Raw genomic sequence first — 59,947 nt, 5'->3', positions numbered from 1 at the left:
CATAACTGGGACCCTATAACTGCGACCCTATAACTGGGACCCTGTAACTGGGACCCTGTAACTGGGACCCACAACCCAGACCCACAACTGGGACCCATAACCAGGACCCACAACCCAGACCCTCAACCCAGACCCACAGCCCAGACCCACAACTGGGACCCACAACCCCGACCCCATAACCGGGACCCAGAGCTGCCCCCCCAGAACCAGCCCCCCCCCACCCAACCCCGACCCCTCCGTGACCCCACGTGACCCCCGACCCCGTGACCCCCCCACGTGACCCCTGACCCCCCCTTCCCCCCACGTGACCCCCGTGCCCCCTGACCGGGCCGCAGGGCGGGGCGAGGCGGCGGCAGCAGCGCCAGGAGCAGCAGCAGCAGCGGCGCCATCGTAGGGGGCCCGGGGGGGGATCACGGCGGCGACGGTGGCCGAGAGGGGCCAATAGGGGCCAATAGGGGCTAATAGGATCCAAGAGGGGCCAATGGGGGCCGAGGGGCCGCGGTCCGCCCCGCCCCGCCCCGAGCCCGGCGACGTGGCACGGCCGCCAGCAAGATGGCGGCGCCGCGCTCAAGATGGCGGCAGGGCGGGAAGGGACGCACTCAAGATGGCGGCAGGGCGGGAAGGGACGCACTCAAGATGGCGGCGACGCGTTCAACATGGCGGCCGGGCTGCTTAGAGCCGCACTCAAGATATCGCGACGCGTTCAAGATGGCGGCAGGGCGGGAAGGGACGCGCTCAAGATGGCGGCGGGGCGGTCAAGATGGCACCGCAGCGCTCAAGATGGCGGCGGGGGTTTAGAGCCACGCTCAAGATGGCGGCGCCGCACTCAAGATGGCGGCGCCACGCTCAACATGGCGGCCGGGCTGTTTAGACCCGCGCTCAAGATGGCGGCGACGCGTTCAACATGGCGGCCGGGCTGCTTAGAGCCGCGCTCGAGATGGCGGCGACGCGTCCAAGATGGCGATGACGCGTTCAAGATGGCGGCAGGGCGGGAAGGGACGCACTCAAGATAGCTCCGCAGCGCTCAAGATGGCGGCGGGGGTTTAGAGCTACTCTCAAGATGGCGCCGCCGCACTCAAGATGGCGCCGCAGCGCTCGAAATGGCGGCGAGACGCTGAAGACGGCGGCGAGGTTCACAGAAGCCGCGCACGAAGTCTACGACGCACACAAGATGGCGCCGCCACACTCAAGATGGCGGCGCCACGCTCAAGATGGCGGCCGGGATGCTCACACCCTCGCTCAAGATGGCGGCGACGCGTTCAAGATGGCGGCGGGGGTTAGAGCCGCGCTCAAGATGGCGGCGAGATGCTGAAGACGGCGGCGAGACCTCAGGGACGCACTCAAGATGGCGGCAAGGTTCACAGAAGCTGCGCACGAAGTCTACGACGCACACAAGATGGCGCCGCCGCGCTCAAGATGGCGGGGGTATTTGTTAGAGCCGCGTTCAAGATGGCGGCGGGGCACGCCAACCATCTTCGACACACACAAAATGGCGGCCCCGCCCTCGGCTTAGGCGCCACTCCCAAGATGGCGGCGCAGTGAGGGCGGAAGTCGCCGTCCGCTAGGGCGGGAGCGGCTCGAAGGCGGGCGGAAGTGGCCGTGCCACAGACCGGAAGTCGCCGTGCCGCAGACCGGAAGTGGCGCCGTTGCGGGCGGAAGCGGCGGCCGCCATGGGGGAGAAGAAGGCTTCGGGTACGGCGGTCGCTGCCGGGGGCTCCGGGGTCGCTCTCTGCTCGCTCTGAACCCCCTTTTTTTTCCTCCTCAGGACGCGTCCCGGAGGCGGCGCAGCGGCGGGTCCTGGACCGGGCGGCCCGGCAGCGCCGCCTCAGCCGCCAGCTCGAGGCGCTCGAGAACGACAACTTCGGCGACGACCCCCAGGCCGGGCTGCCCCGGCCCGGCAAGCGCCTCCCGCACTTCGCCGACACCGCCGAGACCGGTGCGGGTCCCTATGGGGCGCTGGGGGTCCCTATGGGGCGCTGGGGGTCCCTATTGGGGCATCGTGGGTCTCTATGGGCCTGTATTGGGTCCGTGTTGGGGTGCTGTGGGTCTCTATGGGGTGCTGAGGGTCTTTATTGGGGTGCTGTGGGTCCTTATGGGACCGTATTGGGGCGCTGGGGGTCTCTGTGGGGCGCTGGGGGTCCTTATGGGTCCATATTGGGTCTCTATAGGTCTGTATTGGGTCCCTATAGATCTGTAGTGGCTCCCCATGAGTCTATATTGGGTCCTTATGGGTCCGTATTGGGTCCCTATGGGTCTCTATGGGGCACTGAGGGTCTTTATTGGGGTGCTGTGGGTCCCTATGAGTCCGTATTGGGTCCCTATGAGTCTATACTGGGTCCTTATGGGTCCGTATTGGGGCATTGGGGACCTCTGTGGGTCCCTATAGGCCTATATTGGGTCCCTATAGGCCTGTATTGGGTCCCTGTGGGTCCGTATTGGGGCATTGGGGATCTCTGTGGGGTGCTGTGGGTCCCTATGGGACCGTATTGGGTCCCTATGGGTCTCTATAGGGCAATGAGGGTCTTTATTGGGGTGTTGTGGGTCCCTATGGGACCATATTGGGTCCCTATGGGTCTCTATAGGGCGCTGAGAGTCTTTATTGGGGTGCTGTGGGTCCCTATGGGTCTGTATTGGGTCCCTATGGGTCCGTATTGGGGCACTGGGGACCTCTGTGGGGTGCTGTGGGTCCCTATGGGTCCGTATTGGGTCCCTATAGGTCCGTATTGGGTCCCTATAGGTCTGTATCGGGGCACTGCGGACCTCTGTGGGGTGCTGTGGGTCCCTATAGGCCTGTATTAGGTCCCTATGGGTCCGTATCAGGGCGCTGGGGATCTCTGTGGGGTGCTGTGGGTCCCTATGGGTCCGCATTGGGTCTCTATAGGTCTGTATTGGGTCCCCATGAGTCTGTATGGGGTCCCTATGGGTCTCTATAGGGCGCTGAGGGTCTTTATTGGGGTGCTATGGGTCCCTATGGGTCTGTATTGGGTCCCTATGGGTCTGTATCGGGGCTCTGGGGACCTCTGTGGGGTGCTGTGGGTCCCTATGGGTCCATATTGGGTCCCTATGGGTCTCTATAGGGCGATGAGGGTCTTTATTGGGGTGCTATGGGTCCCTATGGGTCTGTATTGGGTTCCTATGGGTCCGTATCGGGGCACTGGGGATCTCTGTGGGGTGCTGTGGGTCCCTATAGGTCCGTATTGGGTCCCTATGAGTCTATACTGGGTTCCTATGGGTCTGTATTGGGGCACTGGGGACCTCTGTGGGGTGCTGTGGGTCCCTGTGGGCCTGTATTGGGTCCCTATGGGTCCATATTGGGTCCCTATGGGTCTCTATGGGGCCATGAGGGTCTTTACTGGGGTGCTATGGGTCCCTGTGGGTCCATATTGGGTCTCTATAGGTTCGTATTGGGTTCCTATGGGTCTGTATTGGGTCCCCATGAGTCTATATTAGGTCCTTATGGGTCTCTGTAGGGTGATGAGGGTCTTTATTGGGGTCCTGTGGGTCCCTATGGGTCTGTATCGGGTCCCTATGGGTCCGTATTGGGGCACTGGGGATCTCTGTGGGGTGCTGTGGGTCCCTATAGGTCCCTTTTGGGGTGCTGAGTGTCTTTATTGGGGCCCTATGGGTCCCTATGGGTCCGTATTGGGGCACTGGGGGTCTTTATTGGGGCTCTCTGGGTCCCTATGGGTCCGTATTGGGGCATTGGGGGTCCCTATGGGTCCATAGGGACGTAAAAGGGTTCCTATGGAGCACTATAGGGGGTAATAGGGGGATGGAAGGGTCTCTATGGGGCACTATGGGGCTCAATATAGGGTTATAGGGATTCATATGGGGCGGTATAAGGCTCAATAGGAGGATGGAAGCGTTTCTATGGGGTGTTGTGGGTCCTTATAGGGCTCTATAGGGCTCAATAGGGGGATGAAAGGGTCCTTATGGGGTGCTATAGGGCTCAATAGAGAGTTATAGATTTTTCTATGGGGAGCTGTAGGGCTCAATAGAAGAATAAAAGGGTCCCTATGGGGCGCTATAGAGGGCTATAGGGAGATAGAAGGGTCTTTATGGGGTGCTATAGACTTCAATATAAGATTATGGAAGTTTCTATAGGAAGCTATAACGTTCAATAGAAGGATAGAAAGATTCTTATAGGGTATTGTGGGTTCTTATGGGGTTCTATAGGGCCTAATAGGGGAATAAAAGGGTCCCTATGGGGCACTATAGGGTTAAGTATAGGGTTATGGGGGTTGTTATGGGACTCTATAGGGTTCAATAGAAGAATAGAAGGATCTGTATAGCGTACAGTAAGTCTCTATGAGATTCTATAGGGCTCAATAAGGGGATAAAAAGGTTCCTATGGGGCCCTATAGGGCTCAATAGGAGGGTAACAAGGTCTCTATGGGGCACTATAGGGGGCAATAGAGAGATAAAAGAGTTCCTATGGGGCAGTATAGGGATCAATATAGGGTTATTGGGGTCCCTATAAGGTCCTATAGAGCTCAATAGAGAGTTTTAAGGGCCCCTATGGGGTGCTGTGCGTCCCTATAGGTCTCTGTGGGGCTCAATGGGAGGATAAAGGGGTCCCTATGGGGCGCTATAGGGGGCAATAGAGGGATAAAAGGGTTCCTATGAGGCACTATAGGGATCAATATAGGATTATTGGGGATCCTATAGGATCCTATAGAGCTCAATAGAGAGTTTCAAGGACTCGTATGGGGCGCTGTGGGTCCGTATAGGTCTCTATGGGGCTCAATAGGAGAATAAAGGGGTCCCTATGGGGCGCTATAGGGGGCTATAGGGGGATTTTGGGGTTCGGGGGTTCATTTTTTTTTTTTGGGGGTCCCCCCTTTTCCCAGGAAAAAAGAAGAAGAAGACGCGGGGCGACCACTTCAAACTTCGCTTCCGCAAGAATTTCCAGGCGCTGCTGGAGGAGCAGGTGGGGGGCACACCCCAAAAATGGGGGGGGACACCCCAAAATGGGGGGGGGACCCAAAAATAGGGGGTCCTTGAAACTGGGGTCCCGGGGGGGGCAGTTTTGGGGCTCAGGGGGGCAGTTTTGGGGCTCAGGGGGGCAGTTTGGGTTCCAGGGGGGGCAGTTTTGGGGCTCAGGGGGGCAATTGGATTCTGGGGGGGCAGTTTTGGGGTTCAGGGGGGCAGTTTTGGGGTTCAGGGGGGCAATTTGGGTTCCGGGGGGGGCAGTTTTGGGGCTCAGGGGGGCAATTGGGGTCCCGGGGGGTCAATTGGGGGCTCAGGGGGGCAGTTTTGGGGCTCAGGGGGGCAATTTGGGGCTCAGGAGGGCAATTTGGGTCCCGGGGGGGGGCAGTTTTGGGGCTCAGGGGGGCAATTTGGGTTCTGGGGGGGCAGTTTTGGGGCTCAGGGGGGCAATTTGGGTCTGGGGGGCAGTTTTGGGGCTCAAGGGGGCAGTTTTGGTGAGTTTAGTGTCTGATGGGGGCAATTTTAGGTCCGGGGGGGGCAGTTTATGGTCAGTTTTGGCTCCTGGGGGGCAATTTATGGTCAGTTTAGCCTCCTGGGGGGGCAATTTTGGGTCCTGGGGGGCAGTTTTGGCTCCTGGGGGGGGCAGTTTATGGTCAGTTTAGCCTCCTGGGGGGTCAATTTTGGGTCCTGGGGGGCAATTTATGGTCAGTTTAGCCTCCTGGGGGGTCAATTTTGAGTCCTGGGGGGCAGTTTTGGCTCCTGGGGGGCAGTTTATGGTCAGTTTTGGGTCCTGGGGGGTCAATTTTGGGTACTGGGGGCGCAATTTATGGTCAGTTTTGGGTCCTGGGGGGTCAATTTTGGGTCCGGGGGGGGCAATTTTGCCTCCTGGGGGGCAATTTATGGTCAGTTTTGCCTCCTGGGGGGCCAATTTTGCCTCCTGGGGGGGCAATTTGCCCCTGGGGGGGCATTTGGGGGCACTTCGATTCGGGGGGGGCCCCTTCCAATTGCCTCAAATTTAATTCTGAGCCTCCGAGGTCGCTTTTCGCCTCCCCGGGGGCCGATTTGGAGGCAGCTTGGGGGGGGGTTGCCCCCCGGGGGGGGCAATTTTCGCCTCGGGGGGGGGTCTCACCCCAATTTTTTGCCCCCCCCCCTTAGAATTTGAGCGCCTCGGAGGGTCCCAACTACGTGACGGCGTGTGCGGCCCCCTCCCGCCTGCCCCCCCGGCACTTCTGCGCCGTCTGCGGCTTCCCCTGCGGCTACGCCTGCGCCGCCTGCGGGGCTCGCTTCTGCAGCCCCCGCTGCCTCGGCACCCACCACGACACCCGGTACGGCCGCTGGGAGCACTGGGAGCTCTGGGAGGGGGAGCTGGGGGCGCTGGGAGCACTGGGAGGGGGAGCTGGGGGCACTGGGGGCACTGGGAGGGGGAGCTGGGGGCGCTGGGAGCACTGGGAGGGGGAGCTGGGGGCACTGGGAGCACTGGGAGGGGGAGCTGGGGGCGCTGGGAGCACTGGGAGGGGGAGCTGGGGGCACTGGGATGGAGAGAATGGGCTCTGGGATAGGGAAAATGGGCACTGGGAGCACTGGGAGGGGGAACTGGGAGCTCTGGGATGGAGAGAATGGGCTCTGGGATAGAGATAATGGGCACTGGGAGCACTGGGATGGAGAGAACGGGCACTGAGATAGGGAAAATGGACACTGGGAGCACTGGGAGGGGAACTGGGGGAACTGGGATGGAGAGAACAGGCACTGGGATAGAGATAATGGGCACTGGGAGCACTGGGATGGAGAGAATGGGCACTGGGATGGAGAGAATGGGCACTGGGAGCACTGGGAGGAGGAACTGGGGGCACTGGGATGGAGAGAATGGGCTCTGGGATAGAGATAATGGGCACTGGGAGCACTGGGAGGGGGAGCTGGGGGCACTGGGATGGAGAGAATGGGCACTGGGATAGGGATAATGGGCACTGGGAGCACTGGGATGGAGAGAACGGGCACTGAGATAGGGAAAATGGGCACTGGGAGCACTGGGAGGGGGAGCTGGGAGCACTGGGATGGAGAGAATGGGCTCTGGGATAGGGAAAATGGGCACTGGGAGCACTGGGAGGGGGAACTGGGGGCACTGGGAGCACTGGGAGGGGGAGCTGGGGGTACTGGGATGGAGAGAACAGGCACTGGGATAGAGATAATGGGCACTGGGAGCACTGGGATGGAGAGAATGGGCACTGGGAGCACTGGGAGGAGGAACTGGGGGCACTGGGATGGAGAGAATGGGCTCTGGGACAGGGAAAATGGGCCCTGGGAGCACTGGGAGGGGGAACTGGGAACACTGGGAGCAGTAGGAGAGAGACTGGGGGCACTGGGATGGAGAGAATGGGCTCTGGGATAGAGATAATGGGCACTGGGAGCACTGGGAGGGGGAACTGGGGGCGCTGGGATGGAGAGAATGGGCACTGGGATAGGGAAAATGGGCACTGGGAGCACTGGGATGGAGAGAATGGGGTCTGGGATAGGGAAAATGGGCACTGGGAGCACTGGGAGGGGGAGCTGGGGGCACTGGGATGGAGAGAATGGGCTCTGGGATAGGGAAAATGGGCACTGGGAGCACTGGGAGAGGGAACTAGGGGCACTGGGAGCACTGGGAGGGGGAACTGGGAGCACTGGGATGGAGGGAATGAGCCCTGGGAGCCCTGGGAGGGGGAACTGGGAGCACTGGGATGGAGGAAATGGGCTCTGGGATAGAGAAAATGGGCACTGGGGGCTCTGGGATGGAGAGAATGGGCACTGGGATAGAGATAATGGGCACTGGGAGCACTGGGAGGGGGAGCTGGGGGCACTGGGATGGAGAGAATGGGCACTGGGATGGAGAGAATGGGCACTGGGATGGAGAGAATGGGCACTGGGAGCACTGGGAGGGGGAACTGGGAGCTCTGGGATGGAGAGAATGGGCACTGGGATAGAGATAATGGGCACTGGGAGCACTGGGAGGGGGAGCTGGGAGCACTGGGAGCACTGGGAGGGGGAGCTGGGGGCACTGGGAGCACTGGGAGGGGGAGCTGGGGGCACTGGGAGCACTGGGAGGGGGAGCTGGGGGCGCTGGGAGGGGGAGCTGGGGGCGCTGGGAGCACTGGGAGGGGGAGCTGGGGGCACTGGGATGGAGAGAATGAGCTCTGGGATAGAGATAATGGGCACTGGGAGCACTGGGATGGAGAGAATGGGCACTGGGAGCACTGGGAGGGGGACTGGGGGAACTGGGATGGAGAGGACGGGCACTGGGATAGGGAAAATGGGCACTGGGAGCAGTGGGAGGGGGACTGGGAGCACTGGGAGCAGTGGGAGGGGGAACTGGGGGCACTGGGATGGAGAGAATGGGCACTGGGAGCACTGGGAGAGGGAACTAGGGGCACTGGGAGCACTGGGAGGGGGAACTGGGAGCACTGGGATGGAGAAAATGGGTTCTGGTATAGGGAAAATGGGCACTGGGAGCACTGGGAGGGGGAACTGGGAGCTCTGGGATGGAGAGAATGGGGTCTGGTGTAGAGAAAATGGGCACTGGGAGCACTGGGAGGGGGAACTGGGAACACTGGGAGCAGTAGGAGAGAGACTGGAGGTACTGGGATGGAGAAAATGGGCTCTGGGATAGAGATAATGGGCACTGGGAGCACTGGGAGGGGGAACTGGGGGCACTGGGATGGAGAGAATGGGCTCTGGGATAGAGATAATGGGCACTGGGAGCAGTGGGAGGGGGAATTGGGAGCACTGGGATGGAGAGAATGGGCACTGGGATAGAGATAATGGGCAATGGGAGCACTGGGAGGGGGAACTGGGAGCACTGGGATGGAGAGAATGGGCTCTGGGATAGGGAAAATGGGCACTGGGAGCACTGGGAGGGGGAACTGGGGGCGCTGGGATGGAGAGAATGGGGTCTGGGAGCCCTGGGAGGGGGAACTGGGAGCACTGGGCTGTACTGGGACGCCCCCCCCCTCTCCCCGCAGGTGCCTCAAGTGGACGGTGTGAGCGACCCCCGAGTGTGTCCCCCCCCCTCTGCCCCCCAAGAGCCCCTCCCCACCCCCCCCCCCCGAGCCCCCCAGGAGCCCCAAACACGAGCGGCGCCTCCTCCGAGCCCCGTTTGGACCCAAAATCGTGTTTTTTCTACATCAAAATCCACGTGGGGGGGAGGGGGGAGGGGGAGGAGGGAGGGGGCGGGGCTTGGGGAGCCCACGTGACCCCCTCCGATTGCTGCTTCCTGGTGACGTCATCGGCCCGGGGTGGGGGGCGGGGCTGCAGCCGGTGGCTCCGTCCCAGCATGCACCTGGGGGGGTGGGGGGGGGGAGAGAGGGGTCAGTGACCATAGAGATGGGGTGCCCCTCTCTATGGTTTGGAGGAGTAGGTGACCATAGAGAGGGGTGGCAGGGAGGCGCAGAGGGGCTTGGAGGACTTGTTGACCATAGAGAGGGGCAGCATGGAGGTGCAGAGGGGCTTGGAGGACTTGTTGACCATAGAGAGGGGCAGCATGGAGGTGCAGAGGGGTTTGGAGGACTCGGTGACCATAGAGAGGGGCAGCATGGAGGTGCAGAGGGGCTTGGAGGAGTCATTGACCATAGAGAGGGGGGGGGGGGGGGCATGGAGGTGCAGAGGGGCTTGGAGGACTCGGTGACTATAGAGAGGGGCAGCACGGAGGTGCAGGGGGGCTTGGAGGACTCGTTGACCATAGAGGGGGGCAGCATAGAGGTGCAGAGGGGCTTGGAGAAGTTGTTGACCATAGAGAGGGGCACCATGGAGGTGCAGAGTGGCTGCTTGGGTGAATGTCTATGGTCTGGAGGACTCGGTGACCATAGAGAGGGGCACCATGGAGGTGCAGAGGGGCTTGGAGGACTCGGTGACCATAGAGAGGGGCAGCATGGAGGCGCAGAGTGGCTGCTTGGGTGCATGTCTATGATCTGGAGAACTTGGTGACCATAGAGAGGGGCGGCACGGAAGCGCAGAGGGGCTTGGAGGACTCAGTGACCATAGAGAGGGGTGACATGGAGGTGCAGTGTGGCTGCTTGGGTGCATGTCTATGGTCTGGAGGACTCGGTGACCGTAGAGAGGGGCGGCACATAGGCGCAGAGGGGCTTGGAGGACTCGTTGACCATAGAGAAGGCACCACGGAGGTGCAGAGTGGCCCAGGACCCCCACCTCTGTGGCCTGGAGGACTTTCTGACCACGGAGAACCCCAACCTTGCGCTGCAGAGCGGCTGCCGGCAGCCTCTCTATGCTTTGGAGGACTCCGACCATAGAGAAGGCACCGTGGAGGCACCGAGCGGCTGCGGGCACGCTGTGACCACAGAGTTACCCCCGTTGGCTGCCCAGAGCGGCTCTCGCAGGGCCTCTCTACCCTCCTCTCTATGGTTTGTGCCCTTTTGGAGTCCTCCAGCTGCCTCTAGCATTGCCTTGGATGCTAATTAGAGGCTAATTAGAGGCTAATGAGGGCGGGGCTCACCCTGGGGCTACTTGAGCACCATCCCCGGCCGCGCCTTCTCCAGCTTCTTCCTCCGCTCCAGCGGGATCTCGTCCAGGCTGATCCCGTGGTTGCTCGCCCTGCGACACCAGTGGTCCCAGTCCCCCCAGTTCCCCCCTCCCAGTTCCCCCCAGTCCTCCCAGTCCCCCCCCTCCCAGTCCCCCCCCTCCCAGTCCTTCCCAGTTCCCCCCCCCCAGTCCCCCCCTCCCAGTCCCTCCCAGTCCCTCCCAGTCCCCCCCAGTCCCCCCCAGTCCCTCCCAGTCCCCCCCCTCCCAGTCCCCCCCTCCCAGTCCCCCCCTCCCAGTCCCTCCCAGTCCCTCCCAGTCCCCCCCTCCCAGTCCCCCCCTCCCAGTCCCCCCCTCCCAGTCCCCCCCAGTCCCCCCCTCCCAGTCCCTCCCAGTCCCCCCCTCCCAGTCCCTCCCAATCCTCCCCAGTCCCCCCTCCCAGTGCTCCCAGTTTGCCCAGTGCTCCCAGTTTCTCACCCCGGCAGGAGGTCGGGGGGGGTGGGGATGGGTTTGGTGAATCCCTCGCGTCCCACCAGCCAGTACGTGTCCTCCACGCCCTTGCCCTGCGCAACGGGGGGGATACTGGGAGCACTGGGAGGGCACTGGGAAGGCCCTGGGGGGGCACTGGGAGCACTGGGAGGGCACTGGGAGTACTGGGAGGGCACTGGGAAGGCCCTGGGGGGGGCACTGGGAGTACTGGGGGGGCACTGGGAGGCACTGGGAGGGATTGAGGGGGGACTGGGAGGGCGCTGAGGGGAACTGGGAGCACTGGGAGGGCGCTGGATGGGGCTGGGAGGCACTATGGGGGCGCTGGGAGGGACTGGAGAGCACTGGGAAGGTCGCTGTGGGGCGCTATAGGGCGCTATGGGTCACTATGGGTCGCTATAGGTCGCTGTGGGTCACTATAGGTCTCTATGGGTCACTCTGGGGGTCACTATAGGTCACTGTGAGGCGCTATAGGGCACTATGGATCACTCTATGGGGCACTATAGGTCTCTATGGGTCACACTGTGGGGCACTATAGGTCTCTATGGGTCACTCTGGGGGTCACTATAGGTCACTGTGAGGCGCTATAGAGCGCTATGGATCACTCCATGGGTCACTATAGGTCTCTATGGGTCACTATAGGTCACTATGGGTCACTATAGGTCGCTGTGGGTCACTCTAACTCCCTCTAGGTCTTTAGGGATCGCTGTGGGTCACGCTGTGGGGCACTATAGGTCTCTATGGGTCACTCTGGGGGTCACTATAGGTCGCTGGGGGGCACTATAGGGCGCTATGGGTCACACTGGGGGCGCTATAGGTCTTGATGGGTCACTCTGTGGGTCACTATAGGTCACTGTGGGGCGCTATAGGGCGCTATGGGTCATTCTATGGAGCACTATAGGTCACTATGGGTCACTATAGGTCTCTATGTGTCACGCTATAGGTCGCTATAGGTCACTATGGGTCACTATACGTCTCTATGGGCCATGCTATGGGTTGCTATAGGTCACTGTGGGTCTCTTTATGAGTCGCTATAGGTCACTATGGGGCTCTATAGATCTCTATGGGTCACTCTGTGGGTCGTTGTAGGTCTCTATGGGGCACTATAGGTCGCTATGGGTCATGCTGTGGGGCGCTATAGGTCACTGTGGGTTACTATAGGTCTCTATGGGTCGCGCTGTGGGTCACTATAGGGCGCTATCAGTCACTATGGGGCACTATAGGTTGCTATGCGTCACTCTATGGGTCACTATAGGTTGCTATGGGGCACTATAGGTCTCTATGGGTCGTGCTGTGGGTCACTATAGGTCTCTATGGGTCACTCTATGGGTCACTATAGGTCGCTGTGGGTCACTCTAACTCCCTTTAGGTCTTTAGGGATCGCTGTGGGTCACGCTGTGGGGCACTATAGGTTTCTATGGGTCACTATAGGTCTCTATGGGTCACTATATGGGTCACTATAGGTCTCTATGGGTCACTCTATGGGTCACTATAGGTCGCTATGGGTCACTCTAACTCCCTCTAGCTCTTTAGGGATCGCCGTGGGTCGCGCTGTGGGGCACTCTAGGTCTCTATGGGTCACTCTAGGTCTCTATGGGTCACTCTTATGTGTCACTATAGGTCTCTATGGGTCACTCTATGGGTCACTATAGGTCGCTATGAGTCACTCTAACTCCCTCTAGGTCTTCAGGGATCAATATGGGTCGCGCTACGGGTCACTCTATGGGTCACTATAGGTCTCTATGGGTCACTATAGGTCTCTATAGGCCGCTATGGGTGACTATAGATCCTTCTAGGTCTTTAGGGATCCCTGTGGGTCGCGCTGTGGGTCACTATAAGTCTCTATGGGTCACTCTATGGATCGCTATAACTCACTATGGGTTGCTATAGGTCACTGTGGGGCGTTATAGGGCTCTATAGGGCTCTATAGGGCTCTATAGGGCTCTATAGGGCGCTATAGGGCACCTTGAGCTCGGTTTTGCCCCTGATGTCCAGCTTGAAGCCCTCCTTGAGCGCCAGCAGGATGGCCACCGTGCGGGCGTTGACGTGGATCCGGTACGCTATGGGGCAGCCGGGGGGGCAGCCTGACCCACACCACCCCCCCCCAACCCCATAGCACCCTATAGAACCCCCCCCCAACCCTATAGCGCCCCACAGCCCCCCCCAAAACCCACCCCCATCGTCCCTTCTTGGACCCACAGCCCCCTCCCCGTGCCCCACAAGTGCCCCCCCCGCCCCACACTGACCCCCAAGTCCCCCCTAGACCCCATATCCACCCCCCCCAGGGCCATAGTGGGACGTGTGGGGCACGCTATGGGTCTCTATAGGTCTCCAGGGGTCAACGCGGGTTCCTCTATGGGTCCCTGTGGGTCCCTATGGGGTCTCTGTGGGTCTCTATGGGGTCTCTATGGGTCTCTATGGTCCCTATAGGTCTCTATGGGTCACGCTGTGGGTCTCCATGGACCCTGTAGGATCCCTATGGGGTCTCCGTGGGTCCCTATGGGGTCTCCGTGGGTCCCTATGGGGTCTCCATGGTCCCTATAGGTCTCTATGGGTCACGCTGTGGGTCTCCATGGACCCTGTAGGGTCCCTATGGGGCCTCTGTGGGGTCTCCATGGGGTACCTAGGAGGTACCTATGGTCCCTATAGGTCTCTATGGGCCCTCTATGGGGCCTCTATGGGCCTCTATGTGGTCCCTATGGTGTCCCTATGGTCTCCATAGGTCTCCATGGGGTCTCCATGGGGTACCTATGGTCCCTATAGGTCCCTATAGGTCTCTGTGGGGTCTCTAGGGGGTCGCTATGAGTCTCTGTGGCCCCTATGGGGTCTCTATGAGGTCTCTATGGGGTCTCCATGGTCCCTATGGGGTCCCTATGGGGTCTCTATGGGTCTCTGTGGGGTCTCCATGGGGTACTTATGCTCCCTATAGGTCTCTGTGGGGTCTCTATGGGGTCTCTATGGCTCCTATGGGGTCCCTATGGTGTCTCTGTGGTGCCCGTATGGGTCTCTGTGGGGTCACCTATGGGTCTCTATGGTCCCTGTGGGTCCCTATGGGGTCGCTATGGCCTCTGTGGGTCCCTATGGGATCTCTATGGGGTCTCTATGGTCTCTATAGGGTCCCTATGGGTCTCTATGGGTCCCTATGGGTCTCCATGGTCCCTATGGGTCTCCATGGTCCCTATGGGTCCCTATGGGGTCCCTATGGGTCCCTATGGGTCTCCATGGGGTCCCTATGGGGTCTCTATGAGTCTCTATGGGTCTCCATGGTCTCTATAGGGTCCCTATGGGTCTCTATGGGTCCCTATGGTCTCCATGGTATCTATGGTCCCTATGGGTCCCTATGGGTCTCCATGGTCTCTATGAGGTCTCTATGGGTCCCTATAGGTCTCTATGGATCCCTGTGGGTCCCTATAGGTCCCTGTGGGGTCCCTATAGGTCCCTATGGTCCCCGTGGGGTCACTCACGCAGGCCGGTGGACTCCATGCGCGAGGCCGTGTTGACCGTGTCCCCGAAGAGGCAGTAGCGCGGCATGGTCAGCCCCACGACCCCCGCCACGCACGGCCCTGCGGGGCACCCGGGGGGGTCAGTGGGCGTCAGTGGGGGTTAATGGGGGTCAATGGGGGTCAATGGGGGTTAATGGAGATCAATAGGGGTCAATGGGGGTCAATGGGGGTCAATGGGGGTTAATGGAGGTCAATAGGGGTCAATGGGGGTTAATGGAGATCAATGGGGGTCAATGGAGATCAATGGGGGTCAATGGGGGTTAATGGAGGTCAATAGGGGTCAATGGGGGTTAATGGGGGTTAATGGAGATCAATGGTGGTCAATGGGGGTTAATGGAGATCAATGGGGGTCAATGGGGGTCAATGGGGGTTAATGGAGATCAATAGGGGTCAATGAGGGTCAATGGTGGTCAATGGTGGTCAATGGTGGTCAATGGGGGTCAATGGAGATCAATGGGGGTCAATGGGGGTCAATGGGGGTCAATGGGGGTCAATGGAGATCAATAGGGGTCAATGGGGGTTAATGGGGTCAATGGGGGTCAATGGGGGTCAGTGGGGGTCAATGGGGGTCAATGGAGATCAATGGGGGTCAATGGGGGTTAATGGAGATCAATGGGGGTCAATGGGGGGTCAATGGGGGTTAATGGAGGCCAATGGAGGTCAGTGGGGGTCAGTGGAGGTCAATGGGGGTCAGTGGGGGTCAGTGGAGATCATGGGGGTCAATGGAGGTCAATGGGGGTCAATGGGGCTCAGTGGGGGTCAATGGGGCTCAATGGGGGTCAGTGGGGGTCAGTGGGGATCATGGGGGTCAATGGAGGCCAATGAGGGGTCAATGGGGGTCAATGGAGGTCAGTGGGGGTCAGTGGAGGTCAGTGGGGATCCATGAATGTCAGTGGGGGTCAGTGGGGGTCAATGGGGGTCAATGGGGGTCAGTGGGGGTCAGTGGGGGTCAATGGGGATCAATGGGGGTCAATGGGGGTCAGTGGGGGTCAGTGGGGGTCAATGGAGGCCAATGAGGGGTCAATGGGGGTCAATGGGGTTCACTTGGGGGTCAATGGGGGTCAGTGGGGGTCAATGGGGGTCAATGGAGATCAATGGGGGTCAATGGGGGTTAATGGAGATCAATGGGGGTCAATGGGGGGTCAATGGGGGTTAATGGAGGCCAATGGAGGTCAGTGGGGGTCAGTGGAGGTCAATGGGGGTCAGTGGGGGTCAGTGGAGATCATGGGGGTCAATGGAGGTCAATGGGGGTCAATGGGGCTCAGTGGGGGTCAATGGGGCTCAATGGGGGTCAGTGGGGGTCAGTGGGGATCATGGGGGTCAATGGAGGCCAATGAGGGGTCAATGGGGGTCAATGGAGGTCAGTGGGGGTCAGTGGAGGTCAGTGGGGATCCATGAATGTCAGTGGGGGTCAGTGGGGGTCAATGGGGGTCAATGGGGGTCAGTGGGGGTCAGTGGGGGTCAATGGGGATCAATGGGGGTCAATGGGGGTCAGTGGGGGTCAGTGGGGGTCAATGGAGGCCAATGAGGGGTCAATGGGGGTCAATGGGGTTCACTTGGGGGTCAATGGGGGTCAGTGGGGGTCAATGGGGGTCAATGGTGGTCAATGGGGGATCAGTGGAGGTCAGTGGGGGTCAGTAGAGGTCAAGGGTGGTCAGTGGAGGTCAAGGGTGGTCAGTGGAGGTCAAGGGCAGTCAGTGGAGGTCAGTGATGATCAGTGGAGGTCAATGAAGGTCAAGGGTGGTCAGTGGAGGTTAATGATGATCAGTGAAGGTCAGTGGAGGTCAATGAAGGTCAAGGGTGATCAATGATGATCAATGATGATCAATGAAGGTCAATGGAGGTCAAGGGCGGTCAGTGGAGGTCAGTGATGATCAGTGGAGGTTAATGGAGGTCAAGGGTGGTCAGTGGAGGTCAATGATGATCAATGAAGGTCAGTGGAGGTCAAGGGCGGTCAGTGGAGGTCAGTGATGATCAGTGGAGGTCAAGGGCGGTCAACGGAGGTCAAGGGTGCCCGGTGGGCGGCGCCCTCACCCGAGTGGAGGCCGATGCGGATGCGGACGGGCACCTCGGGCATGTGGCGCATGCGGAAGGTGCCGACGGAGCTGAGGATGTCCAGGGCCATGTTGGCGATCTCCCCCGCGTGCCGGTTCCCGTTGCGCTTGGGCAGCCCCGACGCCACCATGTAGGCGTCCCCGATCGTCTCCACCTGGGGGGGGACGTCACCAAGGGCTCAAGGGGGCCGGGGGGATCCATGGGGCAAGGTCAACCTCGAGGTCTTCCCTGGGGTCATCTCCAGCCCCTTGGTGGCCCCTGGTGACCCTTGGTGGCCCCTGATGACCCCCATTGGCCCCTGGTGACCCCTGGTGACCCTTGATGGCTCCTGGTGGCCCTTGGTGGCCCCTGGTGACCCTTGATGGCTCCTGGTGGCCCTTGGTGGCCCCTGGTGACCCTTGATGGCTCCTGGTGGGTCCTAGTGGCCCCTTATGACCCCTGGTGGTCCCTGTTGACCCCTGGTGACCCTTGATGACCCCTGGTGGCCCCTATTGGCCCCTGTTGACCCTTGATGACTCCTAGTGACCCTTGATGGCCCCTGCTGACTCCCGGTGGCCCCTGATGACCCCTAGTGACCCCTGATGGCTTCTGATGACCCCTGGTGACCCCTGATGACCCCTGGTGGTCCCTGTTGACCCTTGATGGCTCCTGGGGACCCTTGGTGGTCCCTGGTGACCCCTGATGACCCTTGGTGGCCCCTAATGACCCTTGTTAACTCCTGGTGACCCCTGATTACTCCTGGTGACCCTTGGTGGCCCCTGATGACCCCTGGTGACCCCCGGTGACCCCTGATGACCCTTGATGGCTCCTGTTGACCCCTGTTGGCCCCTGTTGACCCCTGATGACCCTTGATGGCTCCTGGTGACCCTTGGTGGCCCCTGTTGACCTTTGATGGCCCCTGATGACCCCTGGTGGTCCCTGTTGACCCCTGATGACCCTTGATGGCTCCTGGTGACCCCTGGTGGTCCCTGTTGACCCCTGATGACCCTTGGTGGCCCCTAATGACCCTTGGTGGCCCCTGTTGACCTTTGATGGCCCCTGATGACCTCTGGTGGTCCCTGTTGACCCCTGATGACCCTTGATGGCTCCTGGTGACCCCTGGTGGTCCCTATTGGCCCCTGGTGACCCTTGGTGGCCCCTAATGACCCTTGATGGCTCCTGGTGACCCTTGATGGCTTCTGGTGACCCCTGGTGACCTCTGATGACCCCTATTGGCTCCTGGTGACCCCTGGTGGTCCCTATTGGCCCCTGATGACCCTTGGTGGCCCCTAATGACCCCTGGTGGCTCCTGGTGGCCCCTATTGGCCCCTGTTGACCACCAGTGACCCCTGATGACCCTTGATGGCTCCTGGTGACCCCTGGTGGCCCCTATTGGCCCCTGTTGACCCTTGATGACTCCTAGTGACCCTTGATGGCCCCTGCTGACTCCCGGTGGCCCCTGATGACCCCTAGTGACCCCTGATGGCTTCTGATGACCCCTGGTGACCCCCGATGACCCCTGGTGGTCCCTGTTGACCCTTGATGGCTCCTGGGGACCCTTGGTGGTCCCTGGTGACCCCTGATGACCCTTGGTGGCCCCTAATGACCCTTGATGGCTTCTGGTGACCCCTGGTGACCCCTGGTGACCCCTGATGACCCTTGATGGCTCCTGGTGACCCCTGGTGACCCCTGGTGACCCTTGATGGCTCCTGGTGGGTCCTAGTGGCCCCTTATGACCCCTGTTGACCCCTGGTGGTCCCTGTTGACCCCTGGTGACCCTTGATGACCCCTGGTGGCCCCTATTGGCCCCTGTTGACCCTTGATGACTCCTAGTGACCCTTGATGGCCCCTGCTGACTCCCGGTGGCCCCTGATGACCCCTAGTGACCCCTGATGGCTTCTGATGACCCCTGGTGACCCCCGATGACCCCTGGTGGTCCCTGTTGACCCTTGATGGCTCCTGGGGACCCTTGGTGGTCCCTGGTGACCCCTGATGACCCTTGGTGGCCCCTAATGACCCTTGGTGGCGCCTGGTGACCCCGATGGCTCGTGTTGACCCTTGATGGCTTCTGGTGACCCCTGATGACCCCTATTGGCTCCTGGTGACCCCTGGTGGTCCCTATTGGCCCCTGATGACCCTTGGTGGCCCCTAATGACCCCTGATGGCTCCTGGTGACCCTTGATGGCCCTGATGACCCTTGATGGCTTCTGTTGACCCTTGATGGCTCCTGGTGGCCCCTGTTGACCCCCGTTGACCCCTCTTGGCCCCCGTTGACCCCTGGTGGTCCCCGATGACCCCCCGATGGCCCCCGTTGACCCCTCCCCCATCACCTTGTAGACGTCGTGGGAGCCGATGATGGCGTCGAAGAGGGTGTAGAGGTCGTTGAGGAGGTCGACCACCTCGATGGGCTCGCTCATGGCCGAGATGGTGGTGAAGCCCACGATGTCGCTGAAGTAGAGGGTCACCTCCTCGAAGTACTCGGGCTCCACCGGGGTCCCCATCTTCAGCGCCTTGGCCACCGACCTGCCGTGGGGCCACGGGATCCGTGGGGCGCGGGATCCATGGGGCGGGGGGGGTGGAACCCGCCCCACGGCGCTTGGAAAGGGGTCACCGGGACCTCTTGAGGTTCTCCAAGAACCCTACGTGGCCACCACGGGGCTTCTAGTGGCCACCAGGACCATGGGGATGGAGAAGCAGGAGGTTCTCAAGGTGGGATGGGGACAGGGGTCAAGGGTCTGACCCACAGCAAGGCCCTCAGCCCCATATTGACCCCTCCAGCCCCACAGATCCAGCTCCAGGAGGTCCTCAACCCCTTCCTGGTGGCCACCTCCACCTTGAGGAACCCAACCCAGATCCGTGGGGCAGCTCCAACCTTCCCCCCTGGCCTCCAGGTGGATTCTATGGGGCAGGGACCCCCCTCCAGCCCCACATCGACCTCTCCAGCCCCATATCGACCCCTCCATCCCCACAGATCCAGCTCCAGGAGGTCCTCAACCCCTTCCCCGTGGCCACCTCCACCCTGAGGAACCCAACCCAGATCCGTGGGGCAGCTCCAACCCTTCCAACTGGCCTCCAGGTGGATTCTATGGGGCAGGGACCCCCCCCCAGCCCCACATCGAACCCCCCAGCCCCATATCGACCTCTCCAGCCCCACAGATCCAGCTCCAGGAGGTCCTCAACCCCTTCCCCGTGGCCACCTCCACCCTGAGGAACCCAACCCAGATCCGTGGGGCAGCTCCAACCCTTCCCCCTGGCCTCCAGGTGGATCCTATGGGGCAGGGACCCCCCTCCAGCCCCACATCGAACCCCCCAGCCCCATATCGACCTCTCCAGCCCCACAGATCCAGCTCCAGGAGGTCCTCAACCCCTTCCTGGTGGCCACCTCCACCTTGAGGAACCCAACCCAGATCCGTGGGGCAGCTCCAACCCTTCCAACTGGCCTCCAGGTGGATCCTATGGGGCAGAGACCCCCCTCCAGCCCCACATCGACCTCTCCAGCCCCATATTGACCTCTCCAGCCCCACAGATCCCGCTCCAGGAGGTCCTCAACCCCTTCCTGGTGGCCACCTCCACCCTGAGGAACCCAACCCAGATCCGTGGGGCAGCTCCAACCTTCCCCCCTGGCCTCCAGGTGGATTCTATGGGGCAGGGACCCCCCCCCAGCCCCACATCGAACCCCACGGGACCCACGGGGGCAGCATCTGCGTGAGGAGCCGGTCGGTCTTCTGCTTCTCGATCTCGAGCTCCTCGGTCCTCTCGCGGATCAGGTCCTCCAGGTTGCTGGAATATTGCTCCAACATCCGCAGCATCGAGTCGATGATGTTGGTCTTCCGACCCTTGTTGATGCTCTTGAACTGGGGGGGGGGGGGACCCCGAGATGTTGGGGGGGACCCCAAGATTGAGGGGTGGGACCCATCGGGACCCAGAGATGTGGGGTGGGAGGTGGAGATGGGGTCCCACCACATCATCAGGGCTTCGAATCATCTCTGGAGCTTCAGCCCCATGGATGGGGGGGGACCCTGAGATGTTGGGGGGGACCCCGAGATGTGGGGGGGACCCAGAGATTGGGGGGTGAGACCCAGAGATGTGGGGTGGGAGGTGGAGATGGGGTCCCACCACATCATCAGGGCTTCGAATCATCTCTGGAGCTTCAGCCCCATGGATTGGGGGGGGACCCTGAGATGTCGGGGGGACCCATCAAACCCCATAGATCAGAGCCAGAGCTCCAGACTGGTCCCCTACTGGTCCCTATACCCCCAGACTGGTCCCATACCCACCCTGTGCCCCCTCCTACTGGTCCATATGACCCCAGACTGGTCCCACATCCACCCTGTACCCCTTCCTACTGGTCCATATGAGCCCAGACTGGTCCCATATCCACCCTGTACCCCCTCCTACTGGTCCATATGACCCCAGACTGGTCCCACATCCACCCTGTACCCCCTCCTACTGGTCCATATGACCCCAGACTGGTCCATATACCCCCAGACTGGTCCCATACCCACCCTGTACCCCCTCCTACTGGTCCATATGACCCCAGACTGGTCCATATACCCCCATACTGGTCCCATATCCACCCTGTGCCCCCTCCTACTGGTCCATATGACCCCAGACTGGTCCATATACCCCCAGACTGGTCCCATATCCACCCTGTACCCCCTCCTACTGGTCCATATACCCCAGACTGGTCCCATATCCACCCTGTACCCCCTCCTACTGGTCCATATGACCCCAGACTGGTCCATATACCCCCAGACTGGTCCCATATCCACCCTGTACCCCCTCCTACTGGTCCATACACCCCCAGACTGGTCCCATATCCACCCTGTACCCCCTCCTACTGGTCCATATACCCCCAGACTGGTCCCATATCCACCCTGTACCCCCTCCTACTGGTCCATATGACCCCAGACTGGTCCATATACCCCCAGACTGGTCCCATACCCACCCTGTACCCCCTCCTACTGGTCCATATACCCCCAGACTGGTCCCATATCCACCCTGTACCCCCTCCTACTGGTCCATATACCCCCATACTGGTCCCATACCCACCCTGTACCCCCTCCTACTGGTCCATATACCCCCAGACTGGTCCCATATCCACCCTGTACCCCCTCCTACTGGTCCATATACCCCCAGACTGGTCCCATATCCACCCTGTACCCCCTCCTACTGGTCCATATACCCCCAGACTGGTCCCATATCCACCCTGTACCCCCTCCTACTGGTCCATATACCCCCAGACTGGTCCATATACCCTCATACTGGTCCCATATCCACCCTGTACCCCCTCCTACTGGTCCATATACCCCCAGACTGGTCCCACATCCACCCTGTACCCCCTCCTACTGGTCCATACACCCCCAGACTGGTCCCATATCCACCCTGTACCCCCTCCTACTGGTCCATATACCCCCAGACTGGTCCCATATCCACCCTGTACCCCCTCCTACTGGTCCATATACCCCCAGACTGGTCCCATATCCACCCTGTACCCCCTCCTACTGGTCCATATACCCCCAGACTGGTCCATATACCCTCATACTGGTCCCATATCCACCCTGTACCCCCTCCTACTGGTCCATATACCCCCAGACTGGTCCCATATCCACCCTGTGCCCCCTCCTACTGGTCCATATGACCCCAGACTGGTCCATATACCCCCAGACTGGTCCCATATCCACCCTGTGCCCCCTCCTACTGGTCCATATACCCCCAGACTGGTCCCATATCCACCCTGTGCCCCCTCCTACTGGTCCATACGACCCCAGACTGGTCCCATACCCACCCTGTACCCCCTCCTACTGGTCCATATACCCCCAGACTGGTCCCATATCCACCCTGTGCCCCCTCCTACCGGTCCATACACCCCCAGACTGGTCCCATATCCACCCTGTATCCCCTCCTACTGGTCCATACACCCCCAGACTGGTCCCATATCCACCCTGTGCCCCCTCCTACTGGTCCATATGACCCCAGACTGGTCCCATACCCACCCTGTACCCCCTCCTACTGGTCCATATACCCCCAGACTGGTCCCATATCCACCCTGTGCCCCCTCCTACCAGTCCATACACCCCCAGACTGGTCCCATATCCACCCTGTACCCCCTCCTACTGGTCCATATGACCCCAGACTGGTCCCATATCCACCCTGTACCCCCTCCTACTGGTCCATATGGCCCCAGACTGGTCCATATACCTCCATACTGGTCCCATATCCACCCTGTACCCCCTCCTACTGGTCCATATACCTCCATACTGGTCCTATATCCACCCTCTACCCTCTCCTACTGGTCCATATGACCCCAGACTGGTCTGTATACCCTCAGACTGGTCCCACATCCACCCTGTACCCCCTCCTACTGGTCCATATGACCCCAGACTGGTCCATATACCCCCAGACTGGTCCCATATCCACCCTGTACCCCCTCCTACTGGTCCATATGACCCCAGACTGGTCCCATATCCACCCTGTACCCCCTCCTACTGGTCCATATGACCCCAGACTGGTCCCATATCCACCCTGTACCCCCTCCTACTGGTCCATATACCCCCATACTGGTCCCATATCTACCCTGTACCCCCTCCTACTGGTCCATATGACCCCAGACTGGTCCCATATCCACCCTGTACCCCCTCCTACTGGTCCATATACCCCCATACTGGTCCCATATCTACCCTGTGCCCCCTCCTACTGGTCCATATGACCCCAGACTGGTCCATATACCTCCATACTGGTCCCATATCCACCCTGTACCCCCTCCTACTGGTCCGTATGACCCCGTACCGGTCCATACACCCCCAGACCGGTCCATATAACCCCCCCCGACCGGTCCTGGGCTGACCTGGTCGAAGACCTGGTCGATGTTGGGGCGCTTGTCGGGCTGCTCGGCCCAGCACTGCTTCATCAGGTGGATGCACTCGAGGGGCGCCTGGTCCGCAGACACCGCCGGCCGGCACAGAGGGGGGGGACGAGCCACCTTCTCGATGATCTCTGGGGGTCGGGGGGCAATTAGAGGGGGTCGGGGGGCAGTTAGAGGGGGTTTGGGGGCAGTTAGAGGGAGTTTGGGGGCAATTAGAGGGGGTTTGGGGGCAGTTAGAGGGGGTTTGGGGGCGATTAGAGGGGGTTTGGGGCAGTTAGAGGGGGTTTGGGGGCAGTTAGAGGGGGTTTGGGGGCAGTTAGAGGGGGTTTGGGGGCGGTTAGAGGGGGTTTGGGGGCAGTTAGAGGGAGTTTGGGGGCAATTAGAGGGGGTTTGGGGGCAGTTAGAGGGGGTTTGGGGGCAGTTAGAGGGAGTTTGGGGGCAATTAGAGGGGGTTTGGGGGCAGTTAGAGGGGGTTTGGGGGCTATTAGAGGGGGTTTGGGGGGCTATTAGAGGGGGTTTGGGGCAGTTAGAGGGGTTTGGGGGCAATTAGAGGGGTTTGGGGGCAGTTAGAGGGGGTTTGGGGCAGTTAGAGGGGGTTTGGGGGCAGTTAGAGGGGGTTTGGGGGCAATTAGAGGGGGTTTGGGGCGGTTAGAGGGGGTTTGGGGGCAGTTAGAGGGGGTTTGGGGGCAGTTAGAGGGGGTTTGGGGGCAGTTAGAGGGGGTTTGGGGGCAATTAGAGGGGGTTTGGGGCGGTTAGAGGGGGTTTGGGGGCAGTTAGAGGGGGTTTGGGGGCAATTAGAGGGGGTTTGGGGCGGTTAGAGGGGGTTTGGGGGCAGTTAGAGGGGGTTTGGGGGCAGTTAGAGGGGGTTTGGGGGCAGTTAGAGGGGGTTGGGGGCGATTAGAGGGGGTTTGGGGGCAATTAGAGGGGGTTTGGGGGCAGTTAGAGGGGTTTGGGGGCAGTTAGAGGGGGTTTGGGAGCGATTAGAGGGGGTTTGGGGGCAATTAGAGGGGGTTTGGGGGCAGTTAGAGGTGTTTGGGGGCAGTTAGAGGGGGTTTGGGGGTGATTAGAGGGGGTTTGGGGGCAATTAGAGGGGGTTTGGGGGCAGTTAGAGGTGTTTGGGGGCAGTTAGAGGGGGTTTGGGGGTGATTAGAGGGGGTTTGGGGGCGGTTAGAGGGGGTTTGGGGGCAATTAGAGGGGGTTTGGGGGCAGTTAGAGGGGGTTTGGGGGCGATTAGAGGGGGTTTGGGGGCAGTTAGAGGGGGTTTGGGGGCAGTTAGAGGGGGTTTGGGGGCAGTTAGAGGGGGTTTGGGGGCAGTTAGAGGTGTTTGGGGGCAGTTAGAGGGGGTTTGGGGGCAGTTAGAGGGGGTTTGGGGGCGGTTAGAGGGGGTTTGGGGGCAATTAGAGGGGGTTTGGGGGCAGTTAGAGGGGGTTTGGGGGCGATTAGAGGGGGTTTGGGGGCGATTAGAGGGGGTTTGGGGGCAGTTAGAGGGGTTTGGGGGCAGTTAGAGGGGGTTTGGGAGCGATTAGAGGGGGTTTGGGGGCAATTAGAGGGGGATTGGGGGTGATTAGAGGGGGTTTGGGGGCAATTAGAGGGGTTTGGGGGCAGTTAGAGGGGGTTTGGGGTGATTAGAGGGGGTTTGGGGGCAGTTAGAGGGGGTTTGAGGGCAGTTAGAGGGGGTTTGGGGGCAGTTAGAGGGGGTTCGGGGGCAATTAGAGGGGTTTGGGGGCAGTTAGAGTGGGTTTGGGGGCAGTTAGAGGGGGTTTGGGGGCAGTTAGAGGGGGTTTGGGGGCAATTAGAGGGGGTTTGGGGCGGTTAGAGGGGGTTTGGGGGCAGTTAGAGGGGGTTTGGGGGCAATTAGAGGGGGTTTGGGGCGGTTAGAGGGGGTTTGGGGGCAGTTAGAGGGGGTTTGGGGGCAGTTAGAGGGGGTTTGGGGGCAGTTAGAGGGGGTTGGGGGCGATTAGAGGGGGTTTGGGGGCAATTAGAGGGGGTTTGGGGGCAGTTAGAGGGGTTTGGGGGCAGTTAGAGGGGGTTTGGGAGCGATTAGAGGGGGTTTGGGGGCAATTAGAGGGGGTTTGGGGGCAGTTAGAGGTGTTTGGGGGCAGTTAGAGGGGGTTTGGGGGTGATTAGAGGGGGTTTGGGGGCGGTTAGAGGGGGTTTGGGGGCAATTAGAGGGGGTTTGGGGGCAGTTAGAGGGGGTTTGGGGGCGATTAGAGGGGGTTTGGGGGCAGTTAGAGGGGGTTTGGGGGCAGTTAGAGGGGGTTTAGGGGCAAGTAGAGGGGGTTTGGGGTCCCTGGTGGCCCCTAGTGGCTTCCTGGTGGCCCTGGTGGGTTCCTGGTGGCCCTAGTGGGTTCCTGGTGGCCCCTAGAGGGTCCCTGGTGGCCCTGGTGGGTTCCTGGTGGCCCTAGTGGGTTCCTGGTGGCCTCTAGTGGGTTCCTGGTGGCTCCTAGTGGGTTCCTGGTGGCCCCTAGAGGGTCCCTGGTGGCCCTAGTGGGTTCCTGGTGGCCTCTAGTGGGTTCCTGGTGGCCCTAGTGGGTTCCTGGTGGCCCCTAGAGGGTCCCTGGTGGCCCCTAGTGGGTTCCTGGTGGCCCCTAGAGGGTCCCTGGTGGCCCTGGTGGGTTCCTAGTGGCCCTGAAGGTCCCTGATGGGTTCCTGGTGGCCCCTAGTGGGTCCCTGGTGGTCCCTGCTGGATCCCTGGTGGCCCCTGGTGGGTTCCTGATGGCCCTGGAGGTCCCTGCTGGATCCCTGGTGGCCCTGGTGGGTTCCTAATGGCCCTGGAGGTCCCTGCTGGATCCCTGGTGGCCCTGGTGGGTTCCTGGTGGCCCCTGGTGGGTCCCTGGTGGCCCTGGTGGGTTCCTAATGGCCCTGGAGGTCCCTGCTGGATCCCTGGTGGCCCTGGTGGGTTCCTGGTGGCCCTGGTGGGTCCCTGATGGATCCCTGGTGGGTTCCTGATGGCCCTGGTGGTCCCTGCTGGATCCCTGGTGGCCCTGGTGGGTTCCTGGTGGCCCCTGGTGGGTCCCTGGTGGCCCTGGTGGGTTCCTAGTGGCCCTGGTGGTCCCTGCTGGATCCCTGGTGGCCCCTGGTGGATCCCTGGTAGCTCCTAGTGGGTCCCTGGTGGGTTCCTGATGGTCCTGGAGGATCCCTGGTGGCCCTGGTGGGTTCCTGATGGCCCTGGAGGTCCCTGCTGGATCCCTGGTGGCCCCTGGTGGGTCCCTGGCAGCTCCTAGTGGTCCCTGGTGGCTCCTGGTGGGTTCCTGCTGGATCCCTGGTGGCCCTGGTGGGTCCCTGGTGGCCCCAGCTGGATCCCTGGTGGCCCTGGTGGGTTCCCCGGTGGCCGCGGGGGGCGGGTGGTGGCCCTACCCTCGGGGGGCAGCCCCAGCATGCAGTAGGGGGCGCTGCGGCAGACGACCTCCTGCATGATGATGCCGACGCCGAAGACGTCGCCGCGTTGGGAGCCGCGGCGCTCCAGCCCCGCGTCGCGCAGCAGCTCCGGCGCCGTCCACAGCCGCTCTGAGGCACCACGGGGACAACCCCGCGGGGACAACGCGTCAGGGACACCCCCCGGAACGGAGAGAACCAGTCATGGAGGCAGCAAACCAGCCGTGGAGGCATCAAAGCATGGGGAGAACCAACCATGAGCCATCAAACCAGCCATGGAGGCATCAAACCAGTCATGGAGGCATCAAAGCATGGGGAGAACCAACCATGAGCCATCAAACCAGCCATGGAGGCATCAAACCAGTCATGGAGGCATCAAAGCATGGAGAGAACCAACTATGAGCCATCAAACCATGGAGAGAACCAACCATGAGCCATCAAACCAGTCATGGAGGCATCAAACCATGGATTCAACCAACCATGGAGCCATCAAACCAGCCATGGAGGCATCAAACCAGCCATGGAGACATCAAACCAGCCGTGGAGCCATCAAACCATGGATTCAACCAACCATGGAGCCATCAAACCAGCCATGGAGGCATCAAACCATGGATTCAACCAACCATGGAGCCATCAAACCAGCCATGGAGGCATCAAACCAGCCATGGAGACATCAAACCAGCCATGGAGCCATCAAACCATGGATTCAACCAACCATGGAGTCATCAAACCAGCCATGGAGGCATCAAACCAGCCATGGAGGCATCAAAGCATGGAGAGAACCAACCGTGGAGCCATCAAACCAGCCATGGAGGCATCAAACCAGTCATGGAGGCATCAAAGCATGGGGAGAACCAACCATGAGCCATCAAACCATGGAGAGAACCAAACGTGGAGGCATCAAACCAGCCATGGAGACATCAAACCAGCCGTGGAGGCATCAAACCATGGAGAGAACCAACCATGGAGCCATCAAACCAGCCATGGAGGCATCAAACCATGGAGAAAACCAACCGTGGAGCCATCAAACCAGCCATGGAGGCATCAAACCAGTCATGGAGGCATCAAAGCATGGGGAGAACCAACCATGAGCCATCAAACCATGGAGAGAACCAACCGTGGAGGCATCAAACCAGCCATGGAGGCATCAAACCAGCCATGGAGGCATCAAACCATGGAGAGAACCAACCATGAGCCATCAAACCATGGAGAGAACCAACCATGAGCCATCAAACCATGGATTCAACCAACTGTGGAGCCATCAAACCAGCCATGGAGACATCAAAGCATGGAGACAACCAGCTGTGGCCACCCCCACTCAACCATGACCCAACGTTCTTCTCCTCCCCCCAACCTTCTCCCCCCCAACCTTCTTCTCCCCGCCAACCTTCTCCCCCACCCCAACCTTCTCCACCCCAACCTTCTCCTCCAACTCAACCTTCTCCATCCCCCCAACCTTCTCCTCCCCCCAACCTTCTCCTCCCCGCAACCTTCTCCTCCACCCCAACCTTCTCCAACTCAACCTTCTCCTCCAACCCAACCTTCTCCTCCAACCCAACCTTCTCCTCCAACGCAACCTTCTCCATCCCCCCAACCTTCTCCTCCCCCCCGACCTTCTCCTCCCGCCCCGTGTCCCCGTGTCCCCGTGTCCCCTCTCACCGTGGGGCTGGGGCTGGGGGGCGGGCAGCCGCTGGGCCTCCAGGAGCTCGTTGTAGCCGTGGTCGGTGACCTTCAGCACGAAGCGTCCGTCCACCACGCAGTTACGGGACTTGAGGCGCCCGTGGACCACGCCGCGGTGGTGGAGGTACCGCACGCCCTGGGGGGGGACAGCAGGACCACCGTGGACACCAGAACCCCCATGGACACCATCCCATGACCTCTAGAACCCCCATGGCCACCATCCCATGATCTCCAGAACCCCCATGGCCACCACCCCATGATCTCCAGAACCTCCATGGCCACCATCCCATGACCTCTAGAACCTCCATGACCACCATCCCATGACCTCTAGAACCTCCATGGCCACCATCCCATGACCTCTAGAACCCCCATGGCCACCATCCCATGACCTCTAGAACCTCCATGGCCACCATCCAAGGATCTCCAGAACCTCCATGGCCACCATCCCATGACCTCTAGAACCCCCATGGCCACCATCCCATGACCTCTAGAACCTCCATGACCACCATCCCAGGATCTCCAGAACCTCCATGGCCACCATCCCATGATCTCCAGAACCTCCATGGCCACCATCCCATGACCTCTAGAACCTCCATGGCCACCAGCCCATGACCTCTAGAACCCCCATGGCCACCATCCCATGACCTCTAGAACCCCCATGGCCACCATCCCATGACCTCTAGAACCCCCATGGCCACCATCCCATGACCTCTAGAACCTCCATGGCCACCATCCCATGGCCACCACCATCCCATGATCTCCAGAACCTCCATGGCCACCATCCCATGGCCTCTAGAACCTCCATGGCCACCAGCCCATGACCTCTAGAACCCCCATGGCCACCATCCCATGACCTCTAGAACCCCCATGGCCACCATCCCATGACCTCTAGAACCCCCATGGCCACCATCCCATGACCTCTAGAACCTCCATGGCCACCATCCCATGGCCACCACCATCCCATGATCTCCAGAACCTCCATGGCCACCATCCCATGACCTCTAGAACCTCCATGGCCACCATCCCATGATCTCCAGAACCTCCATGACCACCATCCCATGACCTCCAGAACCTCCATGGCCACCAGCCCCCTCCACGGGCACCTTGATGAGGTCGATGAGGAGCGAGGACTTGAACATCCAGTCGAGCTTCATGTCCTGGTTGAGCAGGAGGTCCTGGAGGCTGCCGCGCGAGCAGTGCTCGGACACGATGGCGAAGATGCCGCAGTCGTGGAAGAAGCCCAGGAACAGGTTGACGTTCTCGTGCCGCAGGTCCCTCAGCTGCTCGGGGACACCAAGATCCAACCTTCTCCTCCAGCCCAACCTTCTCCTCCATGATCCAACCTTCTCCTCCAACCCAACCTTCTCCTCCAGCCCAACCTTCTCCTCCAGCCCAACCTTCTCCTCCACCCCAACCTTCTCCTCCACCCCAACCTTCTCCTCCCACCCAACCTTCTCCTCCAGCCCAACCTTCTCCTCCAACCCAACCTTCTCCTCCAGCCCAACCTTCTCCTCCAACCCAACCTTCTCCTCCAAGATCCAACCTTCTCCTCCAACCCAACCTTCTCCTCCAGCCCAACCTTCTCCTCCACCCCAACCTTCTCCTCCAACCCAACCTTCTCCTCCAACCCAACCTTCTCCTCCAGCCCAACCTTCTCCTCCAGCCCAACCTTCTCCTCCATGATCCAACCTTCTCCTCCACCCCAACCTTCTCCTCCACCCCAACCTTCTCCTCCACCCCAACCTTCTCCTCCATGATCCAACCTTCTCCTCCACCCCAACCTTCTCCTCCAAGATCCAACCTTCTCCTCCAACCCAACCTTCCCCCCCATGATCCAACCATGTCCCCAGGTTGTCCCCGTGTCCCCTCACCTTGCAGAAGGCCAGCTTGGTGGCCGGTTTCACCTCGCTGTGCTGGTCTCCTGGGAACTTCTTCAACCACACCCAGTCCCCCTGGAGGAGGCCAAGCAGGAGGCATCTCAGCACCTTCACCACCAGCCTCCACGTCCCCCAAGCCACCCAACGTCCCTCCTCGACCCAACCAGAACCCCCTGGAGACCACGAGAGGGTCTCAACCCAACCAGAACCCCCTGGAGATCCCTCAACCCAACTTTTTAGCCCCAGATGGAGCTTGGAGACCACGAGATAGTCTCACCCAGAGCCCTCTGGAGACCACGAGAGGGTCTCAACCCAACCAGAACCCCCTGGAGATGCTTCAACCCAACTTTTTAGCCCCAGTTGGAGCTTCAAGACCACGAGATGGCCTCACCCAGAACCAGAACCCCCTGGAGATCCTTCAACCCAACTTTTTAGCCCCAGATGGAGCTTGGAGACCACGAGATAGTCTCACCCAGAGCCCTCTGGAGACCACGAGAGGGTCTCAACCCAACCAGAACCCCCTGGAGATGCTTCAACCCAACTTTTTAGCCCCAGTTGGAGCTTGGAGACCACGAGATGGTCTCACCCAGAACCCTCTGGAGACCACGAGAGGGTCTCAACCCAACCAGAACCCCCTGGAGATCCCTCAACCCAACTTTTTAGCCCCAGTTGGAGCTTGGAGACCACGAGATGGTCTCACCCAGAACCTTCTGGAGACCACGAGAGGGTCTCAACCCAACCAGAACCCCCTGGAGATCCCTCAACCCAACTTTTTAACCCCAGTAGGAGCTTCAAGACCACGAGATGGCCTCACCCAGAACCAGAACCCCCTGGAGATCCTTCAACCCAACATTTTAACCCCAGTTGGACCTTGGAGACCACGAGATGGTCTCACCCAGAGCCCTCTGGAGACCACGAGAGGGTCTCAACCCAACCAGAACCCCCTGGAGATCCCTCAACCCAACTTTTTAGCCTCAGTAGGAGCTTGGAGACCACGAGATGGTCTCACCCAGAACCCTCTGGAGACCACGAGAGGGTCTCAACCCAACCAGAACCCCCTGGAGATGCTTCAACCCAACTTTTTAGCCCCAGTTGGAGCCTGGAGACCACGAGGAGGTGGGTGGGTCGGGTCGGGGCAGGAGGAAGGAGGTTCTGGGGTGGGAAGGAGAAGGTTGAGGTGTCTCCACTTACCTGCACGGAGGCGACAAGGCCCTGTTGGTTAAACAAGAGGAGGAGGAGGGGCAGCTGCCCGTCGCCCTTGGGGTTTTCGGAGCCCTGCGGGGAAGGGCACGAGGGGTGGGGGGTGACGGGGTCACCTCCTCCCACCCGCGGCGGGAGACGAGGGACGGGGGACGGTCCCTACGGAGGAGGTCGCCGGGCCTTGTCGCCCCCGGAGGTCGAGGACAAGGGGCTGGGGGGGGGGGGGGAGGAGGAGAAGGTGGTGGAGGAGGAGAAGGTTGGGATGGAGGAGGTTGAGGGGGTGGAGGAGGAGAAGGTTGAGGAGGAGGAGAAGGTTGGGATGGAGGAGAAGGTTGGGATGGAGGAGGAGGAGAAGGTTGAGGAGATGGAGAAGGAGAAGGTTGAGGGGATGGAGGAGGAGGAGAAGGTTGAGGAGGAGGAGAAGGTTGGGATGGAGGAGGTTGAGGGGATGGAGGAGAAGGTTGAGGAGGAGAAGGTTGAGGGGATGGAGGAGAAGAAGTTGAGGGGATGGAGGAGGAGGAGAAGTTGAGGGGATGGAGGAGGAGGAGAAGGTTGAGGAGGAGAAGGAGAAGTTGAGGGGATGGAGGAGGAGGAGAAGGTTGAGGGGATGGAGGAGGTTGAGGAGGAGGAGAAGGTTGAGGGGATGGAGGAGGAGGAGAAGGTTGAGGAGGAGGAGAAGGTTGAGGGGATGGAGGAGGAGAAGTTGAGGGGATGGAGGAGGAGGAGAAGGTTGAGGGGATGGAGGAGGAGGAGAAGGTTGAGGGGATGGAGGAGGAGGAGAAGGTTGAGGAGGAGGAGAAGGTTGAGGAGGAGGAGGAGAAGGTTGAGGGGATGGAGGAGGAGGAGAAGGTTGAGGGGATGGAGGAGGAGGAGAAGGTTGAGGAGGAGGAGGAGAAGGTTGAGGGGATGGAGGAGGAGGAGAAGGTTGAGGAGGAGGAGAAGGTTGAGGAGGAGGAGGAGAAGGTTGAGGAGGAGAAGGAGAAGGTTGAGGGGATGGAGGAGGAGGTCGAGGAGGAGGAGGAGGAGAAGATCTGAGGAGGGCTCCTACCTCGGCGATGGCCACGTTGGTGTTGTCGGGACCTGCCACGAGGCTCTTGGCGTCTCCACCGCTGCGACCGGCCAGGCTGGTGCGGCTGCCGTCCACCTGCGGGGTGGGGGGGGGCTCAGGGCCCCTGGGGTCCCACCAGCCCCTGGGCTCCAACTACTCCAGGAGGTCCCACCAGCCCGTGAAGTCCCATGTCACCCCTGGGGTCCCATCAGCCCTTGAGGTCCCACCAGTCCATGAGGTCCCACCAGCCCATGAGGTCCCACCAGCCCCTGGGGTCCCACATCTCACCTGGGGTCCCACCACCTCATGGGGTCCCACGTCTCCATGAGGTCCCACCAGCCCCTGGGGTCCCACCAGCCCATTAGGTCCCACCAGCCCTTGAGGTCCTTCAAGTCCCTGGGGTCTCACATCACCCCTGGGGTCCCACCAGCCCCTGGGGTCCCACATCTCCATGAGGTCCCACCAGCCCCTGGGGTCCCACGTCTCCATGAGGTCCCACCAGCCCCTGGGGTCCCACCAGCCCCTGGGGTCCCACATCTCCATGAGGTCCCACCAGCCCCTGGGGTCCCACCAGCCCCTGGGGTCCCACGTCTCCATGAGGTCCCACCAGCCCCTGGGGTCCCATGTCACCATGAGGTCCCACCAGCCCCTGGGGTCCCGCCAGCCCCTGGGGTCCCATGTCACCATGAGGTCCCACCAGCCCCTGGGGTCCCACCAGCCCCTGGGGTCCCACGTCTCCATGAGGTCCCACCAGCCCCTGGGGTCTCACATCACCCCTGGGGTCCCGCCAGCCCCTGGGGTCCCACGTCTCCATGAGGTCCCACCAGCCCCTGGGGTCCCACGTCTCCATGAGGTCCCACCAGCCCCTGGGGTCCCAGCAGCCCATTAGGTCCCACCAGCCCATTAGGTCCCACCAGCCCTTGAGGTCCTTCAAGTCCCTGGGGTCTCACATCACCCCTGGGGTCCCACCAGTCCATGAGGTCCCACATCTCCATGAGGTCCCACCAGCCCCTGGGGTCCCACGTCTCCATGAGGTCCCACCAGCCCCTGGGGTCCCACCAGCCCCTGGGGTCCCACGTCTCCATGAGGTCCCACGTCACCCCTGGAGTCCCACCAGCCCCTGATGTCCAACCAACCCCTGAGGTCCCACGTCTTTGTGGGTTCCCACCAGCCCCAGGTTCTCCTTCCAAGGCCACCGGTCGGCCTGGAGGCCTCAGGGTTCTCCTTCCCAGCCCCCTGTGTCCCCACCGAGCCGAGGTGGCCACCCCGGACCCCCCGTCCCCCACCTTCTTGCTGCTCTGCGTGTGGATGAAGGTCAGATCCTCCATGGTGAGGATGATCTTGTTGGGTCCCTTCATCAACTGAGCCTCCTGGAGGCGCCGCCTGCCCAGAGGAGGGGACACACAAGACCTCGAGGTGACCCTGAGGTCCCACCGCAGCCCCCCAGGTCCCCTCGGGGTGGTGGCACCGACCGGATGAAGCAGGCGAGGGCGGCTCCGGCGGCCACCAGGGCCGAGACGAGGAGGAACATGAGGAGAACGAAGGTGGCGTCCATGCCTACGGTGGAGAGAAGAAGAGGGGGAAGATGAGCCGTGGCCTGGAGGAACCAACCGGAGCTTCGCGAGGCGGCCGCGGCCACCTAGGGACCTGGGGGCCACCTTGGGGGGGCCACCTATGGCTGGTCACGCTCATGGAGGGCCACCTAGGGTCCTTTACGTGGTTCTGGACGCCCACCAAGCCCAATCCTGATGATCTACATGGTTCTGGACGCCCACCAAGCCCAATCCTGATGATTTACATGGTTCTGGACGCCCACCAAGCCCATTCATGGTCATTTACATGGTTCTGGAAGCCCTATCGTGACCATTTACGTGGTTTTGGAAGCCCACCAAGCCCATTCATGGACATTTACATGGTTTTGGAAGCCCACCAAGCCCAATCCTGATGATTTACATGGTTTTGGATGCCCACCAAGCCCATTCATGGTCATTTACATGGTTCTGGAAGCCCCATTCTGACCCTTTACATGGTTCTGGACTCCCACCAAGCCCAATCATGAACATCTACGTGGTTTTGGAAGCCCACCAAGCCCAATCCTGATGATTTACATGGTTCTGGACGCCCACCAAGCCCAATCCTGATGATCTACGTGGTTCTGGACGCCCACCAAGCCCAATCCTGATAGTTTACATGGTTCTGGACGCCCACCAAGCCCCATCCTGATGATCTACATGGTTCTGGATGCCCACCAAGCCCAATCCTGATGATCTACATGGTTTTGGAAGCCCACCAAGCCCATTCATGGTCATTTACATGGTTCTGGAAGCCCTATCGTGACCCTTTACGTGGTTTTGGACGCCCACCAAGCCCATTCATGGACATTTACATGGTTTTGGAAGCCCACCAAGCCCAATCCTGATGATCTACATGGTTCTGGAAGCCCACCAAGCCCAATCCTGATGATTTACATGGTTCTGGATGCCCACCAAGCCCATTCATGGTCATTTACATGGTTCTGGAAGCCCTATCGTGACCCTTTACGTGGTTTTGGAAGCCCACCAAGCCCAATCCTGATACTTAACGTGGTTTTGGAAGCCCACCAAGCCCAATCCTGATACTTAACGTGGTTCTGGAAGCCCACCAAGCCCCCCCAAGCCCCCGAGGTCCCCCCCCCCGGCGCCCCTCACCCCCGTTGCAGATGGTCCCCGACTCAAACCAGCAGCCGGAGTCGGTGCCGGGGCTGGAGCTGTGGGGCCAGTGGACGCTGTGGCCTCGGTAGCCGAGTCCTCTGGTCCCCGGCTCCAAGCCGTAGACCGGCCAGAGGCGGTCGCCCTTGCCGTCCGTGTCCAAGACGACGTAGGGGACGTTGACGGCTCCGTCCTCGTCCACCGAGAAGCTCTGGCAGAAGCCGTCGAGGCGGAAGCCGCGGGCGTTGGCGGCCACGCTCGTGCCCATCACCCAGCGGCCGCTCTGCCGCGTGGCCTCCACGGCCTTGGCCAAGAAGAAGATGGAGTTGTAGATGGTGGCGAAGAGAGGGTGGACCTGGACGGAGAAGGGGGGGGACACGAGGTGGAGGTGACAGCAGAAGCCCTGGAGGTGCCCTCAAACTCCCTGGAGATGCCTCCAAACTCCCTGGAGATGCCTCCAAACCCCCTGGGGATGCCTCCAGACCTCCTGGAGATGCCTCCAACCCCCTGGAGATGCCCTCAAACTCCCTGGAGATGCCCTCAACCCCCTGTAGATGCCCTCAAACCTTCTGTAGGTGCCCTCAAACCCCCTGGAGATGCCTCCAAACCCCCTGGAGATGCCCTCAACCCCCTGTAGATGCCCTCAACCCTCCGGAGATGCCCTCAAACCCCTGTAGATGCCCTAAACTCTACTATAGATGCCCCCAAACCCCCTGTAGATGCCTCCAAACCCCCTGGAGATGCCCTCAAACCGCCTGGAGATGCCCCCAAACCACGTGGAGATGCCCTCAAACCCCCTGGAGATGCCCTCAACCCCCTGTAGATGCTCTCAATCTCACTATAAATGCCCTCAACCCCCCTGTAGATGCCCTCAGCCCCACTATAGATGCCCCCCAACCCCATGGGGATGCCCTCAAGCCCCCTGTAGATGCCTCCAAACCCCCTGGAGATGCCCTCAACCCCACTATAGATGCCCTCAAACCCCCTGAAGATGCCCTCAACCCCACTATAGATGCCCTCAAACCCCCTGAAGATGCCCTCAACCTCACTATAAATGTCCCCAAACGCCTGTAGATGCCCCCAAACCCTCTGTAGATGCCCTCAAACCTCCTGGAGATGCCCTCAAACCTCCTGGAGATGCCCCCCAACCCCTTGGAGATGCCCTCAAACCTCCTGGAGATGCCCTCAAACCCCTGTAGATGCCCTAAACTCTACTATAGATGCCCCCAAACCCCCTGGAGATGCCCCCAACCCTCTGGAGATGCCCTCAAATCACCTGTAGACGCCCCCAAACCCCCTGGAGATGCCCTCAACCCGCCTGTAGATGCCCTTAAACCCCCTGTAGATGCCCTCAACCTCACTATAAATGCCCTCAACCCCTCTTGAGACACCCCCAACCCCCTGGAGATGCCTCCAAACCCCCTGTAGATGCCCTCAAACCGCCTGTAGATGCCCTCAAACCTCCTGGAGATGCCCTCAAACCTCCTGAAGATGCCCTCAAACCCCTGCAGATGCCCTAAACTCTACTATAGATGCCCCCAAACCCCCTGTAGATGCCTCCAAACCCCCTGCAGATGCCCTCAAACCTCCTGTAGATGCCTCCAAACCCCCTGTAGATGCCCTCAACCCCCTGTAGATGCCCTCAACCCCCCTGTAGATGCCCTCAGCCCCACTACAGATGCCCCCCAACCCCTTGGGGATGCCCTCAAACCCCCTGTAGATGCCCTCAAACCCCCTGTAGATGCCCTCAACCCCACTATAGATGCCCTCAAACCCCCTGAAGATGCCCTCAACCCCACTATAGATGCCCTCAAACCCCTGTAGATGCCCTAAACTCTACTATAGATGCCCCCAAACCCCCTGTATATGCCCTCAACCCTCTGTAGATGCCCCCAAACCCTCTGTAGATGCCTCCAAACCCCCTCTAGATGCCCTCAAACCCCCTGTAGATGCCCTCAAACCCCCTGTAGATGCCCCCAAACCCCTGGAGATGCTTCCAAGCCCCCTGGAGATGCCTCCAAACCCCCTGGAGATGCCCTCAAACCCCCTGAAGATGCCCTCAACCCCACTGTAGATGCCCTCAATCGCCTGTAGATGCCCCCAAACCCTCTGTAGATGCCCTCAAACCCCCTGAAGATGCCCTAAACTCTACTATAGATGCCCCCAAACCCCCTCTAGATGCCCTCAAACCCCCTGTAGATGCCCTCAGCCCTCTGAAGATGCCCTCAAACCCCTGCAGATGCCCTAAACTCTACTATAGATGCCCCCAAACCCCCTGTAGATGCCTCCAAACCCCCTGGAGATGCCCTCAAACCGCCTGTAGATGCCCTCAAACCCCTGGAGATGCCCTCAAACTCCCTGGAGATGCCTCCAAACTCCCTGGAGATGCCTCCAAACCCCCTGCAGATGCCCTCAAACCCCCTGGAGATGCCTCCAAACCCCCTGGAGATGCCCTCAAACCCCCTGGAGATGCCCTCAAACCTCCTGGGGATGCCTCCAGACCTCCTGGAGATGCCTCCAACCCCCTGGAGATGCCCTCAAACCCCCTGGAGATGCCCTCAAACCCACTATAGTTGCCCTCAAACCTCCTGGAGATGCCCTCAACCTCACTATAAATGTCCCCAACCCCCCTGTAGATGCCCTCAACCCTCCGGAGATGCCCTCAAACCCCTGCAGATGCCCTAAACTCTACTATAGATGCCCCCAAACCCCCTGTAGATGCCTCCAAACCCCCTGTAGATGCCCTCAACCTCACTATAAATGCCCTCAACCCCCTGTAGATGCCCTCAGCCCCACTATAGATGCCCCCCAACCCCTTGGAGATGCCCTCAACTTCCTGGAGATGCCTCCAAACCCCCTGGAGATGCCCTCAACCCCCTGTAGATGCCCTCAACCTCACTATAAATGCCCTCAACCCCCCTGTAGATGCCCTCAGCCCCACTATAGATGCCCCCCAACCCCTTGGAGATGCCCTCAACTTCCTGGAGATGCCCTCAAACCCCCTGGAGATGCCCTCAAACCCCCTGGAGATGCCCTCAACCCCCTGTAGATGCCCTCAACCTCACTATAAATGCCCTCAACCCCCTGTAGATGCCCTCAGCCCCACTATAGATGCCCCCCAACCCCTTGGAGATGCCCTCAACTCCCTGGAGATGCCTCCAAACCCCCTGGAGATGCCCTCAACCCCCCTGGAGATGCCCTCAAACCCCCTGGAGATGCCCTCAACCTCCTGGAGATGCCCTCAAACCCCCTGTAGATGCCTCCAAACCCCCTGGAGATGCCCTCAAACCCCCTGGAGATGCCCTCATCCCCCTGTAGATGCCCTCAACCTCACTATAAATGCCCTCAACCCCCTGTAGATGCCCTCAGCCCCACTATAGATGCCCCCCAACCCCTTGGAGATGCCCTCAAACCCCCTGGAGATGCCCTCAAACCCCCTGGAGATGCCCTCATCCCCACTGCAGACGCCCCGGACGCCCTCGGAGACGCCTCCGTCCCTACCTGCATGGGGTCGATGTGGGTGGGGATCTCGTAGGCCGCCTTGGCCCGGTCGAGGGCCTCGTGGAAGGCGACCTCGGGGGAGTCGATGGTGACGGTGAGGACGGCGTCGTAGGCCAAGCGCAGCTTGGTGTTGTTGGCCAGGACCGGGTAGGGGCGGCCCCGGTAGGGGAGGGGGAAGGTGAGGGCGTCGTAGGGGACGAAGACGTAGGTGCCGTCGGTCATGCCCATGTCCTCGGCCTTCTCCAGGAGGACCCGCTGCTCCTCGCCGCCCAGCAGGACCGAGTGCATGCACATCACCACCACTGCGGGGACACCGCGGGTCACCACCAGGACCTCGCGGCCACCGGAGACGCCCCCCCCCGTCATCTCCATCCGTCCATCCATCCATCCATCCATCCCCATCATCTCCATCCCTCCACGTTCTCCATCTCTCCCTCCACCTTCTCCATCCCTCCCTCCACCTTCTCCATCCCTCCCTCCACCTTCTCCATCCATCCCTCCACCATCTCCATCCATCCTTCCACCTTCTCCATCCCTCCACCTTCTCCATCCATCCATCCATCCATCCACCATCTCCATCCACCCTCACCATCTCCTCCCTCTTCCACCTTCTCCATCCATCCCTCCATCTCCATCCATCCATCCACCTTCTCCATCCATCCATCCATCCATCCATCCATCCATCCACCTTCTCCATCCATCCATCCATCCATCCATCCACCTTCTCCATCCATCCACCTTCTCCATCCATCCATCCATCCATCCATCCATCCATCCATCCATCCATCCACCTTCTCCATCCATCCACCTTCTCCATCCATCCCTCCATCTCCATCCCCACCATCTCCATCCCCTCCACCTTCTCCACCCATCCCTCCATCTCCATCCCCACCATCTCCATCCCCTCCATCTCCATCCATCCCTCCATCTCCATCCATCCTCACCATCTCCATCCCCTCCATCTCCATCCATCCCTCCAACTCCATCCATCCCCACCATCTCCACCCCTCCACCTCCATCCATCCCTCCATCTCCATCCCTCCATCTCCATCCCCACCACCTCCATCCCCCCCGGTACCTCTCACTCCATCCGCCCTCCGCACCCTCCTCAGAGCTTCTCCGGCCTCGTCCTCGTCAGCTCCGGCCGTGGCCACCACGCTCACCGGCAACCCCTTGGCCCTCAACTCTTGCGCCAAGCCCAGCCCCACCTCCCTCCACAGGTCCTCCGGGGCGGCCACCACGGCCACGTGCGCCCAGCGGAAATACCGCAGGACGGCGTGGAGAACCTCCACGGGCTCCGGCATGGGGACCACCAAGGTGTCCAAGCCCTCCGCGTCCCCCAGACAGGTCCACGCGGCCAACGGCTTGTTCCACGCGGCCGCTAGAAGACCCGCCGCCCTACACGCGGCCGGGTTGAGAGGTCCGAGCAAGCCGGTGGCGTAGCGCTCGGCGTTGAGGAGCCCCGTCACGGCTTGAGGGGTCTGGCAGGCTTCGGGGAGGACCACGGCGTCCCACCAGAAGCCCCCGGAGATGTCGGGGTGGCGGTTGAGGCGGGCGACGGCCAAGCGGGAGGCCACCTCCGGGAGGGCCCGAGCCAGGAGGGGGTCGCAGCTCCAGGGGCCCAGGACGCCCACCTTGAAGGTGGCGGCCAAGGTGGGACACGGGGACAGGAGGAGGAGGAGGACGAGGACGAGGAGGTGGAGGTGGCGAGGAGGCCACCGAGGGTGGTGGGAGAGGCCCAGGAGGAGGGAGGAGCCGCCGGGGGGAGGGGGAGCCAGGAGGGAGGGGGCACCGCAAGAGGTGGCACCATGGAAGGTGCCACCAGAGGAGGTGGCATCACCTTGGGAGGGGGCACCATGGGAGGGGACACCATGGGAGGGGACACCATGGAAGGTGGCATCACCTTGGGAGGTGGCACCATGGGAGGTGGCACCATGGGAGGTGCCATCATGGGAGATGCCACCAGGGGAGGTGCCACTAGAGGAGATGCCACCACCTTGGGAGGTGGCACCATGGGAGATGCCACCAGGGGAGGCGACACCATGGAAGGCGGCATCACCTTGGGAGGTGGCACCATGGAAGGTGGCATCACCTTGGGAGGTGTCATCATGGGAGGTGGCACCAGGGGAGGGGACAACATGGAAGGTGCCATCATGGGAGATGCCACCAGCGGAGGTGACACCATGGAAGGTGGCATCACCTTGGGAGGTGGCACCATGGGAGGTGTCACCATCTTGGGAGGTGGCACCATGGGAGGTGACATCACCTTGGGAGATGCCACCAGGGGAGGTGACACCATGGAAGGTGGCATCACCATGGGAGGTGGCACCATGGGAGGTGGCACCATGGGAGGTGCCATCATGGGAGATGCCACCATGGAAGGTGCCACTAGAGGAGATGCCACCACCTTGGGAGATGTCACTATGGGAGCTGCCACCATGGGAGGTGCCACCATGGAAGGCATCTTCATGGGAGGTGTCACCATGGGAGATGCCACCACAGAAGGTGCCACCAGGGGAGGTGCCACCACCTAGGGAGATGCCACCAGGCCGGGGGACGCGGCTTCGGGAGGTGTCACCATCGCTGGCGACGTCACCGGTGTGGGAGAGGAGGTCCTGGGAGATGCCACCACCACGAGAGGTGTCACTGTCCTGGGAGACGATGTCGAGGGGGTCACTGCCGGTGTGGCCGATGCCACCACAGGTGCCACCACGGCAGGAGCCACCACGGAGAAGGTCGTCTCGGTCACCGTCCTGGGAGACGTGAGCACGGGAGACGCCACTGGAGATGCCACCGTGGGAGATGTCACCATGGGAGGTGTCACCATCACCATTGGAGATGCCACCATTGGAGATGAAGCCATGGGAGATGCCACCATGGGAGATGCCACCATGGGAGGAGAGGCCACCAGAGACGATGTGACCATGGGAGACGCCATTGGAGATGTCACCGTGGGAGTTGTGACCATGGGAGATGTCACCGGAGATGCCACCATGGGAGATGTCACCACGGGAGGAGACACCATCACCATTGGAGATGCCACCATTGGAGATGAAGCCATGGGAGATGCCACTGGAGGTGCCACCATGGGAGGAGACACCATGGGAGGAGATGTCACCATGGGAGGTGCCACCATGGGAGATGCCACCATCACCATTGGAGATGAAGCCATGGGAGATGTCACCATGGGAGGAGATGCCACCAGAGATTATGTGACCGTGGGAGACGCCATTGGAGATGTCACCATGGGAGATGCCACCATGGAAGGAGATGCCACCATGGGAGATGTCACCATGCGAGATGTCCTGAAGGAAGATGTCACCATGGGAGGAGACGCCATGGGAGGAGATGCCACCATCATGGGAGATGTCACCATGGGAGGAGATGCCACCATGAGAGATGTCACCATGGGAGATGCCACCAGAGACGATGTGACCATGGGAGATGCCATTGGAGATGTCACCATGGGAGATGAAGCCATGAGAGATGCCACCATGGGAGATGCCACCATGGAAGGAAATGTCACCATGGGAGACGTCACTGGAGATGCCACCATGGGAGGAGACACCATGGGAGGAGATGTCACCACGGGAAATGTCACTGGAGATGCCACCATGGGAGGAGACACCATGGAAGGAGATGTCACCACGGGAGATGTCACTGGAGATGCCACCATGGGAGGAGACACCATGGGAGGAGATGTCACCATGGGCGTAGATGCCACCATGGGAGATGAAGCCATGGGAGATGCCACCGTGGGAGATGAAGCCATGCGAGATGCCACCGTGGGAGATGATGAAGCCGTAGGAGATGCCACCACAGGAGGTGCCACCCCGGGAGGTGCCACCGTGGGAGTTGTCACCACGGGAGGTGCCCCCGTGGCCCCCGAAGCCGTAGGAGATGCCACCACGGTCCAAGTCACCATCGGAGAGGCCACCGCTGAAGCCCCCGGAGATGCCACCAGGGCAGAAGCTCCCGCTGGGCCTCATGGTTTTTGGTTTTATTTTTGGGGGGGGGGGGGGGGGGGGTGTCCTCAGGCCCGGGGGGGGGCGGGGGGGGGCCCCGGTGGGGGGGGGGGACACGAAGGGGTCGGAGATGCCACCGCCATGGTGGGGACGTGGAGATGGGGGGTCGGCACCTAGGGGGGAGCAGAGAGAGTTGGGGGGGGCGGTTAAGGGACTTGGGGGGGGCCTGGGGGGGCCCTTGGGGGGGGATTTAGAAAGGGGGGGGTCCCTTAGGGGGGTATTTAGAAAGGGGGGGGTCTCTTTGGGGGGGTATTTAGAAAGGGGGGGGTCTCTTTGGGGGGGTATTTAGAAAGGGGGGGGTCCGTTTGGGGGGTATTTAGAAAGGGGGGGTCCTGGGGGGGCCCTTGGGGGGGTATTTAGAAAGGGGGGGTCCTGGGGGGGTAACTTTGGGGGGGTATTTAGAAAGGGGGGGGCCCTTTGGGGGGGTATTTAGAAAGGGGGGGGTCGCTTTGGGGGGGTATTTAGAAACGGGGGGGTCCCTTTGGGGGGTATTTAGAAAGGGGGGGTCCTGGGGGGGCCCTTTGGGGGGGTATTTAGAAAGGGGGGGGCCTGGGGGGGTCCCTTGGGGGGGGTATTTAGGAAGGGGGGGGCCTGGGGGGGCCCTTTGGGGGGGTATTAGAAAGGGGGGGTCGCTTTGGGAGGGTATTTAGAAAGGGGGGGGCCTGGGGGGGGTCCCTTTGGGGGGGTATTTAGGAAGGGGGGGTCCTGGGGGGGGCCCTTTGGGGGGTATTTAGAAAGGGGGGGTCACTTTGGGGGGGTATTTAGAAAGGGGGGGGCCTGAGGGGTCCCTTTGGGGGGGTATTTAGAAAGGGGGGGGTCCCTTTGGGGGGGTATTTAGAAAGGGGGGGTCGCTTTGGGGGGGTATTTAGAAAGGGGGGGTCCTGGGGGGGCCCTTTGGAGGGTATTTAGAAAGGGGGGGGGTCCCTTTGGGGGGGTATTTAGAAAGGGGGGGTCCTGGGGGGGTCGCTTTGGGGGGGTATTTAGAAAGGGGGGGTCCTGGGGGGGTCCCTTGGGGGGGTATTTAGAAGGGGGGGCCCTTTGGGGGATATTTAGAAAGGGGGGGGCCTGAGGGGTCCCTTTGGGGGGGTATTTAGAAAGGGGGGGGTCCCTTTGGGGGGGTATTTAGAAATGGGGGGGGTCGCTTTGGGGGGGTATTTAGAAAGGGGGGGTCCTGGTGGGGTCCCTTTGGGGGGGTATTAGAAAGGGGGGGTCGCTTTGGGGGGGTATTTAGAAAGGGGGGGTCCTGGGGGGGCCCTTTGGAGGGGTATTTAGAAAGGGGGGGGTCCCTTTGGGGGGGTATTTAGAAAGGGGGAGTCCTGGGGGGGTCGCTTTGGGGGGGTATTTAGAAAGGGGGGGGTCCCTTTGGGGGGGTATTTAGAAAGAGGGGGGTCCCTTTGGGGGGTATTTAGAAGGGGGGGGCCTGGGGGGTGTCTTTGGGGGGATATTTAGAAAGGGGGGGGTCCCTTTGGGGGGGTATTTAGGAAGGGGGGGTCCTGGGGGGTCCCTTTGGGGGGGTATTTAGAAAGGGGGGGTCCCTTTGGGGGGGTATTTAGAAAGGGGGGGGTCCCTTTGGGGGGTATTTAGAAAGGGGGGGTCCTGGGGGGGCCCCTTTGGGGGGTATTTAGAAAGGGGGGGGCCTGGGGGGGTCCCTTTGGGGGGGTATTTAGAAAGGGGGGGGTCACTTTGGGGGGTATTTAGAAAGGGGGGGTCCTGGGGGGGCCCTTTGGGGGGGTATTTAGAAAGGGGGGGGTCCCTTTGGGGGGGTATTTAGAAGGGGGGGGTCGCTTTGGGGGGTATTTAGAAAGGGGGGGGTCGCTTTGGGGGGTATTTAGAAAGGGGGGGTCCTGGGGGGGTCTCTTTAGGGGGGTATTTAGAAAGGGGGGGGCCTGGGGGGGCCCTTTGGGGGGGTATTTAGAAAGGGGGGGGGCCCTTTGGGGGGGTATTTAGAAAGGGGGGGGGTCCTGGGGGGGGGTTCTCTGGAACCTGCCCCCCCCCCCACTCCCATCATCCCCCGCGGGCCCCGTTAATCCCCTCCCCCCCCCATTTCAATCCGGGGGGGGTTAAAACCGGATTATCCGCCCCCCCCCCCCACCTTGAGGCCACGTGAGGGGCGGGGGGGGGGTACCTGGTGTCACCCCCCCCCACAACCCCCCCCTTAACCCTGGGGGGGGCAAAACATGAGGGGGGGGCAATAAATTGGGGGGTAATAAATATGGGGGGGGAATAAATTGGGGGGGGAATAAATTGGGGGGGTAATAAATAGGGGGTCAATAAATAGGGGGGGGTAATAAAATGGGGGGGTAATAAATTGGGGGGGTAATAAATTGGGGGGGGTAATAACTAGGGGGTCAATAAAATGGGGGGGTAATAAAATTGGGGGACAATAAATAGGGGGTAATAAAATGGGGGGGGCCAAATATAAAGGGGGTCCCAATATAATGGGGGGGTCCAATATAATGGGGGGGGCCTAATATAATGGGGGGGCCCAATATAAGGGGGGGTCCCAAAATAATGGGGGGGCCTAATATAATGGGGGGGTCCCAATGTAATGGGGGGGGTCAAAATATAATGGGGGGTCAAATAATGGGGGGGTCCAATATAATGGGGGGGTCCAATATAATGGGGGGTCCAATATAATGGGGGGGGGTCTAATATAATGGGGGGGTCCCAATATAATGGGGGACTCTAATATAATGGGGGGGGCCCAATATAAAGGGGGGGGCCCCAATATTTTAGGGGGGGCATATAATGGGGGACAAAGGGGGGGCCCCAATATAAGAGGGGGGTCCAATATAATGGGGGGGCTCAATATAATGGGGGGGCTCAATATAATGGGGGGGCCTAATATAATGGGGGGGGTTCAATATAAGGGGGGGGTCCTCAATATAAGGGGGGGTCCAATATAATGGGGGGGGCCAATATAATGGGGGGGCTCAATATAATGGGGGGGCCTAATATAATGGGGGGGTTCAATATAAGGGGGGGGTCCAAAATAAACGGGGGGTCCCTATATAATAGGGGGGTCCCTATATAATGGGGGGGTCCCAATATAAGGGGGGGTCCCCTATATAATGGGGGGGTCCCAATATAATGGGGGGGTACAAATATAATGGGGGGTCCCAATATAATGGGGGGGTTCAATATAATGGGGGGGCCCAATATAAAGGGGGGTCCTAATATAAAGGGAGGGGCCTAATATAAAGTGGGGGGGTCCAAATATAAGGGGGGGGCCCCAATATTTGGGGGGGGGCACATAATGGGGACCAAGGGGGGGTCCCAATATAATGGGGGGGCCCCTATATAATGGGGGGTGCAAATATAATGGGGGGGCCCCAATATTTTAGGGGGGCATATAATGGGGGACCGGGGGGGGCACAATATAATGGGGGGGCCTCTATATAATGGGGGGGCCCTATATAATGGGGGGGTCTCCAATATAATGGGGGGGGGCCTAATATAAAGGGGGGGGTGTCCCCAAAACTGGAGGGGGGAGCGTCTAATTTGGGGGGGGAACCTATTTTTGGGGGGGGGCACCTAGTTTGGGGGGGGGGACCTATTTTTTTGGGGGGGGCACCTAGTTTTAGGGGGGGGGGCGACCTTAATACCCCTGGGGGGGGGGAATAGCCAAGGGGGGGGCAAAACCCCTAAAGGGGGGGGGTTGTAGGAGGGGGGGGGGCACCCCAAAACCCGAGGGGGGGGTATTTTTGGGGGTGGGGGGGGTCCTTACCTGCCCCCCAAGCCCGGGGGGGGGGGGGGTTCGCAGCGGGAGCCCCCGCGACTGGGAGAGCTGAGAGTGGAATGGGAGGGGGGGGGTGGAATAATCCCCCCCCCGACCCCCCCCCCCGGGGCTAATCGGCTTAATTGGGGGGGGGGAGGGGCGGGGGGGGCAGGGAGGGGGGGGATGGGGCTGGGGGGGCTCTGGGGTGGTTCTGGGGGGGGTTAAATGGGGCTGGGGGGTCCTGGGGGGGTTCTGGGGGGGTTAAATGGGGCTGGGGGGGCTCTGGGGGGGTCCTGGGGGGGTTAAATGGGGCTGGGGGGGCTCTGGGGGGGTTCTGGGGGGGTTAAATGGGGCTGAGGGGTCCTGGGGGGGTTAAATGGGGCTGGGGGGGCTCTGGGGGGGTTCTGGGGGGGTTAAATGGGGCTGGGGGGGCTCTGGGGGGGTTCTGGGGGGTTAAATGGGGCTGGGGGGGCTCTGGGGGGGTTCTGGGGGGGTTAAATGGGGCTGGGGGGGCTCTGGGGGGGTTAAATGGGGCTGGGGGGGCTCTGGGGGGGTCCTGGGGGGGTTAAATGGGGCTGGGGGGGGCTCTGGGGGGGGTTCTGGGGGGGTTAAATGGGGCTGGGGGGCTCTGGGGGGGTTAAATGGGGCTGGGGGGCTCTGGGGGGGTCCTGGGGGGGTTAAATGGGGCTGGGGGGGCTCTGGGGGGGTCCTGGGGGGGTTAAATGGGGCTGGGGGGGCTCTGGGGGGGTTCTGGGGGGGTTAAATGGGGCTGGGGGGGCTCTGGGGGGGTTCTGGGGGGGTTAAATGGGGCTGGGGGGGCTCTGGGGGGTTCTGGGGGGGTTAAATGGGGCTGGGGGGGCTCTGGGGGGGTTAAATGGGGCTGGGGGGGCTCTGGGGGGGTCCTGGGGGGGTTAAATGGGGCTGGGGGGGGCTCTGGGGGGGTTCTGGGGGGGTTAAATGGGGCTGGGGGGCTCTGGGGGGGTTAAATGGGGCTGGGGGGGCTCTGGGGGGGTCCTGGGGGGGTTAAATGGGGCTGGGGGGGCTCTGGGGGGGTCCTGGGGGGGTTAAATGGGGCTGGGGGGCTCTGGGGGGGTTCTGGGGGGGTTAAATGGGGCTGGGGGGGCTCTGGGGGGGTTCTGGGGGGTTAAATGGGGCTGGGGGGGCTCTGGGGGGGTTCTGGGGGGGGTTAAATGGGGCTGGGGGGGCTCTGGGGGGGTTAAATGGGGCTGGGGGGGCTCTGGGGGGGTCCTGGGGGGGTTAAATGGGGCTGGGGGGGCTGGGGGTTCTGGGGGGGTTAAATGGGGCTGGGGGGGCTCTGGGGGGGTCCTGGGGGGGTTAAATGGGGCTGGGGGGGCTCTGGGGGGGTTAAATGGGGCTGGGGCCTCTGGGGTGGTTCTGGGGGGGTTAAATGGGGCTGGGGGGGCTCTGGGGGGGTTCTGGGGGGGTTAAATGGGGCTGGGGGGGCTCTGGGGGGGTCCTGGGGGGGTTAAATGGGGCTGGGGGGGCTCTGGGGGGGTCCTGGGGGGGTTAAATGGGGCTGGGGGGGCTCTGGGGGGGTTAAATGGGGCTGGGGGGCTCTGGGGTGGTTCTGGGGGGGTTAAATGGGGCTGGGGGGGCTCTGGGGGGGTTCTGGGGGGGTTAAATGGGGCTGGGGGGGTTCTGGGGGGGCTCTGGGGGGGTTAAATGGGGCTGGGGGGGCTCTGGGGGGGTTCTGGGGGGGTTAAATGGGGCTGGGGGGGCTCTGGGGGGGTTAAATGGGGCTGGGGGGGCTCTGGGGGGGTCCTGGGGGGGTTAAATGGGGCTGGGGGGGCTCTGGGGGGGTTCTGGGGGGGTTAAATGGGGCTGGGGGGCTCTGGGGGGGTTAAATGGGGCTGGGGGGCTCTGGGGGGGTTAAATGGGGCTGGGGGGGTTCTGGGGGGGCTCTGGGGGGGTTAAATGGGGCTGGGGGGGTTCTGGGGGTTTAAATGGGGCTGGGGGGGTCCCTAGGGGGGGTCTGGGGGGGTTAAATGGGGCTGGGGGGCTCTGGGGGGGTTCTGGGGGGGGTTAAATGGGGCTGAGGGGGCTCTGTGGGGGGTCCTGGGGGGTTAAAGGGGGCTGGGGGGGCTCTGGGGGGCTCTGGGGGGGGTTAAATGGGGCTGGGGGGCTCTGGGGGGGTTCTGGGGGGGTTTAAATGGGGCTGGGGGGGCTCTGGGGGGGCTCTTGGGGGGTTAAATGGGGCTGGGGGGGCTCTGGGGGGGGTTCTGGGGGCGGTTAAATGGGGCTGGGGGGGCTCTGGGGGGGCTCTGGGGGGGTTAAATGGGGCTGGGGGGGCTCTGGGGGGGTCAAATGGGGCTGGGGGGGGTCTGGGGGGGTCCTGGGGACCCCACATTCGCTTGTTTCTTCCTCAAAACGTGCCCCCCCGCCTGTCAATCACAGCTCAGGCCACGCCCCCTCTATGGGAGTCAATTATGGTATTGGCCACGCCCCCTTTGTGTCAATCACCTCATAGGCCACGCCCCCTCCTTGTAGCCACGCCCCCTCCACAGAGACCTATTGTCCGCTTGGCCACGCCCCTCCTGTCAATCACCGCTCCGCGCGCCGCCGCCATGTTGGGTGCGGGCGGAAGCGGAAGCGGAAGCGGCGGCGGCGCCGGGCGGAAGTGCGGCCTGGGCGGGGAGGAGGTGAGGGGTGTGGGGACTGGGGGCTACTGGGAGGGACTGGGAGCTACTGGGAGGGACTGGGAGGGATTGGGGGCTACTGAGAGGGACTGGGGGCTACTGGGACTGGTGGGGCTGTCAGGCACTGGGAGGGACTGGGAGGTGCTGGGAGCACCGAGAGGGATTCGGGGGGGGGGTACTGGGAGCTATTGGGATTTGCTGGGGGCTCCTGAGAGGTCCTGGGGGGCACTGGGAGGCACTGAGGGGCCACTGGGAGGCACTGGGGGCTCCTGAGAGGTCCTGGGGGTCACTGGGAGGCACTGGGGGGTCACTGGGAGGCGCTGGGGGCTCCTGAGAGGTCCTGGGGGTCACTGGGAGGCGCTGGTGGGTCACTGGGAGGCGCTGGGGGGTCACTGGGAGTTACTGGGGGGTTACTGGGAGGCACTGGGGGCTCCTGAGAGGTCCTGGGGGTCACTGGGAGGCGCTGGGGGGCCACTGGGGGGCCACTGGGAGGCACTGGGGGGTCACTGGGAGGTACTGGGAGGCGCTGGGGGCTACTGGGAGGCACTGGGGGGTCACTGGGAGGCGCTGGGGGGTCACTGGGAGGCGCTGGGGGGCCACTGGGAGGTACTGGGAGGTGCTGTGGGCTACTGGGAGGCACTGGGGGTCACTGGGAGGCGCTGGGGGGTTACTGGGGGGCCACTGGGAGGTACTGGGGGTTACTTGGAGGCGCTGGGGGGCCGCTGGGAGGTACTGGGAGGCACTGGGGGGTCACTGGGAGGCACTGGGGGGCCACTGGGAGGCACTGGGGCCTCCTGAGAGGTGCTTGGGGTCACTGGGAGGTGCTGGGGGTCGCTGGGGGGCCACTGGGGGGGTCACTGGGAGGCGCTGGGGGGCCACTGGGAGGCACTGGGAGGTCACTGGGAGGTGCTGGGAGGTGCTGGGGGTCACTGGGAGTTACTGGTGGGCCACTGGGAGGTGCTGGGAGGTGCTGGGGGTCACTGGGAGGCACTGGGGGGTCACTGGGAGGCACTGGGGGGCCACTGGGAGGCACTGAGGGGTTACTGGGAGGCACTGGGGGCTCCTGAGAGGTCCTGGGGGGCACTGGGAGGTGCTGGGGGCTACTGGGGAGCACTGGGAGGTGCAGGGGGGTTACTGGGAGGCACTGGGGGGTCACTGGGAGGTACTGGGGGGCCATTGGGAGGCACTGGGGGCTCATGAGAGGTGCTGGGGGCCACTGGGGGGTCACTGGGAGGCACTGAGGGGTCACTGGGAGGCACTGGGGGAATACTGGGAGGCGCTGGGGGGTCACTGGGAGTTACTGGGGGGGCACTGGGAGGCACTGGGAGGCACTGGGGGCTCCTGAGAGGTCCTGGGGATCACTGGGAGGCACTGGGGGGTCACTGGGAGGCACTGGGGGTCACTGGGGGGTCACTGGGAGGCGCTGGGGGGTCACTGGGGGGTTACTGGGAGGCACTGGGAGGCACTGGGAGGCGCTGGGGAGTCACTGGGAGGCACTGGGGGGTCACTGGGAGTTACTGGGGGGTTACTGGGAGGCACTAGGGGGCCACTGGGAGGTACTGGGAGGTGCTGGGGGCTACTGGGAGGCACTGGGGGGTCACTGGGAGGCACTGGGGGGTCACTGGGAGGTGCTGGGGGTCACTGGGAGGCACTGGGAGGCGCTGGGGGGTCACTGGGAGGTGCTGGGGGGTTACTGGGAGGCACTGGGAGCTACTGGTGTGTGTCCCCTCCCCCCAGATGACGGTGCACAACCTGTACATCTTCGACCGGGGGGGCACCTGCCTGCACTACAGCGAGTGGCACCGGCGCCGCGGGGCCGGCATCCCCCGCGAGGAGGTGGGGGGCAACTGGGGGGGGGCAACTAGAGGGGTTTGGGGGGCAATTGGGGGGGTTTGGGGGGTAATTGGGGGGGTTGGAGGGGGGTTTGGGGGCAATTGGGGGCGTTTGGGGGGCAATTGGGGGGGTTGGAGGGGGCAATAAGGGAGTTATGGGGTGTTTGGGGGGGCAATCGGGGGGTTGGAGGGGGGTTTGGGGGCAATTGGGGGCGTTTGGGGGGCAATTGAGGGGGTTGGAGGGGGTTTGGGGGGCAATTGAAGGGGGTTGGAGGGTAATTGGGGGGGTTTGGGGGGCAATTGGACGGGGTTTGGGGGGCAATTGTGGGGGTTGGAGGGGGTTTGAGGGGCAATTGTGGGGCTGGAGGGGGCAAAAAGAGAGTTATGGGGTGCTTAGGGGGGCAATTGGGGGCGTTTGGGGGGCAATTGGGGGGGTTGGAGTGGGTTTGGGGGCAATTGTGAGGTTTGGGGGGCAATTAGGGGGGTTGGAGGGGGGTTTGGGGGCAATTGGGGGGGTTTGGGGGGGTGTTTGGGGGGCAATTGCGGGGGTTGGAGGGGGATTGGGGGGCAATTGAGGGGGTTTGGGGGGTAATTGGGGGGGTTGGAGGGGGTTTGGGGGGCAATTGGGGGGGTTGGAGGGGGGTTGGAGGACAATTGAGGGGGTTTGGGGGGCAATTGGGGGGCTTGGTGGGGGTTTGGGGGGCAATTGGGGGTGTTTGGGGGCAATTGGGGGGGTTGGAGGGGGTTTGGGGGGCAATTGAGGGGGTTTGGGGGGCAATTGGGGGGGTTGGAGGGGGGTTTGGGGGCAATTGGGGGGGTTGGAGGGGGTTTGGGGGCAATTAGGGGCGTTTGGGGGGCAATTGGGGGGGTTGGAGGGGAGTTTGGGGGGGCAGTTGAGGGGGTTTGGGGGGTAATTGGGGGGGTTGGAGGGGGTTTGGGGGGCAACTGGGGGGTTTGGGGGGCACTTGGGGGGGTTGGAGGGGGATTGGGGGGCAATTGAGGGGGTTTGGGGGGCAATTGGGGGGGTTTGAGGGCAATTGGGGGGGTTGGAGGGGCAATAAGGGGGTTATGGGGTGTTTGGGGGGCACTTGGGGGGGTTGGAGGGGCAATAAGGGGGTTATGGGGTGTTTGGGGGCAATTGGGGGGGTTGGAGGGGGTTTGGAGGGGCAATTGAGGGGGTTTGGGGGGCAATTGGGGGGTTGGAGGGGGTTTGGGGGGCAATTGAGGGGGTTTGGGGGGCAATTGAGGGATTTGGGGGGCAAGTGGGGGGTTAGAGGGGGGGTTGAGGGGCAATTGAGGGGGTTTGGGGGGCAGTTGAGGGTGTCTGGGGGGCAATTGGGGTCCCTGGGGGGCAATTGGGGGGGTCGGGGGGCAGTTGTTGGGGTCCGGGGGGGCAATTGGGGTCCCCGTGCCCCCCCAGGAGTTCAAGCTGATGTTCGGGATGCTCTTCTCCCTCCGCTCCTTCGTCTCCAAGATGAGCCCCACCGACATGTATCCCCTCGGATTTGGGGGTCCCCTATGGATTTAGGGGGGTCCCCTATGGATTTGGGGGGGTTCCCTATGGATTTAAGGGGTGCCCTATGGATTTGGGGGGGTCCCCAAGATTTTAGGGGGGGGCAGAGAGGTGGGGGGGACCCCAAGAAGAGCAAGAGGGGGAGAGGATGATATAGGGGGATAGGAGAGGATCCAAAGGGTTTGGGGGGGTCCTTTGGATTTGGGGGGGCTGTAGGGATTTGGGGGGTTCCCTATGGATTTGAGGGGGTTCCCTATGGATTTAAGGGGTGCCCTATGGATTTGGGGGGGTCCCCATGATTTTAGGGGGAGGGCAGGGAGGTGGGGGGACCCCAAGAAGAGCAAGAGGAGCAGAGGATGATATAGGGGGATAGGAGGGGATCCAAAGGGTTTGGGGGGGTCCTTTGGGATTTGGGGGGGCTGTAGGGATTTGGGGGGCTCCCTATGGATTTGGGGGGGTTCCCTATGGATTTAAGGGGTGCCCTATGGATTTGGGGGGGCCCCCAAGATTTTGGGGGGGGGGAGAGAGGTGGGGGGGGACCCAAGAAGAGCAAGAGGGGGAGAGGATGATATAGGGGGAGAGGAGGGGATCCAAAGGGTTTGGGGGGGGTCCTGTGGGATTTGGGGGGCTGTAGGGATTTGGGGGGCTCCCTATGGATTTGAGGGGGTTTCCTATGGATTTAAGGGGTGCCCTATGGATTTGGGGGGGTCCCCAAGATTTTGGGGGGGGCAGAGAGGTGGGGGGGACCCCAAGAAGAGCAAGAGGAGCAGAGGATGATATAGGGGGATAGGAGGGGATCCAAAGGGTTTGGGGGGGTCCTTTGGGATTTGGGGGGGCTGTAGGGATTTGGGAGTGCCCTATGGATTTAAGGGGTGCCCTATGGATTTGGGGGGTGCCCTATGGATTTGGGGGGGTCCCCAAGATTTTAGGGGGGGGCAGGGAGGTGGGGGGGACCCCAAGAAGAGCAAGAGGGGGAGAGGATGATATAGGGGGATAGGAGGGGATCCAAAGGGTTTGGGGGGGTCCTTTGGGATTTGGGGGGCTCCCTATGGATTTGAGGGGTGCCCTATGGATTTGGGGGGGTCCCCATGATTTTAGGGGGGGGCAGGGAGGTGGGGGACCCCAAGAAGAGCAAGAGGAGCAGAGAGTGATATAGGGGGATAGGAGGGGATCCAAAGGGTTTGGGGGCTCCCTATGGATTTGGGGGCTCCCTATGGATTTGAGGGGGTTCCCTATGGATTTAAGGGGTGCCCTATGGATTTGGGGGGGTCCCCAAGATTTTAGGGGGGGGGCAGAGAGGTGGGGGGGACCCCAAGAAGAGCAAGAGGAGCAGAGGATGGTATAGGGGGAGAGGAGGGGATCCAAAGGGTTTGGGGGGGTCCTTTGGGATTTTGGGGGGTTCCCTATGGATTTGAGGGGGTTCCCTATGGATTTAAGGGGTGCCCTATGGATTTGGGGGGGTCCCCAAGATTTTAGGGGGGGGTAGAGAGGTGGGGGGGACCCCAAGAAGAGCAAGAGGGGCAGAGGATGATATAGGGGGATAGGAGGGGATCCAAAGGGTTTGGGGGGGGTCCTGTGGGATTTGGGGGGCTGTAGGGATTTGGGGGGCTCCCTATGGATTTGGGGGGGCCCTATAGATTTGGGGGGGCCCCCCCGTGAGCGTTTTGGGGTGCCTTAGCGCGCAGGCGGGACGGCTTCGTCTCCTTCCTCACCTCCAAGTACCGACTCCACTACTACGAGACCCCCACGGGGCTGCGCTTGGCTCTCAACACGGATCCCGGGGTCCCCAGCGCCCGCGAGGCCCTGCAGCACATCTACAGCCACGTGAGGGCACCCCAAAAACCCCCCCTGCACCCCAAAACCCCGACCCCCCAAACCCTGAACCCCAAAAACCCCGCCCGGACCCCCAAAACCTGCTCTAAACCCACCCCGAAGCCCCTAAACCTGCCCTAGAAACCCCTTCTGCACCCTAAAAATCCACCTCCTGAATCGCCTGCACCCCAAAAATGTGCCCCTCAACCCTCCCTGCACCCCAAAATCCTTCCCTGCACCCCAAAAAACTGACCCTGAACCCCAAAAACCCCACCCGGACCCCCAAAACCTGCTCTAAACCCACCTCGAAGCCCCTAAACCTGCCCTAGAAACCCCTCCTGCACCCCAAAAACATGCACCCCGACCCCCAAATCCGCCCCCTCCATCCCCTGCACCCCGAAAACCTGCAGCCTAGACCCCCCTGCACCCCAAAAAACTAACCCTGAACCCCAAAAACCCCGCCCGGACCCCCAAAACCTGCTCTAAACCCACCCCGAAGCCCCTAAACCTGCCCTAGAAACCCCTCCTGCACCCTAAAAATCCACCTCCTAAATCGCCTGCACCCCAAAAATGTGCACCCTGAAAACCTGCACCCCAAATTCCCTCCCTGCACCCCAAAAAACTGACCCTGAACCCCAAAAACCCCGCCTGGTCCCCCAAAACCTGCTCGAAACCCACCCCGAAGCCCCTAAACCTGCCCTAGAAACCCCTCCTGCACCCCAAAAACATGCACCCCGACCCCCAAATCTGCCCCCTCCATCCCCTGCACCCCGAAAACCTGCAGCCTAGACCCCCCCTGCACCCCAAAAACCTCACTTTGCACCCCAAAAACCCCGCCCGGACCCCCAAAACCTGCTCTAAACCCACCCTGAAGCCCCTAAACCTGCCCCTTATCTGGGTTCCTGGGGGTTTTGGGGTGCGGGGGGGGGATCATTTCACTTTTGGGGTGCTGGGGGTCATTTTTGGGGTTCAGGGGGGTCAATTTCGGGGTTGAGGCTGCTGGGGGGGTCCCTTTTGGGGTTCAGGGGGGTCAATTGGAGGGTTTTGAGATGCTTTGGGTCCCTTTTGGGGTTCAGGGAGTTCATTTTTGGGGGTGCTGGGGTCACTTTTGAGGTTCGGGGGGGTCAATTTGGGGGTTCAGGGTGCTGGGGGGGTCACTTTTGGGGTTCTGGGGGGTCAATTTGGGGGTTCAGGGTACTGGGGGGGTCACTTTTGGGGTTCAGGGGGGTCAATTTGGGGGTTCAGGGTGCTGGGGGGGGGTCCTGGTGAATTGGGGGGGTCACTTTTGGGGTTCAAGGCTTCATTTTTGGGGTGCTGGGGGGTCAGTTTGGGGGTTCAGGGTACTGGAGGGGTCACTTTTGGGGTTCGGGGGGTCAATTTGGGGGTTCAGGCTGCTGGGGGGGTTATTTTTGGAGTTCGGGGGGGTCAATTGGAGGGTTTTGAGATGCTTTGGGTCCCTTTTGGGGTTCAGGGGGGTCATTTTTGGGGTTCGTGGAGGTCAATTTGGGGGTTCAGGGTGTTGGGGGGGTCCTGGTGACTTGGGGGGGGTCACTTTTGGGGTTTCGGGGGGTGTCAATTTTGGGGTTCAGGGTGCTGGGGGGGGTGTCCTGGGTGAATGGGAGGGTCCCTTTTGGGGGTTCGGGGGGGCTCATTTTTGGGGTGCTGGGGTCCCTTTTGGGGTTCGGGGGGGGGGGCTCCTGATGAATGGTGGGGGGGGGTCCCTTTTGGGATGCTTCGAGTCGCTTTTGTGGCTTGGGGGGGGGGTCAGTTTGGGGGGGTTTGAGATGCTTTAGGTCCCTTTTGGGGTTCGGAGGGGGTGGTTTTTGGGGGTTCAGGGGGGGTCCCCCTGATTTTTTTTGTCCCCCCCCCCTCGCAGTTATTCGTGGAGCTGGTGGTGAAGAACCCGCTGTGCCCCCCCCGGCAGCCCGTGCAGAGCGAGCTTTTCCGCTCGCTGCCTCGACACCTTCGTCCGGGGGCTCCCCTTTTTTCGGCCCCCCGCCCCGCCTGAACCCCCAAAATAACCCCCCGAACCCCAAAATACCCCCCCCTGGGACCCCAAAAAGGCCTCCCAGGACCCCAAAATACCCCCCCCCCCCTAGCCCAGGGACCCAAAATATAACCCCCTCAACTCCATAATATCCCCCTGAACCCCCAAAATATCCCCCCGAACCCCCAAAATATCCACCCCCCAGGACCCCAAAATGCCTCCCAGGACCCCAAAATACCCCCCCTGAACCCCAAAATACCCCCCCCCGGGACCCCAAAAAGGCCTCCCAGGACCCCAAAATACCTCCCCCCCCCCCAGCCCAGGGACCCAAAATAACCCCCCTCAACTCCAAAATATCCCCCTGGACCCCCAAAATATCCCCCCTGAACCCCAAAATATCCCCTCTGAACCCAAAAATAAGCCCCCCCAGGACCCCAAAATAAGCCCCCCAGGACCCCCAAATTACCCCCTGAACCCCAAAATACCCCCCCCGGGACCCCCAAAAAGGCCTCCCGGGACCCCAAAATACCTCCCCCCCCCAGCCCAGGGACCCAAAATAACCCCCTCAACTCCAAAATATCCCCCTGAACCCCCCAAAATATCTCCCCTGAACCCCAAAATCCCCCCCTGAACCCCAAAATATCCCCCCAAACCCCCCCTCTGGGCACCCCAAATGCCCCCCCCGGACCCCAAAATACCCCCCCCCGAACCCCCAAAAACCCCCCCCGACACCCCCAAACCTCCCCCCTGACACCCCCAAATCGGGGGGGGGGGCACCCGAACCCCCCTCCCCGAACCCCAAAACACACCCTGGGCCCCCCCAGACCCCCCCCAAATCGGGGTCCTCCTCAAATCGGGGAACCCCCCCCCCCCCAAAAAAAATTGATGGAATTAAAGGTTTTGGTGTTTCTCAATGGTTTTTGGTCGTGACCCCAAAAACGGGGTCCTGGGGGGTCCCCAAAAGGGTCCCAAGTGCCCCCCCCCCCCCCCCAAAAAAAAGGGTCCTAAAGGTTTTGCCCCCCAATCCTTTGGGTTTGACTCTTCTGGAAAGATCTACAAGGCTTGGGGTGGGGCCACCTCGAGGTTCTTGTGTCCTTCAAGGGGGACCTCGAGGGCTTTGGGGTCACCTCAAGGTTCTTCTGTCCCCTGGGGTCACCTCCTGGACCTTGGGGTCACCTTGAGGTTCTTCCATCCCTCGGGGTCACCTCAAGGTTCTCCTGTTCCTTGGGGTCACCTCCTGGACTTTGGGGTCACCTTGAGGTTCTTCTGTCCCCTGGAGTCACCTCCTGGACCTTGGGGTCACCTTGAGGTTCTTCTATCCCTTGAGGTCACCTCCTGGGCCTTTGGTCACCTTGAGGGCTTTGGGGTCACCTCAAGGTTCTTTTGTCCATCAGGGTCACCTCCTGGACCTTGGGGTCACCTTGAGGTTCTTCTGTCCCTCAGGGTCACCTCAAAGTTCTTCTATTCCTCAGGGTCACCTAGAGGTTCTTCTATTCCTTGGGGTCACCTCAAGGTTCTTCTGTTCCCTGGGGTCACCTCCTGGACTTTGGGGTCACCTTGAGCTTCTTCTGTCCTTCAAGGGGACCTCCTGGGCTTTGGGGTCACCTCGAGGGCTTTGGGGTCACCTCAAGGTTCTTCTGTTCCTCAGGGTCACCTAGAGGTTCTTCTATTTCTTGGGGTCACCTCAAGAGCTTTGGGGTCACCTCAAGGTTCTTTTCTCCCTCAGGGTCACCTCCTGGACCTTGGGGTCACCTTGAGGGCTTTGGGGTCACCTTGAAGTTCTTCTGTCCCTCAGGGTCACCTCAAGGTTCTTCTGTCCCCCTGGAGTCACCTCCTGGGCCTTGGGGTCACCTTGAGGTTCTTTTGTTCCTCGGGGTCACTTCTCGGGCTTCAGGGTCACCTTGAGGTTCTTCCATCCCTTGAGGTCACCTCCTGGATCTTGGGGTCACCTCGAGGGCTTTGGGGTCACCTCAAGGTTCTTCTGTCCATCAGGGTCACCTCCTGGACCTTGGGGTCACCTCGAGGTTCTTCCATCCCTTGGGGTCACCTCAAGGTTCTTCTGTTCCTCAGGGTCACCTAGAGGTTCTTCTATTTCTTGGGGTCACCTCAAGAGCTTTGGGGTCACCTGGAGGTTCTTCTCTCCCTCAGGGTCACCTCCTGGACCTTGGGGTCACCTTGAGGGCTTTGGGGTCACCTTGAGGTTCTTCTGTCCCTCAGGGTCACCTCAAGGTTCTTCTGTTCCTCAGGATCACCTAGAGGTTCTTCTTTTCCTTGGGGTCATCTCAAGGTTCTCCTGTTCCTTGGGGTCACCTCAAGAGCTTTGGGGTCACCTGGAGGTTCTTCTGTCCCTCGGGGCCACCTCGAGGGCTTTGGAGACACCTCAAGGTTCTTCTGTCCCTCAAGGTTCTTCTGTTCCTCAGGATCACCTAGAGGTTCTTCTATTCCTTGGGGTCACCTCAAGAGCTTTGGGGTCACCTCAAGAGCTTTGGGGCCACCTGGAGGTTCTTCTGTCCCCTGGGGGGTCCCCCTCCTGCTCCTTGGGGTCACCTGGAGGCCCTTCCATCCCTCGGACTCCCCCAGGCCCCCTCCGGCCTCACGCCTCGCGCTCCCCCTGGGGGCTCCCTCCTCCGAGGACGCCCTTGGGACCTTCTCCACCCTCCTCCTCCTCCTCCTCCTCCTCGCTCCGAGATTTTCGGCGTCTCGCTTCCCTGAAGACGCGGAAGGGGGGCTCCGTGTCCCGGCACGATGACATCGGCCACCTCCAGCGCCCAGCGCCGGCTCTTCTCTTGCGTGGCGGGGTCTTCGCTGGCCGCCCTCCACTCCTCCTCATCGTCCTCCTTCTCGAACAAGTCCCCGGCCCACCAGCGCCGTCCCCAGCGCCGTCTCCCTCACCACCAGCCCCACGTGGCTCGCCGTGTGGCCCGGGGTGGCCACCACCTCCAGAAGGCCGGGATGGAGGACGTAGGGGACGCCGTTGGCCAACGCGTTGGCTCGGTAGACCCCGTCGCCGCGACTCACGTCGAAACCCACCACCAGCTCGGCTCGCGGGAAGAGGTTGAGGTTCCCCACGTGGTCCGAGTGGCCGTGGGTGCAGACGACGTGGGTGACGCCCTCGGGGGACAAACCGTGGTGGGACAAGGCTTGGAGGAGACGTCGATGTCCCCAAGGTCCCCCCCGTGTCCACCAGGGCCGTGACGGGGCCTCCTCGGATCAAGGTGACGGAGCCGTCGGCGCGGAAGGTGCCGTCGCGGCCCAAGGGGGTGGAGAAACCTTCTTGGAGGACGTGGAGGGAGTAGGGGGAGCCCCCCAGGGCCCGAGAGCCCAGCGGGGACGTCAGCGCCCCACGGGGCATGGGGGGGGGGGGGGGGGAAGGGGGTTTGGGGGGCAAAAAGGGGATTTGGGGGGGGAAAAGGGAAGGGAAAGGGGGTTTGGGGGGGGCAAAAAGGGGGTTTGGGGGGAAAAGGGGGGGTTTGGGGGGGACAAAAGGGAAGGGAAAGGGGGTTTGGGGGGGGGAAAAAGGGGATTTGGGTGGGGAAAAAGGGGGGTTTGGGGGGTGAAAAAGGGGGGGTTTGGGGGGGTGAAAAGGGGGGTTTGGGGGGACAAAAGGGAAGGGGAAAGGGGGGTTTTGGGGGGGAAAAAAGGGGGAGTTGGAGGGGAAAGAGGGGAAAAAAAGGGGGTTTTGGGGGGGGAAAAAGTGGGGTAAAAAGGGGGTTTGG

General features: G+C 61.4%; 5 protein-coding genes across 5 annotated transcripts; 3 read left to right on the top strand and 2 right to left on the bottom strand.

Moving 5' to 3' along the window:
* The first annotated feature begins 1,345 nt into the window (after positions 1 to 1,345).
* Positions 1,346 to 9,067, top strand: ZNHIT1 (zinc finger HIT-type containing 1). Its single transcript, XM_069883047.1, has 6 exons — positions 1,346 to 1,507; positions 1,566 to 1,692; positions 1,766 to 1,936; positions 4,851 to 4,930; positions 6,085 to 6,254; positions 8,922 to 9,067. Exons 1-6 carry the CDS (start codon positions 1,346 to 1,348, stop codon positions 8,941 to 8,943), a joined length of 732 nt encoding a protein of 243 aa, XP_069739148.1. The 3' UTR covers positions 8,944 to 9,067.
* Positions 9,068 to 9,152: 85 nt separating this feature from the next.
* LOC138735142 (retinal guanylyl cyclase 1-like) lies at positions 9,153 to 41,499 on the bottom strand. The gene is made up of 21 exons (XM_069883046.1): positions 41,482 to 41,499; positions 39,766 to 41,440; positions 38,688 to 38,989; positions 35,187 to 35,541; positions 33,972 to 34,056; positions 33,786 to 33,882; positions 32,500 to 32,595; positions 31,443 to 31,526; positions 30,246 to 30,326; positions 29,478 to 29,654; positions 28,354 to 28,510; positions 26,677 to 26,826; positions 23,302 to 23,450; positions 20,145 to 20,308; positions 18,785 to 18,977; positions 16,455 to 16,629; positions 14,382 to 14,480; positions 12,883 to 12,977; positions 10,909 to 10,994; positions 10,409 to 10,506; positions 9,153 to 9,238 (listed from the first exon to the last, which is right to left on the bottom strand). The coding sequence occupies exons 1-20, from the start codon at positions 41,497 to 41,499 to the stop codon at positions 10,416 to 10,418; spliced, it is 4,329 nt and encodes a 1,442-aa protein (XP_069739147.1). The 3' UTR covers positions 9,153 to 9,238; positions 10,409 to 10,415.
* Positions 41,498 to 48,938, top strand: LOC138735141 (mucin-22-like). Its single transcript, XM_069883045.1, has 2 exons — positions 41,498 to 42,677; positions 48,919 to 48,938. The coding sequence occupies exons 1-2, from the start codon at positions 41,498 to 41,500 to the stop codon at positions 48,936 to 48,938; spliced, it is 1,200 nt and encodes a 399-aa protein (XP_069739146.1).
* A 78-nt stretch (positions 48,939 to 49,016) lies between these two features.
* TRAPPC1 (trafficking protein particle complex subunit 1) lies at positions 49,017 to 57,131 on the top strand. The gene is given in 6 exon segments (XM_069883043.1): positions 49,017 to 49,090; positions 50,825 to 50,923; positions 52,340 to 52,410; positions 54,118 to 54,256; positions 56,121 to 56,198; positions 56,200 to 57,131. Coding segments are annotated over 5 exon segments (453 nt in total). The 5' UTR covers positions 49,017 to 49,090; the 3' UTR covers positions 56,266 to 57,131.
* Positions 57,132 to 58,824: 1,693 nt separating this feature from the next.
* Positions 58,825 to 59,586, bottom strand: MBLAC1 (metallo-beta-lactamase domain containing 1; the record flags this gene model as incomplete). Its single annotated transcript, XM_069883044.1, is given in 4 exon segments — positions 58,825 to 58,959; positions 58,961 to 59,089; positions 59,091 to 59,405; positions 59,407 to 59,586. Coding segments are annotated over 4 exon segments (759 nt in total), but the record flags the coding sequence as incomplete, so codon positions are not given.
* Positions 59,587 to 59,947: the final 361 nt, after the last annotated feature.

The sequence above is a fragment of the Phaenicophaeus curvirostris genome, unplaced genomic scaffold, assembly GCF_032191515.1.
Source record: "Phaenicophaeus curvirostris isolate KB17595 unplaced genomic scaffold, BPBGC_Pcur_1.0 scaffold_490, whole genome shotgun sequence".
NCBI classification, from domain to species: Eukaryota; Metazoa; Chordata; class Aves; order Cuculiformes; family Cuculidae; genus Phaenicophaeus; species Phaenicophaeus curvirostris.
The sequence above is the reverse complement of the archived record's forward strand: the minus strand, read 5'-3'. Positions and strand labels throughout refer to the sequence as shown.

Excerpts from the sequence above, each read along its gene's own strand:
- LOC138735142 (XM_069883046.1), bottom strand. Across the intron at positions 38,990-39,765 it reads GAGGGCGGATGGAGTGAGAG|TGGTGGTGATGTGCATGCAC; the intron begins GTACCGGGGGGG and ends GTGTCCCCGCAG. Across the intron at positions 32,596-33,785 it reads ACACGCAGAGCAGCAAGAAG|GTGGACGGCAGCCGCACCAG; the intron begins GTGGGGGACGGG and ends CCCACCCCGCAG.
- LOC138735141 (XM_069883045.1), top strand. The coding sequence starts at position 41,498 with ATGGGAGGTGTCACCATCACCATTGGAGATGCCACCATTGGAGATGAA. Across the intron at positions 42,678-48,918 it reads AGCTCCCGCTGGGCCTCATG|GCCACGCCCCCTCCTTGTAG; the intron begins GTTTTTGGTTTT and ends ATCACCTCATAG.
- ZNHIT1 (XM_069883047.1), top strand. The coding sequence starts at position 1,346 with ATGGCGGCAAGGTTCACAGAAGCTGCGCACGAAGTCTACGACGCACAC. Across the intron at positions 1,508-1,565 it reads AAATGGCGGCCCCGCCCTCG|GGCGGGAGCGGCTCGAAGGC; the intron begins GCTTAGGCGCCA and ends GCCGTCCGCTAG. Across the intron at positions 4,931-6,084 it reads AGGCGCTGCTGGAGGAGCAG|AATTTGAGCGCCTCGGAGGG; the intron begins GTGGGGGGCACA and ends CCCCCCCCTTAG.